Source organism: Abramis brama, assembly GCF_963993115.1.
Source record: "Abramis brama genome assembly, chromosome: 2".
Classification (NCBI taxonomy): Eukaryota; Metazoa; Chordata; class Actinopteri; order Cypriniformes; family Leuciscidae; genus Abramis; species Abramis brama.
Genome location: NC_139964.1, coordinates 42,711,626 through 42,783,714, shown reverse-complemented (window position 1 = coordinate 42,783,714; position 72,089 = coordinate 42,711,626). Strand labels below are relative to the sequence as shown.

Genomic DNA, 72,089 nt, shown 5'->3' with positions numbered 1-72,089 from the left:
GAGCAGAGGTTGCCAAAGTAGGAACAAACAACATCTTTATGGCATTGTCAATTGCATGTTGGTAGAACTTTGTTCTGTCTTTGCTAGTTGATTTGTCTATTTTAATGCAAATGTCTCTCTGCCATATAAGGAATATGGTGCAATATCATTAATACTGTGCATGTTAATTGCATGTTAATGATCTCATTTGTATAACTGAGATTATGTATCTGTGTACACCCTTTTCATAGAACTTACAGAAATTCCAATGAAATCAGATATTACACCCAGCTCTTCACAGAAGCAGTCTTTAAAGTGGTGAGCAGAATTCTTTCACTATATTCTCTTTGATTGTTTCCATAGAGACATGACATTTCCACCTCTGACTTGATTGGTTAATGCAAATTACATGATATTGACTGTGACTAGGCACATTTAGAGCGACACCCAGATACCACACAAATCATTACTTACATACATCTTCTTGAATATTCAAATTTTCAAACAGATGGGGTATTATTTTAACAGTTTTGTGTATTTAACAAATGTTCTAACAAAACATTTCTTATTTTCAGATAGGATCTGCATCCTTTTGGTAAAATTATTTGAGTGTATTCATCATATTCATCACTGAGATTTAATATAAGATTTGATTCTTTTCAAAGCTTATATAATTTATTTCCAAAGGCACGTATAAAATTTACACATATTATGTCAATTTGAAATATTTTCCACAGGGAATGAAAAAAGATGTCATGGCATTTAACAAATCAAAGTTGACAGATATCTCTGACACTATGTAAATTATGCTACTAAAGTCTATTAGATGACATTTACAGAGATATTTATAAATATTTATCTATTATGTTTCATTGTGATGTATTTACATGAATGCCTAGCAAGATTTAAAGCAATGTGGTAAAAAAATAAAATAAATAAATAGATTAAAAAAAAGGCATACTCATGTAGCACTTTACAATAAGGTTCTTGGTAGCATTAGTCAATGCATTAATTAACATTAACTAAAAATGAGCAATACTTCTGTTACAGTATTTATTAAGCACTTAAAATACAACTTTTCATTGAGATTGTGTTAGCTCAGGTCACAGATACAACTTTTGACTTAATGTATTAGTAAACAGTGAAATTAACATTAAGTAAGATAAATAAATGATTTAGAAGTATTTTGATAGTTCATGTTAACTAATGTAGTTAACAACAAACGGAACATTATAAAGTTTACATGAACATAAATGGCACACGCAACATAATGATGATGCATGTGTTTGATAATGCATTGCATTTTATTCTATTAAATGTATATCGTAACATTCAATATTTCCCCAAATTCTAAGATAAAAAACACAACATGAATGCAAAGACTAAAGATTATGGTTCAGCAAATCCATTAATCTATTCTTTCCTGGCTGTACTGATGTTTTCTCCACTGGTGATCTTTTCATTGTTTAAGCTGACCCCTATTTAATAAGCTTACAGAGGTCAGATGGTCTGGCTTAAAGCCAGATTTCTGGAGCTTAATGGTGGGGGTGTGATTTGTATAGACATCTTAAAACACACACACACACTGACACACACACACACACAAACAGCTTTTTAGAAGCATGACTCTAGTCTGGACCACCTGCCCTTTATTTTAATGACATGTCAAGGACAGCTAGCATGATTAAATTGTTCAGTCCAAACTCAAACACACACACGCATGCACGCACACACACACTGTCTGTCACACATGGTCTCTAATGAAATACTGATTTATTTGAAAAAATCATTCAAACTTCAAAAAGTTAAGTTTTTTTTTAACTTATTGTAATGCTACACTGACCTATTTTTTAGGTCATTGTTATGAATGTTTTTCATTTGCCAGTGTTATGGAACAAGCTTATTTTGAGACATATAGGAAGTGTTTTGTTGGTTCCCTCGGGGGAATCCCTGCCACCATTTTGAAGTGCGTTCCACTTCGTGAAGTGGACGAGGGAAGTTTATATGGACAGACCCTCGCTCTCTCGATTTTGACCGAGGGAGCAAGTCTACTTCATATGTACACTTCAGGCAGCTCCATATACCACAATGCAACACGATTGTGACGTCAACGCATATTGCGTTTAATTTACCCCACCACAAACAACTCTATGATATATTATTTATTTGTTATTTTTTTTTATATTTAAACAACTCAAACACACCTATATACATATAGAATGCTGCATTAAACTATTTCGTAAGGGAAAAAAAATACAAAATAAATCAACCCCATAGTGGATTCTAGATCAAGGGCTTAGCACGTTCCAATTCAGCCTATTGTAAAGGTTCCGCCAGTAGTGGGCACTCATATAACGTAAGCAATGACGTACATCCGAGTGAACGAGACGGAGGGAAGTTAGCGAGTGAAGAGCATGACAATTTTGGACTGGAACGCAGCCTAATGTTTGGCCAAGATTCTTTTTGGTAATCTGTATGAAGAGTTTTGAAAAAGTGGCTTCAGTGTTTACCAATGCTTGTCAGCAAAGGAAAAACTGTAATAATATAATATAATATAATATAATATAATATAATATAATATAATATAATATAATATAATATAATATAATTGTAACATGTATGTTCCCCCCTTCATTATGTTTCATTTTGGTTTAGTCCTGTGACCTAGTTTCCCCCAGTCTGTTTGATAGTCATTTCATTCACCTGTTCCTTGTCATTCACTCATCAGCTCCCTTTGTTTGCCCATGCATTTATACCCTGTGTTCTCCCTCAGTCTTCGTCTGTTCACGTTAATGTTATGTTTAAGTGAGTTTTTATAATAAATACTGTTATTCCTCTTCATTGTGCTTTTCACTACACCACGTACTGTAACTATAATATAATTAAAATAATATATAACAACACATTACATATTTATGATTCTCTGATGTTGATTATAGTCACATGACATGCAGATAAACAAATAAAATACATGTAAAAAAAAAAAAAGAAAGGTGTGTAATGTTGGATACTGTCTTGGTGTAACCATTTAATAAATGTACCAATTTTTTATGAGCACAGGTGAAGAATATTACACACTAAGAAATGTCCATAAAAATAGGGTGTTAATATGAAGGAATCGTCTGTATTGATTTTTCACAGGTGTTTTATCCTTACTTTGAATTACACATTACATTGTGTTGTTTAGGGTTAAAGGTAATGTCCATAAATTACGAAAAATACTAGTACTTTCCCCCCAATTTTTTTTTTTTTTTTAAATTAATTGTTTTCTCACTGTGCAGGCAAAAATGGTCTTAAATTTCAATCTGTTTCTCATACAAAACTGTCACATGACTTTTGCCTACGCACTTCTTTTGTGTTCCTTTTGAAAAAAAAAGTTGCATACAGGTTTGGAACAACATGAGTGTGAGTAAATAATTTGACAGATCTGTTCTTTTATTTCCAAATTACCTCAACTATTAATTAAAATAACAAGCAATTGTACCCACGTTCTGTTCTCATGTCTTTCTAAAATGAGGCCATTTCTATGCTATTGTGTCCTACAGGAAGTTGGTGATCATTAGTAGTCTAGAACGCAGAGGGTGCTCAGAGCTGTCTGACAAAACAGTCTCAGGGGAGGACTTCCCTGTCATATACCCAAGAGCTCTTTTAACCAATACATCTGAGTCCACAGCTGAGCTTTCCCCATACAGTCACAACAAATCAGATGAAATGGTTAAATGAATTCAATGAAATGTAAATGAATTCAATTAAACATAAATTAATTCAATGAAATGTATAATAAAGGATCAAAGGAGGTTACTACTGATTCATCTAAACCCTTTGGTGTACAGGTACTGGATATATAAAGGATGATGTTTTTTTTATGTACTTCGGGATACCCTAGTTGGGTTTGTACCAAATGAACCGTAGTGGATCTGCAGGCCAGTAAAGTTGAAGTCTGGCAGACGTCCCTTGTAAACACTCCCTGCAGTATGTATTGCTAACTGATACTCCAAAGAGTTCAGCTGCTGCTTTTCACAACATAAATCACCAGGTACAGTCTATAATTGAGATGTTTCTGGACAAATTAATAGTGATTTTTATATCTTCGTTGTTGATGATTTTCTTTTGTTCTACTGCAGAATGAGGTGCATAAAGTGAATAAAATATATTGTATAAAAATAAAATATAACGGTTATATAAACATCCACAGATCCTTTAGTGAGAAAAGACTCTTCCATCACAGGTCACTGGTGTTATAATGTAGCCTGTGTTTTAACCATCCATTATACATCCATCGATCTCTGTCAGATTCCTCCCGCCCATCAATTATGCACTGAGTATGTCCCACATTACTTCTGCAGCTGAAAGAAGCTGACTAATGAGATTTTTTGATGAACAGTTCTCCATGTTCAGTCAATCAGAATAACACTACAAATAAATACAACTTACTTTTTTCTCATATTATTATTTATTTGGCCAAAGATTTAGGAATATATATTTCACATTTTGGAATATATTTAAAACTTAAAATCAATGTAAACTGCTGTTCGAAAGCCACTTCTGTAATGTGATGTATTTCATATATTAGTAAAAACAAAAAAACAAAAACAATTATAATTGCCAGAACTGATTTATATTTTAATCCTGCCTTCACGTGCTATTGGAAATTTAGTAATTCCCACTTCTGGAGTCATGGGTTGAGCTCATTGCATTCAAATTTTGGCTTGAGAAGGCCTGCATGTCTATTGTTTTAATTAGGAAACTAGTATTTACGATAATTCTGATAGCATGCGTAGGCAGCGTAACAGGTCTATATATTCAAAAGTCGTGACACTGCCACATATGATACGTTTTAACCTGTTTTACAGGTTTACAGTTTTTTTCAATTGCTAACATACTTTTGAGCAATCTGTAGTTACATTTTTTAAAACTCTAAACACAATTAGCACAACATCCGTCTGTAGTGACTATACCAATAACACAATTAATTTTGTTTTCACACAATATGCAGTCAGTTAACGCATGTCTAAAATGCTTACATTTTCTTTTCACACAAGCTGCCCCCATATTTCTGGTCTTATTTACAAATGCTTAAACACAGCATGACATAAATAAAGACCTAATGTTCCAAACAGTAAATATAGTATAAAGCCTGTCATTCAGCAACAATAACACTTATTCAGGGGCCTGTACCATGAAGCCGGATTAGGTGGCTAGCCAGCTATGTTTCAGTTTAGTTTCCGCCAACCCTGGGTTTTAGGTACTATGAAAGTAGCTTGGCTTTAATCAGTGTTCGTTGCCATGGTATCTTACGCTGCACGGCTATCCTGCTCCGGGGCAGGTTATATTCTGGATTCGAGATCTCAGACTGAAGTTTGACCAATCAGCTGAGAGCAAAGAAACATATAGGTGACGTAACTTATTCCAAATGTCTGTTGCAATGACTTTTCTTCCAAATCCAGTGGACATCTCAGCGCAAATTGTTAGACGAGCACTTTGTAAAGAAAGAGTTTTTAGCCTGACAAAATCCCCTTGCCTTTCTTGATAGTTACTTGTATGAAAGATACAGCTTTTCCGCGGAAGGAATGTCTTATCTTTGCGAACTTCTTGAGCCGCACATAAATAATTTAACACGTCGAATTCATGCACTTACTGTACCGCAAATTGTATTGCGTTTGTGTTTTTTTGCAAGTGGTACATACTTGCACGGTGGGTGACGCACAGAAGCTGTTCTGTTACAGTTTTTCTGAATTGCTAAAACACTAAACCCCATTCTCTGAACCAAATTCTCAATAGCCTAAACCAATTTGTCGAATAAATCACTCTTTCTGTAAAACATTAAACAAGTTCAGGTAGTTAAAACACTGTTTGCAAATCTCATGAACTCTTTTTTCAAAACTCTAAACACACTCTGACTCGCTAAAACACACTTTGCACTGTGATGCACTTATGTTTCAAAATGCTAAACACAGGCAGGCAAAAGTTAAACACAACTGCAACACAGTTGTCATCGTTTACACACAACGACTCAAAATTGTTCACACATATTTCTAATGATGTGATCAAACCAACTGCACATAATACAAGTCAGTTCAGAGTGCCAAAATTGACTCAAAATGTTGCACTGACTGTTGATACCAATAATGGATGGTAACAATATAAGAGGGAGAGAAGGAAGAGTGTGTGTAAAAGAGGTGGTGAACAAGGAGGAGGAGGACGAGGAAGAGCAGGCGAGAGAATGTTATCAAGGCTGGATCTGGCTTTAGGGTTATTCCCTTTGCCTGCAAAGATGATATTGTCTGTGATGTGGACAAAGTCCTCCGGCCGGACCCAACATGAAGACATGATGCTGAAGCAGAATCAATCTCTCATTGACCTTGATTCTGCACTTGCACAAATCTTCTGAGTGACTATAACATGCTTTTCATTTAGAGTTTTTTACTGTAACCTTTTTGGCTTTTGCAGTTGGGTCACTGTATTTTCACAGAATGCAAGAGCTGAATACAGACATTTGAACAATATCCATTACAATCAGGGCCTGAAGTTAACTTTTTTGACCACCCGCCACAGTGACTTTTTACCAGCCAGTTTTTTTTTGGCCTCATAAAAGGTGAAAAAAAGTAATTGCACAAACATTTGTTCTTTAACTTGTAAGAATACACATTTAAGTGCTGTCAAGTTATTAACGAGATGAGATCCATACAAGTAATAACTCTTAGAATACAGATATAGACCAGCTCGTAAACAAATCACATGCGGCTGTGTTGATCGCTGGGCAGCTGTTAGTTACAGCGTTCAGGAACCGTTATGCAGAACTAAATATTGTTATTACTGGTAAAGTTACCGGGTAGGCTACCGGACATTTTCTCACCGGTTCCCAACTCCCAACATCTGTGCAACTGTCATTGTAATGTTAGCCTATATCAGCGTTGCATTATCTCATCTCATCTCACCAACAGTTTAATACTTAACTCACACATTCAAAAGTAGTCTGAGAAAGGCCTCATCTTTCTCTCCGATCCGTTCCGAAACACTCAAACTGCGCTGCTTTCACAGATGCTTTCTTTACTCCATAATGTGCTGCCACATTTTTAGATAAAATCCAACGAAATGGCTGACTTCGTTTAAATGTCAAAGAACAACAGTTGAAAAAAAAAAAAAAAAAAAAAAAAAACCTTCGCAAAGACCCGGCCCCTTTAGTTACTGTTGCTATGTCCGACAAGCTACACCGCGCTCACGCCAAACCATGATCTCACGCAGTGAAAAACACATCGCGCAGCAGAGACACTGACAACACGCTGCCAGACGAGACAGTGGTTACTTTTGATATTAAACAAAGTCTCAACGTTAAAATTTTGTCATTTTTAAAGAAATTTAGACAATACCGTCTTATCGCTCTGTAATGTGTCTTGACAGATCGCTGTGGTGCCTCAGTTAAAGCTGCTCGAGAACCGATCATCTGTTCCTTCTAGTTAATTTATAGCATCAAATAAACATGAATGAACATAAGAAGGAATGTAGTTTTAACTGCGGAAAGATGTCAGTAGGCTTACTCAGTACACTCCGTTTTTTCCAAGTTCAAATCCTCCAACGTTTAGCTCTCCTGACTGCTTTGACGGACAAAAAAAAGACGGATTCGGCGGATTATGATTGGCCAGATCGCCTGTCAATCAAACTCCCCGCGAAGGGTCGATTCTCATTGGCTATCTGCCAATGTGGCAGGTAGATTGACAGTTACCCGCCAATTGCAGAATTCACCCGCATTTGGCGTGTGGTCGGGTGTTAATTTCAGGCCCTGATTACAATACTACACTTGCAGTGCATACAGTATACCACTTATTCACCTTACTACTGTACATTGTCATTACTATACTTTTTTACGTAATTGGAAAATTAGTTTACTTTGTTACAATATATATATATATTTTTCCTGTAACTGCATGCTTTGGATTCAGTGTTCTCCATTTTTTTATGTAGTGTCTAACGAATGATCTGTTGTGTTTATAATTTTGGCTCGCTGTGTGTATGATCTGAAAGCATCGTTTGATTTTGGGTACAAGTGAAATGGTTTTGAGGCAATTGTTTGATTTTGCCAGAAGAGTCAGATGTTCTCTGAATGTGGTGTGAAAATTTGGTTTTGTGTTTAAGGTTTTGAGAAAGTGAGTGATGGTTTCAAGAAATGTGTTTTAGCAATTCAGAAAAACTGTAATCTTATGATAGGATTCCCTATAGTCTATTGCTCCAGTCTCCACTGCTCTAGGGGAACATGAGGCAGATCCTATCACTTCAGGTAGAGATGTGAATTTGTGAGATGATTATTTTCTGTGAGATGAATCTTTAAATTAGTAACATTAACAGATATAACAATGATCTACTAAACATTTCATCTGCTGACGACTTGTGGTCATGAACGTATGATCACAAGTTTGGATGCTAAATGGCCTGGCTCCAGTGCTTGTCTCACAAATTTTCCGTGAGTCTTTGTTGTGTCAGTGCTTTGAGGAAAGCAAGTTAAATTTGGTACAGTACAAAACACTGTTAATTTGAACGGAGATAGAAAAACCTACCCAATAACCCCCTATCATGACCCTCAGACAGGGCCACAGCACCGCTTCAATGTGGCCCTCAGTAAAACCAGAGTGAAGATAGAGATGACCTTTGGCATCCTAAAGGCACATTTCAACTGTGTTCGGCGCTTAAGAGTCACCAGAGCGGGCATCACAGATAGTGGCTGCATGGGCCATTCTGCACAATATAGCCACCAGTAGAAAGGAGCAAGAAACACCACAAAACCAGCTTCTCCCTGATGAAACTGACCCGATCACACTTGACCACCCAGCTGGTGCAGATGTAGAAGCAATCACCATACAATATTACACTTAATAAAAGCACATTGAAACTGCAGATAAGTCTCAAACTGTTTTATTGGTTTTGTGGGATGAGAGGGAGAAAGAGAGCAAGAGAAAGTTTCATTAATAAATATTAATACAAAATTTTACTTGGTTAAATAAGTTCACATACTGAGATCAGTTTTATTCAGCTGTTTGATCTCCAATTTTTTTTTTTCTCAGCTCACAGTCAGCTCATAGTGAACAGTCTAGTTCAAGTCTCCTTTTGTACAGGGCCCTGACTGAGTCTGTTTCCACCTGAAACATAATTCCACCACAAACATGATCATTACAAGTTTTCTGGAGGCTCATCAAATCACAAAAAGTTCCTTGACTTCCTACAAACACAGGACTGACTAATTTATGTCAAGGGTTTTAAATCCTTACACATTTCTTCTGAAGCCCATTGAGGTAGAGGCCTCAGTTTCTGGGGCAGGTTGTGAAAAATCCTACAATAAAAGAGATGTGTAAGGGCCAGTCCCTTTTTTATGCCACACATTCAAATGTTTGCCATAATAAAAAGCCCAGTGCATTCACATCAGCAACTGTCTGAGAACACACAGACAGAGTGTCTTCATTTCCTCCACCCTAATAAATAAAAATAGGCCAATGTAAAGCATAACTGTTGTAAAGCAGGTTATGTTTGGTGTTCTGTCTGCTGCATACTGACCTCTGTGTGCGAGACTGCACTGTAAAACCCAACAAGTTAACTCAACTCAAACCGATTAAGGAAACTAATTGCGGCAAACCATTTAAGTTTTAAAATAAATACATATGAGTATTGTGAACTTATATATATTGAGTCATATTCACTCATAATTTAGTGTTCGTTTAGTCATTCATTTTGAGTATATGTAACTTGAATATTTTAAGTTCATTCCATTAAACTTTTAAAGTAATTTAAACCATTTAAACTAACTGGTTTGAGTTCATTTAATAAATCTAATCAAGTCATAACAACTATATAGCTACTCAAATGGTTTTAGGAAACCGATTGCGGTAAATGATTTAAGTTGATTAAACTCAAATTAATAAAGTTTTATAAGACAAAGGAAAAACATTGGTATAAAGCAGGGTTCCTCAAACTCGGTCCTGGAGGGCCACTGTCCTGCACAGTTTAGCTCCAACACTGATCAAACACACCTAGCTGTGAGTTTCTAGAGATCCTGAAGACATTGATCAGCTTGCTCAGGTGTGTTTGATCAGTGTTGGAGCTAAACTCTGCAGGACAGTGGCCCTCCAGGACCGAGTTTGAGGAACCCTGGTATAAAGAAATGGTCAAAGAAAAGGATGCAGTTATTAATAGTATTTATTGAAAAATAATTTATTTTACAAAAGGTTCTCAGTGATGAATGTTGTGAAAGATGGTCAGTCAGTCTCCTCACTGTCCAAAATACAAAACTGCACATGACTTCTGTCTGGCGAACTGTGAATAAACAAACAAACAAAAAAAACATTAATCTTCCACTGACAAAACTGGTTTACTCACAGCATAAATGCTAGAATAGAGGTTATGCGTGACGTCACCGTCGGCTAAGTGGCAAAAAGACTGAGCGGCAGCATTTGTTTTCACTATAAAAACACACAAACACATCTAAAATGGAAAAGAGCTTTGAGATTGACAGTACAACTAGATTTGACAAGATCCAAAATGACTTACATTGCATTTCAAGGTGCACATTTTACATTCTTATCAGTTCTCAGTTCTTGCTTTCCCTGGGAAATTACCTTTTTCTTTAGTTTTTGCCATGTGAATGACAGTCACTGGAGGATAGTCAGTCAGTCTTCTTACTGAAATAGATCCAAAAATGCGCAGGACACGTTTGTCTATTTTGAACTGTGAAAAAAAAAAAAAAAAAAAATTAATACATTTTCCACTGACAAAAATATAATTTACTCACAGCATAATAAATAGAATAGGTCAGTTTGTAGTACCTTTTTCTTTCATTTTTGCCACGTGAATGGCAGACGATGTGGAGGACAGTCAGTCAGTCTCCTCACTAGACCCTAAATTGCACGGAACACGTTTGTCTATGCAAATACGTGAGAAAACACAAAAATATGAATTACTCTTACACTGACAAAACTGTAGTTTACTCATCATTATAAATGAGGAAATATGTCAGCTTGTATTACCTTTTTTTTTTTTCGTATGAATGACGGTCGGTGGTTGATAGTCTCCTCACCGATATCCAAAATTGCCCAAGGGACACATTTGTCTATGACAAAATGTGAGAAAAAACACAAAATATTAATTAGTTTTCCACTGTCAAAAAATTGGTTTACGTTACTCACAGCATAATAAATAAAGGAATAAGTCAGCTTGTATTACCTATTTCTGCAGTTGTTGCCATGTGAATGACGGGCGGTGGATGGTAGTCTCAATCACTGATGATGATCCAAAATGGCTCGGGACACTTTTGTCTAAGCAAAAATGTGAGAAAACACACAGAAATTAATTAATCTTCCACTGAAAAAAATTAAGTTTACTCACAGCATTATAAATTAAGAAATAGGTCAGCTTGTATTACCTTTTTTATTTAGTTTTTGCCGGGTAAATGTCGGTCGGTGGACGATAACGTTATAGCTGCTAGTCTCCTCACAATATCCAAAATTGCGCGGGACACGTTTGTTTACGCTAAAATGAGAAAACACAAAAAATATTAATTTTCCACTTCTGTGGTTTACTCACAACATAATAAATTAAAGAGTATGTCAGCTTGTATTAACGTTACCTATTTCTTTAGTTTTTGCCGTGTGAATGACGGTTAACGTTAGCACTAGTGGAGTCAGTCAGTTTCGATCCTCACTGATAAATATCCAAATTTGCGCGGGACACGCTCTGTAAAAATGTGACAAAACGCACACACATATAAATTACTGTTCCAGTGACAAAACTGTTGTGTACTCACAGTACAACTAACTTACTGCCGCTGATTAAAAAAAAATCTCTAAGTTAGTGCTAAATGCAATGTCGCGTTGGCTTGGCGTTTCTGTGACGTGACACAAATGGCATAACTTAGTCTTATTACAGTAGTTAGTAGCCTACGTTACTTTAGCTAGTCGGTCTTCTTAAGATGAAGAGTAACGACAATACAACGTTAAACGTACAAGTGCTCTAAAGAGGACGAAGCATTTTGCCGTGCTTACCTGTTAAATCTCTCCATGGCCGCCATTCTGTTCCGACTCCGAGTTACTTCGTGTGTGAGCTGAGCTGTGGGGGATGGGCAGATTGAAATAAATACGCGGGGTTTTCCGGTGCGTGAGGGAGAACGCCGTAGAGAGACCTAAATGTAGGCTTCAAATGAAGCAGAAAATGTTAAATGTATGTATTTAAGTGTTTATTTCATCTCCTTATACAAAAGTAATTTCTTGAAAAATTAAATTTAAAAGCTAAAATAACAAATAGGTTATTCATAACTTATTCGGTTTAAGTTCTGCTTAATACATTGCAGTTTTTGAGTTAATATCACATATTTTATTAAGTTAAACTAACTTTTTTTAAAAAATAAGTTAAATGTACTCATTTAGTTTAGTAACTTTCAGTCTTAGGTTTTACATCAAATCAAATCAAGTATATTTGTATAGCGCTTTTCACAATACAGATTGTATCAAAGCAGCTTCACAGTATTAAATTAAAATAAAATAATACAACAAGGTTTGTTTCTAGTGGAATTTATTGATTGATATAATAAAATTAAATATCCCCAAAATATCCCCAACTGAGCAAGCCAAAGGCAACAGTGGCAAGGAACCGAAAAAACTCCATCAAGTGACCTAATGGTGTCCTAAAACTCCATCAGGTGACCTAATGGAGAGAAAAAAAAACCTTGGGAGAACCCAGGCTCAGTCGGGGCCAGTTCTCCTCTGGCATTTATGAACTAGAGGCCGGATTGTAGTTTGAACTGTAAGATTAACAATATTATATGAATGCCTGGCCGAAAAGATGCGTCTTTAATCTAGTTTTAAACTGGGAGAGCGAGTCCGAGCAACGAACAGTATCAGGAAGACTATTCCAGAGTTTCGGAGCCAAATGTGAAAATGCTCTCCCTCCTTTGGTTGATCTGGATATCCTAGGTATGACCAAAAGCCTTGAATTTATTGATCTTAAAGAGCGCGATGGATTATAGGGCGATAGAAGATCCGTTAAATAGACTGGAGCTAAGCCGTTTAGGGCTTTATAAGTCAGTAGCAATACCTTGTAATTAATACGGAACTTTATAGGTAACCAATGCAGTGATGATAAAATCGGTGTTATGATCATATTTTCTTGATCTAGTAAGAACTCTAGCGGCTGCATTTTGGACTAACTGTAGCTTGTTTATTGAGGATGCAGGACAACCGGCTAATAAAGCATTACAGTAATCTAGTCTCGAGGTCATGAATGCATGAACTAACTTTTCTGCATCAGAAACTGATAGCATATTACGTAGCTTAGCAATGTTTCTAAGGTGGAAAAAGGCTGTTTTTGTAACATACGAAATATGATTTTCAAAAGACAGGTTACAATCGAGTATAACACCCAGGTCTTTTACTGTAGAGGATAAAGTAACAGGACATCCTACGATGTCAAAGTTGTATTGTGAGAGGTTCTGTGGGCGTTTTTTTGAACCGATAAGTATTACCTCTGTCTTGTCTGGATTTAATAAAAGAAAATTATGCGTCATCCAATCTTTTATATCTTTAACACACTCTGTCAATTTGGATAATTTAGCGTTTTCATCCGGCCGTGATGAAATATATATTTGAGTGTCATCAGCATAACAATGGAAACTAATTCCATGTTTCCTTAAATTATTTCCAAGTGGCATCATATATATTGAGAATAATAGAGGGCCTAACACAGATCCCTGCGGCACTCCATAGTTTACTGGAGTTATGATCGATTTTTCTCCATTCAAATAGACAAAATGGTAGCGGTCAGATAAGTATGATCTAAACCAACTTAATGCTTGTCCTTGAACACCAGTATAATTTTGTAGTCGATCTAAGAGTATTGTGTGATCTATAGTATCGAACGCAGCACTTAGATCAAGTAAAACTAATATTGAGATACAGCCTTGGTCAGAAGCTAAAAGTAAATCATTTGTGATTTTAACGAGCGCGGTTTCAGTGCTATGATGCGGCCTGAATCCTGACTGAAACTTTTCATAGATATCATTTTCTTGCAAGAAAGAGCCCAGTTGAGCGGACACAACTTTTTCTAGTATTTTAGACATAAATGGAAGATTTGAAATGGGTCTATAATTTGCTAGATTATTATGATCTAATTGTGGTTTCTTAATGAGAGGTTTTATAACTGCCAGTTTAAATGTTCTTGGAACATGACCTAAAGATAAAGATGAGTTAATAATATTGAGGAGAGGCTCTTCCACTACAGGTAACACTTCTTTCAGTAGTTTAGTTGGTATAGGATCTAATAAACATGTTGTTGTTTTAGATGAAGTGATAAGTTTATTTAACTCTTTTTGTTCTATAGTTGTAAAGCACTGTAATTGTTCTTGCTGGGTGATAAATGAGGCTGAATTATAAGGCGCGATTGAGGATTGAACGTTTACAATTGTGGTTCTGATGTTTTCTATTTTCTCAGTGAAGAAGTTAATAAAATCATTACTACTAAACTGTAACGGGATATTTTGTTTGGGTGACGTCTGTTTATTTGTTAGTCTAGCCACGGTGTTAAATAAAAACCTTGGATTGTTTTGGTTGTTTTCTATTAGTTTGCGGAGGTGCTCAGCCCTGGCCGCTTTTAGGGCCTTTTTATAACGTGACATACTGTCTTTCCACGCGATTCTAAAGACCTCTAAATTAGTTTGTTTCCATTTACGCTCTAAATTACGGGTTTCTCTCTTTAGAACATGCGTAGTATTATTGTACCATGGTGCTTTAATTTTCTCTCTGACCTTTTTTAATTTAATGGGTGCAACAACATCCAATGTTCTAGAGAGAATGGTGCTCATAGTGCTAGTTAGTTCTTCTAGTTCATCTGTTTGTTTGGGTTCAGGCAGCAGCTGAGACAGATTAGATAAGCAATTTGAGAAATTATCTATGGTGGATGGAAGGATTGTTCTGCCTGGTCGATAACGCGACGCCGCATGACATATTACAGCAGTACGTAATATGCAAGTTACCAAGTAATGGTCAGTGACATCATCACTTTGTGGAATGATATCTATATCGGTTGGATCGGTTCCATATGTGTATGTGTATGTGTGCTGGCTTCAACAGGGACACTGTATTTCCCTCTACTGCAGAACATACAGTCAGCCATATTTAAAACTTAAAAGTAGTAATGTATTGCACATGTACCCAGTGTTACTTGCTTAGAGGAGCCAGCACCAGGGTCAGATTGTACAGCACCTGTAATCCCATCCATAATCGGCCGTCCCTTATTGCCTACTCAGAGCCAACTCCTCCGCCAGTGTATTCTGGTTTTCTGAATTTAACTCTTTATTTCTGTTCGCTGCAAACAAGTGTTTTTGATAAAATGTTCACAAAAGTAATAAAAGGTTGTGGTAAATACTCACCACTTTGAATTATTATTTTTATATTTTGTCTTTATCTGCTGCCAAGAACATTTGGAGTTGGGGTTGCATCTAAAAATCAAGGAATATTAATCTTTCTTAGTACATACATGTACATTTTTTATATATTATAAAAATAGGCTATAGGGTATAGTACACATATAGGCTACACATACATATACATAATTTTACATAAATATAGAACGTATTTGTTTAACTTACACATTAACAATCAGCAATCTTTCTCCAACAGTCTTCTCTTGCTTTGGCAGCAGAGACCGTATTGTTTCGAGCTTGAAATACATATTTAAATTCATCATAATTCTGAATAATTATCTCTTGCTTCTCCGCGGAAAAATATAACGCTCTCGCTCTACTACCCACAATTGGCTGTTCAGTGTCGACGTCACTCTTTTATGTGCACGTGCGCGTGGAGTAATCATAGCTTAAGGATCAAAGCCTGAGTTGACAGAGAAAGTTGATGAGCTGCATCATGGTACCAATAAAGCCTGATTGCATCGGTTTGGTTTTGTCAATTCAAAACTAATCCTGTAACCCCGAGTTTGTTCAGCTACCTTCATGGTACAGGCCCCAGTTGTGTTTGATCTTAGTTTCGTTTTCATGGACTTTTAGTTTGTATTCATTAGTCACGTGTTCTTTTGTTTGAGTTTCCTGCCACTCATCAGTTTCCATGGACACTAATTCACAGCTGTTCATCATTTAGTTCATCACCATGTGTAAGTTCCTCACCTTCACTCATTGTTTGTCCAGTCTTGTTTGAGTTAGCGTTTGAGAATTGTGCGAATTGTGTGAATTGTAGTGATGGGAAACCGAGGCTTTCTGAAGCGTTTGAGGCTTTTATCAAATTGTGTCGAAAAACGGTTCATTACTTGAAGCTTTTAACACAATGCGCATTAGCGACATCTGGTGGTCAGATTTGTTTTCTCCACCATATCTAACAAATCACAGCAGAGCAGAAAAAGCATGTGACCAAACAAAGCTTCGGAAGTCCATGACATACAAGTGTGGGATCAATACAGTTCTATCTAAACTCATCTAAACAAATGTGTGCCATTGAGACCTCAACTCATGTGATGTGTAGCCTGGTCAATGGATTTACATATTGATCAATAATATATAATTCTGTCAGGACCACTATTGTCAAATGCGATTGACAATTAGCATACAGTTTGGATTGATGGTATGGTTCCGTTCTGGGAGAAAGCCTAGCATGGATAAGAGCAGGGAGGACAGCAATAACCCCCCTTAGGGTAAACAGAACAGAACCAACATGAATGTATGCAGACATCATTAATTCAAGATTTTAAAGTACAACATAATTAGAGAATTTTAGTCTGATCCAGGAGTAATCAGGATGCCAAATCCTGACTGACGAGAGGAGGAGCTGGGGATGGAGGTTAATTGGCTCCTGAGAAACACGATAGCTGCTGATAATACTGAAGGAGCTTATATATGTATACAGTGATAGGCGTCGTATTGGTAGACCTGGATCAGCTGAGAGTCAGCTGGTGCGAGCTTGACTAACGTGACCTGCCAGAACTGATGCTATGCTTAATGTATGTGATTATAATTAGTAATTGACATGAGTAGTTGAAAAATATTTTGGGTGTTCTGTTTTTTATTTTATTTTACAATTTATGTTATATGGAATTATAGTATTACAGTTTTTCTCAATTGCTAAAACACTAAAACCCATTGGCTGAACAAAGTTCTCAGTTGCCTGAACTCATTTAGCTAAGTGTGCAGTCTGTTGTCAATACCTTAAACCATTTCACATGGTAAAACACAATTTGCAGATCTCACTTAGACTTTTCAGCAAAATGCTAAACACATTCTCATTCTCAAAACACATTCTGCACTCTAATACACATGTCATCCATACTGGTAAACACAAGAAGCAACAATCAAATACAAATAGAGAACACATGTCATTGATTGAACACAACCACTCAAAATTGATTTAACCTGTTTCAAATGATGTGACACAACCAATATAGGCCAGTTCAGAGAGTAAACAGGTTGTTGAAGGTGGGAAGGAGAAAGTCTGAGAATGGATAGAAGAAACAATGTGAGAGGATGAGTGCGTATCCGAGGTGGAGGAGGAGGAGGAGGAGGAGGAGGAGGAGGAGGAGGAGGAGGAGGAGGAGGAGGAGGGCAAGAAAGAGAAAGAGAAAGAGGAAGAGGAAAAGGAGGAGGGCAAGAAAGAGGAAGAGGAGGAGGAGGGCAAGAAAGAGGAAGAGGAAGAGGATGAGGGCAAGAAAGAGGAAGAGGAAGAGGAGGAGGGCAAGAAAGAAGAAGAGGGGGAGGAGGGCAAGAAAGGAGGAGGTGGAGGGCAAGAAAGGAGGAGGAGGAGGGCAAGAAAGGAGGAGGAGGAGGAGGGCAAGAAAGAAGGAGGGCAAGATAGGAGGAGGGACAGTATTGCTTGTGACGTCGACAAAGTGCTCTAGCCTGGCCTGACCCAGCCCAAAGACAAGAAGAAGCACATTGATCACATGTTTATTCCTTTGATTTTTGTCCCTTTTAGTATTGTATAGTACAGTGCATTGTAGGCTGTATACTGTGATAGGGTTGGGAGCAGGCTTCACTCTATGTTTTTTTAGATTTTCAGAGTGCTGGCCTTATATAACACATATGAAACAAAGTAAAGAGGCCGCACTATGCATATAAAACGTTTATTTTAAACGTTTATTTTAAACGTTTGTTATTTTAACGTTTTAAAATAAACGTTTTATATGCATAGTGCGGCCTCTTTACTTTGTTTCATAGGCTGTATACTGTACAATGAACAAATTGTATGGCCCTGAACATTGTGCTTTCCATTTGTTAACAGTACTGACTGCTCAATAGATTTTGACTGGTTGCAGGTTCATATCAACAAAGAACAATAATTACAGTATCACAGAGACGAATGACAAGTTTTGAGATGCAGGGTACAGTACTGTAAAAATAGGGGTACAAGGAGGTACAAGAACAAAAAAAAAATTGCAAAAAGCAAAGCAGAGTAGTAATTTCTGATAAATTTTGAGCTACTATGATAGAACATATTTTCGTTCATCAAAAGACAATGACGGAAAAATATGAAATTTGTTTTGAGATTAAAAATGTACTTCTCCCTGAGAACTATATGTTTCTAACAATGTGTTTTCTATTTTTTGGTGTATTGTTTACTGACTGTTTGATAGTGTATATCATTTTGATCACTTTGTTTATGATTTGAGAGCAGTGTTTGATTTTGAACACAGGTAAAACTGTTTTGAGGCGAAAGTTTCATTTTGCGAGAGGAGTCAGAGGTTTTGTAAATTGTGCTTGAAGATGAGGTTTTGTGTTTAATGTTTTCAGAAAATGGAGCAAAGTTTCAGAAATTGTGTTTTAGCAATTTAGAAAAACTGTAAATCTTTATATCTATATATCTATATATAATCTTTTACCTTTCCTTTAATGTGCAATGTAGATGTTTGTGCTTGTAAACATAAACAATCTGCAAAGATACAAAGCAAAAAGTCCACGCCAAAGAGAGTGAATCTCTCCAACAGAAAGCACTTGCCTGGAATGCCTCGTTTGTAGTCCTGCTGTTATTTGGCGTAGCTAAAGTGGATATAAAATGTCTACACATCCCTGTTTTTGGCCAAAATCTATTTCAGATTTATGGTAAATATGTTGTGCGGCTTAAGGAAATACATTTTTCAAATTGAAAATATATTTTGTTTAAACCTTCAAACTGTACGTCACCACGTAAAATATTTCTATAGTGCCTGCCTGTGGCCACAGAATCAATACAATCAAAGTGCACAATTTTATCTATCGAAATCACAAACACACAACTAGTCTAAAACACATACACACAATCATACATATGTAAAATGGAAGTGAATGAATGAACCCAAAATAGAAACTATGGAAACATAAGAGTCAGTTAATCACCTAAAGTTTCTTTGATTTAAAGGTCCTTGGAAAAGGGGTATACAGCTTATACTAAACCTCTCTTTGGTTAGTTAAATTTCCAATGCCTAAAGCCGATGAACGAGCATCTGGATGCAATCTCAGATGAAAAGTAATTCATCCCTAGACAGAGTATGACAACAGGTGCTAGACCAATGTAAATTATAAAAAAAAAAGAAAAAAAAAAAGAAATATATATATATATATATATATATATATATACAGTACCAGTCAAAAGTTTGGAAACATTACTATTTTTTATGTTTTTGAAAGAAGTATCTTATGCTCATCAAGCCTGCAGTTAAAAAAACAACAACAAAAAACAAAAAAACAGTAATATTATGAAATATTATTACAATTTAAAATAATGGTTCTCTTTTTTAATATATTTTAAAATGTAATTTATTTTTGTGATGCAAAGCTGAATTTTCATCAGCAAGTACTCCAGTCTTTGGTGTCTTATGATCCTTCAGAAATCATTCTAATATGATGATTTGATACTCAGTTATTATCAATGATGGAAACAGTTGTGCTGTTTAATATATTTTTTTGGAATACTTTTTTCAGGATTCATTGATGAGTAAAACGTTAACAGCATTTATTCATAAAAACAGCATTTATTCAAAATAAAAACATTTCTAACAATATAAATCGTTACCATCACCTTTTATCAATTTAACGCATCCTTGTTGAATTAAAGTACTAATTTCTTAAAAAAAAATAGTTATTGTTCCCAAACTTTTGAACAGTAGTGTATATTGTTACAAAAGATTTCTATTCTAAATAAATACAGTTCTTTTTAACTTTTTATTCATCAAATAATCCTGAAAAAAGTATCTCAGGTTATAAAAAAAATATTAAGCAGCACAACTGTTTCCAACATTGATCATAAATCAGCATATTAGAATGATTTCTGAAGGATCATAAGACACCAAAGACTGGAGTACTTGCTGATGAAAATTCAGCTTTGCATCACAAAAATAAATTACATTTTAAAGTATATTAAAAAAGAGAACCATTATTTTAAATTGTAATAATATTTCATAATATTACTGTTTTTTTTTTTGTTTGTTTTTTAACTGCAGGCTTGATGAGCATAAGAGACTTCTTTCAAAAACATTAAAAATAGTAACGTTTCCAAACTTTTGACTGGTACTATATATATATATATATATATACATTAAATCATGTAAATCAAAAGTATGAACCTGTAAGTTAGCATAACAAGGGCCCTTTAAGAAAGAAAATAGGGTCCATGTTAATTTCATGTCTGTGCTAAATATATTTCTCAGTCTGTGCTTTATTTGGTCATATATGTTATATGCATAAAAGTACTTTCTTTGGTAGATTGTTATGGCATTATGCAATATGTTGTACAAAGTATTTTCAGAGTGAAATGAGCATACACAAGTAATTGTTCACAAGAGACCAGACAGGTAGATTAAAGTAAAGTAAACGGACTGACCCTCTACAAAATCAAGATTGACCCTGTGACAAGCTTTGACATCTGTGGTATACATATTATCTGTAGGTTGCAAAATGTATGCTTTATAAAAGATTAATACTAGAATTATGCAATACTATACAAAATTAGTAATTTACTGGGGAAAAGGAGTTTTGTTATTTGAAAGATTAAATGAGATTACATTCCAAGAAATGCAAGCAATGCAATATTCTGCAATGTACTCCATAATGTGCTATGTCATGCTGCAGTATGCCTGTATTTCCCATGGACGCTCCTGCAAGTTGTTGATGAATTATTCAATAAAGCAAAATTAATAGAAAGTCTCATTCTGATGATGAGCACATGATTATCATTTTTACTCAGTAGCACTTACACATGTGTAGAGAAACAGTCCACAGTCAATAGGGTTTGAAGAATATACATAAACAATATCAACTTAAACTGCATGCTCACCAATGGTTTGTATAAATAAATTGTATAAATATTTAAAAATGACCAATGCAATTGATTTAACTGAATTATATTGACTAGTTGATAAATTGTAACCCTGTCTAGTGTCACACTTTGAAGGTTTTGTAGGTTCTTTGATTCAGTTTTACACCGTCATGCTGTCTCCCTCTTCATTTTGGGAAAGAAAGCTGTTGTACAGAGCTTGCGTGATCCTCTTCTTTGTAAATTCGGCAAGGCCTTGTTCAATAATTCAGACTAACATTTTCTCAGAGCACAGTGATTCAAGATCCTAGTGCTCCAGCAAGCATCAGCTTGCCATTATTACGCCTCACTGGACTAAAGGTAACAAGCAACCAACCCCCCAACTCACTGGAGAGCAAGATTGAGAGGAAGGGACATAGAGAGAGGGAGAGACTCACATCATTGCTGAAAGTCCACCACAACCTCAAATGAAAGCTTCAACTGTATGTTTGAAGTGGATGCGGGAGGTTGTTTCACAATAAGCTTTCTCATCTTTTTTTTAAAATAAAGTGCACCTATTATGCTTTTTCAGATATTACGATGTAGTGGGTAATATAGCTGTTTGTGAATGTAAAAGGTCTGCAAAGTTTTAAAGGTCAAAGTGGTAAATGGGGTTACTGTCTCCCAAAACAAAGAATTGATTATGAACTGCAGAAACGAGTTGTCAGTAATTCCAATCTTACTTCAGTTACATTCATATGTAACGATGTAACACTTCCCTTTCGTTCAGTCACTACGAGTTACATCAGTGAATGACGAATGGGGGTTTCGCTTAGAAGCCTATCATCTTCGAGTTTTAGAAAACGAGCCAATGGCATTGAAAATGCCTTGGGTCTGTGGAATTTGCATGCCGGGAACATGACCATCGCGACACTGCGGTCGAGACTCAATGACCTCACTAGAGCGAGAGTCCACTCATCCACACCCCGGTATACCCCCTCTTCGAGAGGTGGTACTTTGGCTGGTGGACATGGTGACCTGAGGGCGTCCTCCGTTTCATTCGGTGGCGCTCCAGACGAGAAAACTATGTCCATCACTGCATCACAAGGTGGGCTGGAGTCCTCGGGAGATGATGATTTGGCTGTGATGCCGCCTTCGGGCGTGCAAGCATTGTCCGAGTCAGATCTTCTCTGCCTTTCTCAGACCTTCTCCGCCTTTTCTCCCTTTGATGGGGCCGCGGCCAAAGGTTACACTGGGGTTCCCCCGGTTGAACGCTCTGTTGCGATTCAGCTGTGTCCTCAGAGCGCTTCTTCTTGTGGTGACCCAAAGCACCCCTCCAAAGCCTGTAGGTTTTCGTTGACTCACGTTGTGAAATCCTATAGAGCTGCGGGGCAGGCTGACGCTTCTTTCCATGCCATGGCCATCCTGCAGGTTTACCAGGCACAGATGCTCAGGGACATGCATGAGGGCAGGACTGACCCAAGGCTCTTTGAGCTGCGTGCCGCCACCGACCTCGCTCTCCGGGCGACGAAGGTGAACGCACGCTCCCTGGGCCAGGTGATGTCCACGAATGTGGTCCAGGAGAGACACCTTTGGCTCAACCTGGCTGATATGAGAGACGCAGAGTGAACCCGTTTCCTCGACTCTCCCATATCCCAGGCTGGCCTCTTCAGTGGCGCGGTCGAGGACTTCGCCCAACAGTTGGTAACAGTACTGTTGCCCAACAGAATTACTTCGCCCAACAGTAATTCTCGACCGCCCAGAAGCAGACTGAGGCTATAAAGCATATTCTGCCCCGACGGCCTGCGACGGCCTGCCTCCACCCAGCCATCGGCACAGAATCCTCAGCCTGCTCGCCACCGAGGGCGCCCTCCTGCGGCTCCCGCCCCTCCCGCCCGGCCCCAGCAGCAGCAGCCTTCATCTGGGCCACGCCGTGGAGGTAGCCTCAGGAAGGCGCCACAGCCCGCTTCGGCCCCACAGCCCGCTAAACGCCAGGATAAGCGGCGCCCCTGAGACGGGCTGCTCAGAGATGGCACTCAGTTCTTTCCAAGAGATGGTAGCAGGACCACTCCTTCTCCCGGTGGAGGGCCAGGGTAGAATCTTTTGTTCTCCACTCCCCGCTGCTCGCCCCTCGGCGAGCCATCAGAGGTTTCGGATGACAGTGCGCGCCGCTCATGAGCCTCACCACTCTAGCCCCCCTCTGTCGCCAGACCCCTGGCAGAGCAGGCCCCCGTGGAACGCTGGTCCTTCCCTGGCCTCCTCTGTCAGGACGCGGCAAATGACCGTGCCCCCACACCGGGACACTACACCTCCCACGTCTGGGCCGGTCATTCCGCCTCGCTGCCCCATCGAGGGTACGTCTGTGGTTCGCATGACCCCGCTGGTACAGTTCTTGGGAGCTTGGTTAGAGCTTCCCAACCTGTCCCGCTGGGTCGCGAGAACCATCAGGCTCGGCTATGCGATTCAGTATGGCTCGGCTATGAGATACCAGGAGGAGACCGTGCGAACTGCGACCGTGCGACCCTGTGAACTGAATCAAACCAAAACCAATCAGAGCAGAGCAGGCTTTAGAGTCTTTGAGAAATGAGGTGATGTGCAATGTATATTATGAGGAAATTAAAGGAATTACCTTTAATGGATGTAAACCTGTTGTAGGAGACCTCCATAACAAAATTAGGAACCTTTAAAATTGCATAATCGGGGCATTTTAAGTTCGGGAGCATATAGTATATCCGTATGACATTATTAAGTAGACAATGATCCTCACACAAGTAGTGTCATAATACCATATATAAATTATAAAACAGACACTTTGGCATGCAGGCCTTTCACAGTGTGTTAAAACACATCCCACCCCGTCTTATAGATATTTCCTAACGTCAGCAACCCCCATGATTACATATGCAAAAAACCATAACCAAACAAATATCTCAAACTAATGACATAGAAAGATAACTAATAATTATAAGAAAAAAAAAAAATGGCATTATTCTGGAGGGGAAACATTAAAGCTCAAGGTTTTTGAAGTGAACTGCACATATATTCCAAGAAACCTCGGATCAAACATGATGTTACCCAATTTTTGAAAGCTGTTCTGAATATAATAGCAGCAAAATAACAAATGTAAATGATTGTATATTTTGATTTATATCTGTGTGGCTTTACTTAGGGTGCAAGTGAAGTCTTAGGCAGGTCAGCATAATTTATCTAGATGTAATGAATTATGCATCCATGGTTAAAAGTAGGATCTATTTGTCATCTTAATGTGTCTGGGTAATTGAATACACGCAAACCACAACTCACTCGTAATTCACAGTTTAGACACATAACTGTATGTCTTTTTTTATAATGTAATTGTCAATGCATGTGGATCACGTTGCATAACTTATGACAGTATTTGGAAAAGGAAATTCTTATACTTTTAATTTGATTTATTCATTCTTTAGAACACAAATATATAATTCAGACACACACACTGTTAAAAATAAATAAAAAGTAAAATAATTTACTGACAGGACTTTATGTGTTACCCTAAAAAGGCTTGAACCCCAAAACAACACAATACAATGCACAATTCAAAATATGGGTAAAACCCGCTTGTGAAAAAAACAAAAAAACACTGACAATTTATTCATAATAATTACAGTATATTTGTCTCTATTTTTACAGACTTTTGTAAGAGTGCACATGGCAAAGGCAAAAAAGGGTGAATTGTGGGAATATTTGATTGGTAGAGGAAGCACTATTGATCTGACATAAGATTAATGGATGTTCGGACTGACAGTAATTAAACTCAGTCAGCTCTGCTGTTGCCTTGTAGCAAGTCTTCATTACAAGACGTGAACACGCATACAAACACATTCTAGTTACTGAAAATGCGTACACACACACACACACACACACACACACACACACACACACACACACACACACACAAACACACACCAAAACCAAAACCAAAACCCCTGCCTTGCACCTCCTTCCACCTGCAGTCCAATTTATTTTAACAAATAAAAATGCCACCATAACAGTTTTAGCACATACAGAGTCATAAAATGTCCCAGTGCATGTCAGATCACTGTATGGAACGAAGCCATAACACTTCCAGATAATGAAACTGCAGGAACAGGATTAAGAGCAGGTTTAATGCTGACAGATTTAAAATGCTTTTCATCAAAAATGTTATCATCAGCCAGTCCATCTGACTTGACAACATACACTTATCCACTATATTAATGTTGACAAAGATTAAGTTAGCTAATGTTTAAAGGGATGCTCTACCCAAAAAGAAAAAATAATCAAACAAAAAAAGTGCAGTAAACAATAAAACTATTTGCACTTCCAGCGTGTTTATGATTACATTTACATTTATGCATTTAGCATGCCTCATACCATGTTTAGGGCTTTTAACCAAAGTGATTATGAACAATAGAGGAACATGAGCAATTTGGGTAGTACTTTATTTTACAGTCTTGCTCTGCATGTACATACTATGTACTTATTATAGTAATAACAATAACTGGGTAATAGGTAATAACCCTGAACCTACCCCTAAACCAAACCTTATCCCTTGTAGTTCTACCAGAAAGACTCGGGAGGCAAAGTATACATTTATTAACAGCCCAGCAAGCAAATATTATGATATAAAGTTCTTTGGCGTAGGCCCCTTCTGTAGCCCGTAATCCGAGGGTACGGAATCTGCATTTCCTGCCTGAAGACGAAGGCAGGGGTGCAGCCGACCCCCTGGGAGGTATAGAATGGGACCATCCTGGTGGTGGTGGGGAGGATGGAGGGGAAGGAACCATTCTGGTGGTGGTGGGGAGGATGGAGGTGAATGAAAGTGTCAGCATCTGCGAACTCAGACATGTGTAAGTACCGATTAGTATTAGAACATGATTGGATAGATGAGAAGGTAATAAGTGACGTAACAATTGAGTCTTCCCGGCAGAACTTAAGCTAAAGCTTTCATTTACCTTATATTACTCTGTACTTTCTTAGGTAAGTATATGCACTGTAAAATAAAGTGAAACCACAATTTGTCACAGAGACCTGTACTGTGTATTATACAGTACCAGGTTTATAAGAAAGCTAGATCAGTAAACCAGCTAGAGCAGAGAAGAAATTTAGTGTGTAAGTGTATTGGTTTAAGATCGTGGAGAGGTTGACTGCTTGCAAAAGAGGTGTATTTTCAGCTTTCTCTGACTCACATCACCAACACATCCCTCACTACCGGCAAATGTCCTACCATTTTTAAGCAGGCTCAGTAACCCCACTGCTCAAAAAGCCCAGACACAGTCCTACACTCTCAGAAAAAAAAGGTACAAAAGCTGTCACTGGGAGGTACCTTTTCAAAAGTGTGCATATTCATTAAAGGTACATATTGGTCCCAAAAGTTTGCATGTTAGTACCTAAATGGTACATTGGAACCTTTTTTAAAGGGTACCGTCCCAGTGATGTCACACTGGTTGATGAAGCAGACAGACGAAGCTTGATTCCAAATGATAACAGAGTTTTAATGTACACAAGCAGGTGAACAGGACCCAACAGCGTGTTAACATAGACACGAACAAAAGCCGACAAGGGACTGAACTGAACGGGGAGAATATATACACAGGGAAAATGAGGGCACTAACTAGACACAGGTGGATTAAGAATAACTAATCAGGGACTAACAAGAACAGGTGCAGATAAGACAGAACATAATTGTGACATTACGCCCCCCTCAGAAGGGTGCGTCCTCACGCCATGATGACAACAAAGGTTCAAAAACAGAAAAAGGGCGGAGGCTTTGGCGGAGGGCGTGGAGCTGGGGACGGACTGAACCCTGGCCATGGGCACCAGACGGCCAACCAGGTGGCGCAGATGGGGGGAGGAGCCAGGGTGGAGCCTGAACTGACGGGCAGGACAACACCCGGGAGCTGATCAACAGCAGCGGAACCATGGGTGGCTGAGGACCCCACGGAGCTTCCGGGCAGACAGACCGTGGAGGCGATGAAGGAGTGGTGGGTCAAGGTGAGGGTGATGGGCTGACAGGACGAGGTGGTGGTGTGGGTCTGGTGGCCCAAAGTGTAGCCGGGGACTCAGCCTCTAGCCGAGCTAGTGGCAGGTGAGCCTGAGGCATGGAGGGTGAGCCACACAGAGTGAACGGCGGTGGCAGAGCCAGGGAGCTACACCACACCAGTGGTGCCGACGGATCCAGGGTTCTGGTTGTGACCAGCAATGGAGACGGAATAAGGACGACAGGCAGGGATGTGGATGGGAGACTTCCGGATGGGACCGGCGAAGAACATGATGTGAGGGTGGGGAATTTTTTGGGAATAGGATCCGCGGACCACAGGCCTATCAGGTTGTAGTCTGCTCCTAGCTCTGCGATGGACTTCCTCGCTAGTGTCGACTATGGGGCTCTGAAGTTCTCCGGCACTGGAACAACCTCGGTGGGCGCCTCGGGCTCAATTTTCTAAACTTTCATCCTCTCTGTTTCGACTCTGGTGGAATGAGCTGCCAACCTCCTCACAAACTGCTCAGATCATCACATCTTTCAAGAAGCAGCTAAAGAGACATCTCTTCTGAAGCACTTTAAACCAATTGACAAAAAAAAAAAAAAAAAAAAATTCTTCTCTGCATTTCTCTTCTTCTCTAGCTTGCTTCCTAATCGAGTTGTCAAATAAACCTGGCATTGTATATTATGACTATTGTTGCCTCCTTGACTAATTGCTTTTGTTCTTCTCTTTGGATAAAAACATCTGATAAATGCATAATCTAAATGCTTCTTTCTCAGCATTTCAGGTGAAGGTTGGCACCACAAGGCACCACTCGTTCAGCGACCCATTGGCGGGAGATTAGCTTATTTATGATTATTACAGTTTTTCTGAATTGCTAAAACACTAAACTCCATTCTCTGAACCAAATTATCAATACCAATTTGTCGAATAAATCACTATTTCTGCAAAACCTTAATCAAGTTCAGGCAGTTAGACACTGTTTGCAAATCTCATGCACTCTTTTTGCAAAACTCTAAACACATTCTCACTCATTAAAACACATTTCGCTCTGTGATACATTTGTGTTGCAAAACACTAAACACAAGAGGCAAAAGTTAAACACAACTAATGTCATCGTTAACACACAACAATTCAAAATTGTTCACACTTATTTCTAATGATGTGATCACACCAACTGTATGAAATATGAGCCAGTTCAGAGTGTCCTGGTGACATAGGTGCACTGATGATATGAACAATAAATGTAAACAATCTGAGAGGGAGAGGAGGAAGAGGATGAGGATGAGAAAGAGCAAGGTGTGGACAGTGTTGTCAAGGCTGGATGTGTCACACTAGAAGGTTTTTTCCTCTGTCTGGCAAGAGACAACATTGTCTGTGATGTGGACAAAGTCCTTATGCCAGAGCCAGCAGGAAGACATGATGTTGAAGCAGAATCAATCTCTCATTGACCTTGATTTTGCAGTTGCACAACATACAGTATTTGAGTGTACTGTAACATGTTTTAAATTTAGAGTTTTATTTGACCTTTTTGGCTTTTGCAGTTGGACTGCAGTATTTTTACACTATGCAAGAGCTGAATATACAGACATTCAATAGGCCTACTATTCAATATTCAGTACAATACTATACTTGCAGTGCATACAGTAATATATTCACCTTACTCAGTTGAAATTACTATTATTATATTTTTTTATGTAATGGCAAAAATTGTTTACTGTACACAATATTATTTTTTTTCTGTAACGTTCTGGATGCTGTTCTTCATTTTTTGATGTAGTGTCTAATTAATGATAGCTCATTTTATTGTGTATGATATGATCTGAAAGCATTGTTTGATTTTAAATAGAGGTGAAATGGTTTTGAAGCAATTGTTTGACTTTGCCAGAAGAGTCGAAGGTTTTGTGAGTTTAGTTTATAAATTTGGATTTGTGTTTAATGTTGTAAGAAAATGGGTGAAGGTTTAAAGAAATGTGTCTTAGCAATTGTGAAAAACTGTAAAATAAACTAACATGATAACAAATACTATAGTTCACAGTATCAAGCAGCACAACTGCTGTTAAAAAAGGCTGCACTCAAAATTAGTTAGATATGATCAAATTACAATAATAAAAATAAAAGGGGGAAAGCTTGTGCTGCATGAAGATCTGTCTGTGGAGTACGTATGTACCATGGTGTCTAGCAAAAATATTCAGAGCTGCTGGGAGCCACACCCTGCAAGCTCAGCAGGAGGTCTCTGCTCACAGAAGGACAGAGAGAGAGAGAGAGAGAGAGAGAGAGAGAGAGAGGAGGAGGAGGATGTTTGCCCTGACACCTAGAGAGAAGAACACATCATAACCCAGAGAGGTGACAAACAAAACACACACACACACACACACACACACACACACACACACATATATATATATATATATATATAGGCTATGTATATATATAAACCTTAACGCATATATGAAAATACCAAAATACCTTCCCAGCCTGCACAAACACAATACAATATTGCACCATTATTGTGTCTAGTGCTAAATTAAGCATTTTTCACATCCTTCCCTTTCAGATCTGTCTGACACTTTCTTTCAGACACTTTCTGATCTGCTTATGGTGGGACCTTTATAATAATTTAATACTTAATAAAATGCTTTCCCTTTCATGTTTTCACAGCATCTGATTAAAAAACATAATTATTAACTAGGGCAGTTTGAAGTATTGCAAGGTAGAGAATTGTACTGATCTCAGGTCAGCAATAGACAACGGGCAGGTGGAAGATGCAGCAGTAATGATTGCAGATCGCCATAGGCTGACTCTTTCTTTTAATTACAATTGATTAAAGATCAAAACAAAGGAAGTGGTCTAAAACCCAATAACCTGAGGTCTGTGGTGAGACTCAAACCCATGCACAGGCACAACTGAAGGTCTGAAATAACTAGTGAAAATGCTTCTATTTTGTTTCTGGTTCAATAGAAAAATACATAAATAATTGTAATTATAAAGTTGTACAAAAACTATATTTTTAGCATAAAGATTGAGTGAAAAGATGCTTATCTGAATAGTGTCCTATTGAAATAGTGAAGGATATTATCAGGACTTATATTATAATAACTTTATTAGAATATGGGTGTAAACAATGGATTGTCCATCCTCAAGGAAACAATTGAGAGTATTCACACCCTTCCCCCCCACACACATGCACACGCACACGCACACACACACACACACACACACACACACACACACACACACACTGAGTGTGCATGGTAAAATCCATGCATGACCACACCCTGATGTCAGACTGCAACGTTTGCCTGCTCTTTCTTCCTCACACTCAGCACTGCAGTTATTATGTAACTCACTGCCAGTGAGTGACTCTCTACAACACATCTCATATATGACTTTCATCATTGAACTCTTCTCTTCACTGTACAGTGTTTACAGTCAACCAGCTGTTCTCCCATCATCTCATTAAACTCTGCCACAGCTCTCATCCTTAAATTAAGCATTGCAGCTGGACATATTACAAATTTGGGCTGATCATTGTGTCTGTGAGAGATAATTAAAATGATGGTTTAATTGCTTAAGTCACGTTCAGCCTGAATCTCAAAATCATATCTGCTAGAGGATCTCTTTTACATACCCAAATGCTGTAGAGTTATCAATGAATCATCTGATGCACTCAAAATTATTTCTAAATGTATTTATATACTGTCATAGCTTAAGGCCATAATGATATGTTTTATATAGGTTGTTATATATATATACATATATATAATTCTAAGTTTGTCCACTACACATTTTATTGGCCCAATACAATTTTTGTCTCCATAGCATTCAACTGCATAAACTGAACTACTACGCCATCTGTTGATCAGTTAGAAATATGCAATAACACCAAGTTCATTTGCATTGTCTTGTGGCAATTTACTTAAGTTCCTTTGTGTAATTGTAATTGATGTTAATTAATTTAATTAATTTTGGTTTTGTGGCTAGGTTGGACTAGAATAATACTATTATGTGCCATCCACGGCTAACCTGATTTTATCCAGAAAAGCTTACAGTGCATTAGGGGTTACGAACAAATAGACACATAGAGCATGTGTCTGCCAGTGTTAGCAGAGGTTGTGGTCTCAATAAAAACTCATTCCTATTTTCTACTGCGTCTGATAGCTTTACAAGATCCACCAGCCCATATGGAAGCACACTTACCATTGCGATTTGATATAGACCTTAGTCAGGGTAGCGCCATTTAATTTTTGACAACAAAATTGCTGTTTAACAAAAATCCAATTGTTCGGCTGACTAAATTTAAGTAGACAAAAACTCCATTCAGCAGTTTTAAAGGCTGCGAGTTGTGAAAATTACGTGATGTAGGACCTACAGTGTGTCATTGTAAATACTATCCACATCCCTCACAGCCTTGTTTTCATGTGTTAAATTCAATATATGGCACCTAACCATACTAAGGTTTATTGTTTTAAGTTTTAAGTTTTTGTTTTGTTCAAATATTTCATTATAATATATAACTTATGTTCCAGTCACTTCAACCTGCTGAATATTGAGGCTGTTTTCATCATGGTATCTATAATTGAATGTCTGTGTGTGAATGAGGAACTGCCATTCAGGATGTGACAAATAGTAAATGATATGTGATACTGAGGCACAGTGGAACAGTCAAGCCACGTCAAGTTACCTTCATTTATATACTGCTGTATACAATACAGATTGCTTCAAAGCAGCTTCACAGTAATAAATGTTCACCGAGAAAGGAACAAGACACTGCGTCAGTTGTTGGTGCTATGGGGATGCGTCCCGTGGAACTTGGTGTCTGAAGCACGTATGATATCAAACCAATCTTATTGACCAACGCATGGGCGTCGGAAGAAAAAAAAAAGTGGGTGGGTCCTCCCCCAGAAAAATGTTACTGGAGTAAATACCATTTCATGTAGGCTATACTGGTGCCTTTTAATTAAAACAAGTAAACTAAACTCCACTTCACGTCGGGCGGTTCTTTGCCTCCAAGTCGTGCATTAAATGCACAGCTATCCGTGGATTATCCCGCTAATACCATGGTCATCTGCCAGCAATGACAATTTAAAGCTGTTATTGATGTTTGCGACGCAATATTTGACTGGAAAGGTACAACGGGCGGTTACTTTCGTCAGTTGCGGCTCGTTGAGAAATATAATGTAGCGATTCAGCGGAGTTTAATTTATTAGGGAATTCTCTAATAATTGGATTTGACTGACAGCCTATGAAAAGACGGTAAAAAGATGCGCTGAATCAGAGACGGTAAAAGTAAGTGGGTCCAATATCATTGGTCTTAAAAAGTGGGTGGGTCTTGTCCCACCCATATACAATGGTTCCGACGCCCATGGACCAATGGCAGATTGATGACATCATATGGAACACCCGAGTGTCTATTACATGTCTGCATTACATGTCATCGTATTTGAATTGTCTGAAGGAAGACGTGCAGGCATGTCCAAAGCATGGCAACGTGACGCAGCATCTTGTTCCCTTCTTAAGGAACCGAGTTACATACGCAACCAAGACGTTCCGCTTTGAGGGAACTCCATGCTGTGTCAGTTGCTGACGCTATGGGGACATTAGAATTAGAGGTCTGCATGGACTTTAACACTAGAACTCCCAAGGCGGTCATTTTGACCGTTTTTAAATTTTACAATGTAATAACTTTGTTAAAATAAAATAAATGTGGCTGTAGGACTCTGACTTTTCCTAAATATGTGTATATTTTAGTCTGACACTGTTATTTTATTAAAATCATAAAACACACAACAGTTCTGACTATTTCTACCTAGAATGACCATAACGGTCATTTTGACCGCACGCGTTATAGATATCATAAGTCCGCTACATTGCAAGTTTCGCAGAGGGACTTCATCACACGACTGGCGAGCGAACTTCGCTCCGACCACATGGAATCAAAAGCCATACAACTGGAATATCTGCAAACAAAATAAAACCAAGGAGACGTGCCAAATGTCACAAAGTGTGTGGGAGCTGCACGCGAAAGGCGGTGTTTACCTGAATGTGCGTAAGCGTCGATGCGGGGTGTTTGCGCCGTTCAAATGGGCAGTTAACCTGATTTTGTTCGTTAATATTTTTTGTTCACTGAAACTAATCGTTCTGAAGCAGTTCGTTTTCTTGTTTAGCTAATGTTCATGTTTTTTCTTAGCCTGTTTGTGTGTGTACATTTTCACATTCATTTTAATTAAAATTGTGTGTCCTGTTTATCATTACCTATCATTGTAGATCCATTTATTTTTAGATTTTGTATTGATTATTGAACTTATTTACAAACAGGGCTGTACTAAACGGTATGACGCTTTGACGTTTCCTGCTTTTGTGCATGTCTATTCACGTGGTGAGTGCGGTGAAAAAAAAATATTATTTTGATGCAAAATGTTCCTCAAATAGAGGCAGCACCTGTCAGGGCAATCTTTCTTTTGTGCTTGTTTTAAGGGCTATGACGACAGGAATTAAAAGCTTCATTGGAAAAGAGAAGGTTAACATGTACAGTAGATATTACATGACGAAAATTATGAAAAGTATGAACGGTCAAAATGACCGCTATGGTCGTTCTAGTAGTTATGGAATTCCGGTAGTTCTAGTGTTAAACAGAACCCTGAACCTGGCCCGTACCCGAAACCGAAACCCGAGGTCCGTTTCTCACAGTAAATACCTGTTGTTGTTTTTTTTCTTCAATATGCTGTATTTTATGATTGCTTGCAATGACAATCAAACAAATACAAATGTACAAACACCGTTTCACCAAGACACAGCGGCCCCCTCAGCAGTCAGCACACAAGAAAAAAAAAGAGACAAAGCACGGACTTACCAATTACGAAACTTTGCTGTGATTGAACAGGTGAAAGTCACAAATTATACAATATATGATTCTCAGTACGAGTTATGAAGGAAGAGAACAGCATCGACAGTTGATGGTTTCAGTGCCGCCGTCCTCCTCTGATTGCTGTGTTATGACCGAAATAGTGCACACGGGAGCACATGCGCAAAACTTTTTTTTGTAAAATTAGATGATAAAATAAAAATGATTCATATATCATTTTACAAAACTGTTTTGCGCATGTGCTCCGGTCAATTCACTCAATTCTCTGAAATGAAGTATTAATGAGTTATATTCACGTTCTGAAGTGTTTTATAAGGGTTTATATGCATTTATTGTTCAGATGGTATGTGTAATGTATTGTAACTGTATGTACTGTATTTCTGAAGACCTCACAAATGCTAAATAAGCAGAGTAATATCATTTATGAAAATGATTTGTTATGCATTGCTCAAATAGTATTTTTCACCTAGTTGAGTTAATATATGAAAGATAAATTGAGTTTAAAAGTCATATTAATTGTCTATGATGTTTATGGCGCTGTTTGTATAAACAGGTCAGGTTTTTTTGAGCTGTGATCCTGAGATGGCGAGCCTCCCAGCTGAAAAGTCCTAAAAGAGACAAGAAATCCTGTGATTCGTCGAGTGATCAGTGCCTTATCTGATGTCACAAGTGGAATTCATCCTTAGTGGTATTCATAGTGGTTCTAATTCAACCAAATTATGAATTTGGTTAGAAAACTTCTAGTTCAGCATCATCTTCACATCAGGATTCCAGAAAGGGACTAAGAGAGTAAAAAAGGGCTGATCTTGTGATCAGTGATTTTTAAAACGTGAAGATGTCACACCCTCTGGAGGGTTGTGAGCCAATAAGAAGTGTTTTCCTTTGGAGGGAAATTTCTTTACGACCCATTGTTCAAGCAAGCTTTTGAACATGTAATTTGATTGGATGTTTAACACAAGAATCTTTAAGATGCTTATAATACTAATGCGTCACAAAGTTAGCGAAATGTAATGTAAATTAACAAATGGGGGACGAAGATTGGAGTTTATAGAGACTAAAAATGCCACACATATGATTTTGGTAAACCATAGTATGCATCAAAGTCTGAAACATTAATCCCAAAAGTTTACAAGAATACAAAGGCCAAACCACATAAAAGGAAAATCATTAGATGGGAAAATTAGATACATGTTTACACATTTCTCAAGTGTTTATAAATAGAATATACAGGATTAACAGGGTTTATTTCTCTTCCTCAGTAAGAATTAAATGAGCGTCACAGCCCTCTGCAAATTTCTTTTTGGGGTCGTAAAAGGTCTTATCAGTCTTAATGATCCTGTAACAGGACACCGGGCTCTGCCAGAGTGTTGGCTTCATTTGGGATGTTAGTTCTGGGGGAAGTTTCATAAACCTTTGTTGGGAGAGTGAGTTTGCTGGATTATTCATTAAATAAATGAATAATTTGTGTGTGTCTGATTGGTCCAGACGCTACATCATCATGTTCATGGATGCTTACAACACAGTCCTTATGACAACTGTAGGCTACCTGCAGAACATTGTACACTAAGTTAAAAGTAAATACAAGACTTAATTTAAAAACTCCAGAAAATACATATTATGTGAAAACAACAATAATCATAAATATAAGAAAAAAATCACAGGCACACACAGTGCAGTAGTTCTGAATATCAGATATCAGCAGATGTAGAAATGTCTCTGCAGTCAATTGTGCCCATCAAATCAATTATCATTTCCGTTAATTATCAGGAGATTAACTGAGTTGAAAAGATTAACATGGCATGTGATAAAGTTAAGTTATTAAGTGCTCCTCCCTGACTGTGATCAAGATATTGCTCTTTGGATAGATGAAGGACATGGAACTGAATCATGAAGATCCCAGCAGATATACTGTAGGTTGCTTTTTCACACATGTATGTAAACCGTCACAACTATTGAAAAACAAAGAATGTGAATACTGACCACAGATCATTGCCTGTGGTGGTTGTGGCCCTGAAGTCAGATGCAATCTTACTGTGTGTTCAAACTAGAATTAAACTTCTCTTTCATATACACAGTATTAATATTGATAAGAAAAAAGGTGAATAAAAAAAATATAAAGCATACCATCACAAACAATGCTTCTTTCTGGGAAAATTTTAGATCAAAGACAAAGGGGATGTTGCTCCATGTATTTGAAATTAAGATTTTCCAATTTTTCAAATGATTTTAGATTCTTTGTTGTGTGTTTTCGACAGCAATGTTTTCAAATAAAGTCTAGTTCTAAATGAAGTCCAGACTTCATTGTCTCAGTGATCTACAGACATCTATGATGACTTGGGTAATGGAAACCTTAGAATTTATGGTCAATACTGCATCCATTAGTGACTGTATCAGAGTGCATTGAGGGTTTTGCTTTCATTTAACTGATTTTGTTTCACTGACAGCATAACTGGTCCTCTGGAAAACATCAAATGTACTTCTGTAATGGCATTAATGCCCACCAGATGTCAGCAGAGTTCTTAAACAAAGATGACCAGGATCTCCTGTCAGGCCTAATAACCAATTCTGAGCTGACAGACCTCAAAATGTCTCGCTTTAACACAAAAATGAGTTTCCTTGTGCCACTGCCAAGATTCCATTTATACTTGATCAGAATATAAATAAATCAAAGTGGCTATGATGAAATCTCTCCCTACCTCCCCTCGTTTATTCCATTTTGATTTTATCATAGTTTTCACTTGCCAGATGGTGAGTAGTTTCATCATTCTGATCAGTTTAAGAACTGTACATTCTTCATATTTGAAAAGCAGTTCATTTTCATTATAATGCCGGTTAACTTTAGACAGATTTTTTGCTCTTGGGTAAATGTGACTCATTTGTAAGCTGACATCAACATGTTCATTCGGTTTTCCCAAAATAACACAATAAAAAGTTATTCAGGCATATTAGCAGGTTGTTTCCTAACGCTGAGGAAAAAGAGGGAAATGACAAAATCAACCTACCTCATGCTCCCCTACTAAGCCCAAATAAACTGCAAGGATCTCCCTGTACTCCGTATTTACGAGCTGGGCTCCCCAACGGCCGAAGCATTTCCCTGGAAGCACAAGGGGGTTATGGGAAATACCATTCAGTAAGGCTGCAGGAGAAAAGAGGACCCCACACCAACATGTTTTCCATGTGTACACACACACCAACCACCAATACTACACACTATTCTGCTGGAGTACACACACTTGTATAGACGCTTACATAGAAATTCACAGCTGTGAGGAAACCACAAACACGTCACAGACGGCTAATTTTATGTGTAAGTAACATAGACTGATGCTTAAAGGCTTTTTTAGGAGGAATGACTGACACCTCACCTCCTAAATGTTATGGTGTGTGGTTCGACCACCAGGAGCACCAATCTGGCCAAGTGAAATGTTTCTTTTATTCAGAGAATACTCGCATGTAAGTATGGAGTCACAGGCTGTATCCAAATATGCATACTTCCCTACTATACAGTGGGCAAAAACATAAGGCCATAAGGCCACAGGAAAGAGTGAAGAGACGCAACTGACACTGGTAGGTCAAATGAAAATAGCAACGTGACGAATATAGCATGTCTGGATTACATTCAAATTACACACATTCACACAATATAGAACACATTTTTAAATGGTTGCGATGTAAGTATATATTTTAAAAAATGTACCCCTCAGGGTGCTCCCGAGTTCAACAGTCAGGGCACTGACTCTGAGATCTATCTGAGATATGATAGATCAATGATCTCAATATGAGATCGCAGATAGGGCGTCATATACTGACGCTTTTGACATTTCGTCTACATCGAACGCACATGGCACCCTTTAACATCAATATGAGACGCAGATAGATATGGGCCAGAAGGCGCCTCCTAGCGGTCTAACCCTAACCCTACCCCAGACCTAAACCTACCCATAACCGAACAAAGCTCTGTGCGTCTCATATTGACGCTAAAGGGTGTCATGTGCGTTCGATGTAGACAAAATGTCAAAAGCGTCAGTATATGACGTCCTAGGATGAGAATGCGTTGGGCATTTTATGGGTTGTCTCAATCACAAAATTCTTGAGATTGAGACAACCCATAGAAAATCGACCATAGAAAATCCCACAATGCACCACAAAAACCAAAGTATCAATGCTCATTATGTTCCTTTAACGGGAATTCTGAAGCACAAAACATAAATCGCACGATCCAATAAACAATGTGACGTGATTGAAGATTTGAAAAAATAAACTGTTAATTTATTATATGTCAGTATAACATCGCTAGACATGTAATGAACACAATATAGTTAATTTTTTTTTTTTTTTTTTTTTTTTAATTCAGCTAAAATGTTGCAGGAATATGTAACAGAACAATCCATGGATTTTTCATAATGTAGGCTACATTAAACAGTGATAAAATAAAATAAAATAAAAATGTCAGAAAGATATCGGTCCTGTCTGTTCTTGATAATTATCAGTGGTGGTGACATTTTGCAACGCAAGATGTCCCAATACGGACACTTGCAGTCTAGAGAGTGTGTGCACGTGACAGGAAGTGTGCAAGACTGTCCCAGGTCTGAAAAATGGCAAAGCTAAAAAAAAAATCACATTATTCATCTCGCTCAGAAATTCACCCCAAAATTGCAAGATTTAGAGGAAAAAAAGGACTGTTTTTTAGAAGCACCACAATTAAACTGTTATTTAGGGACTACTGAACAAACATTTATAAGTTTATTGTAAAGCACTGAAAATCAAAATGTGTAAATAAAGCTCAACAAAACTTTACTTGAATTTTTACAACACTATACACACTTCCGGTCTTTATGTCCACTTGAACACTTGGGCAAAATACAGGAAATTAGTCATATAAGTAAGCAAGCTGTCAATTTCAAAGAACGCAAGAGTGGGTGTTGGGAAAGACCCAATGTGCAGTGAGTCAGGGTCCGAACCCATGTACACGGTGTCCCGATTCATGACCTAGGGAGCAAGTGGGCTGATTTCGACGCACCCACAATCTTACACAGCATGAGATTAGTAATCAGATGTTGATAATTACTACTAACTTGATGTCAGCTCAGCCTGCTAAAGGAAGCCATTGTGATTCACCTGTTAAAAAAAAGAAAAAAACTCCAAATTGCTGACAGCACAGCTGCCAAAACACCAGGAAGCTTCTCTACTTCATAAAACCCAGTAGGGAGGAGGACGGGCGTCTCGTTAACACCCTGGGATCTCCCTTGTGAAGCACAATCCATTACAGCAGCTCGCATGACAGAGTGAAAAAAGCACATCATTTAGTTCAATATTTCCAACACGTCATATTTTCTCCATTCCTTGGGCGAGGGACCAGTGCCAGTATGTTTAGAGATACCTTGTGGTATATGTTAGTGGTCGTTTTAAACGCTCCGCACATAAAACTGTTGTTGTTCTCAGCTACCAGTGAAACCTTTTAATAGTTGTGGGGTTCCCTGGATGCTTCCTGCTCCCCTCCAGATGGGCTCAGGGTTTGGTCCATGATGTTGTGGGGTTTCTATCGGACACACACGTGCACAGCTGCATTTCAACAACACAGACTGAGTGGAAAATGTGTGCATTGGATGGCATGTTGGCTGAGATTTTAAAAGGCCTGGTAAAAATGAATCTAGTACTTTGGGTGAGAAAGTCAAGGGCGAAAAATCTTTCATCCATGATGACAAAATGGTAAGACTTTTTTTAGTCTGTAAATACTATGTTTATACATACAAAAAAATAAAATAAAATACTACTACTAATAATTGTATTTATTGTGTTCATGTTGTATTGCAAAAACACATTTGCTGCTATTGATGTGGGATATGGGTAGGTAAGGGAAGGGTCAACAGTGTAATTATAGATGTAATTACATAAATTAATCACAGATGTAATCACATGAAGGTATTTTTTTTATTTTTTATTTTTTTTACAATAAGTACAATGTAAAGTGCATTGTATCAAATGATTAATGTTAGTACATAGTAAGACACTTAATATAAAGTGGGACCAATTAAATAGATAGATCATGTGGACCATTATATTTCTGTATCAAATAAATTAGTTCCATGTGCTATTTTGTGGTCTACTTGTAATGTGTCACCAAAAGATGGCAGCAATGCCAAATGTCTCTAACTTATTAATGCTTATTAGTTTGAGATGGGCAAATCAACATAACATATAACCAACAAACTAGTTGATGTAATGTTTGATGTAATGTTTTATTTGTTAAAATGAATGATACTAATTTCACTATTGCTACCCTGAAACAATGTCACAGCCAAACAGTTGTGTTGTGTTCAGCCATGAAGTGAACAATCCACAGAGAGCATTAAGCTGTGTATCTTCACTGAACAGCTGCTGCGTGCGCTCGGTGCACCTGATCCCGCGCGTCTCACGGGCGCAAACTCTGTCCAATAGCAGCGCGCGTCTCTGTGGAAGCCCCGCCCACACGCGCTCATTGAACTTTCATTATTTGCATCAAGCACCCGCACATCCACTTTTTCTTTCAAGCTCTTCGGTTCAACAGGGCACTTTCTGTCCGTCAAGATGCGCGACGCGCTCATGGGGTTGTGCATTGGGATTATACTGTTATTAAACAGCGGGTTTGTAGTAATGAGGAGGCAGGACTCGTCTTCAGCTCTTGGCAGTATTTTCCGTACGAGGTGCGCCGCCAGGTGCCTGAGCCTTCACAGCACGCGCATCGCTCTCACTCCAAGACATTTCCAGGTAAGTAAGAAAAGAGTTGACAAGTAAATATTTATTGTGTGTTGTACTCAAATGTACTGAATCAGACAGTCCCTTGTAAATGAGTCAGTGCCTTTTACCCTGCCTTATTTATAAAACAATATGTTTCATTATTATTACTAAACTTATTGAACTTCATTTAACTAAACTTATATTATAAAGCAACATCTTGTTTTTTTCACAACGGATACAGTTTGTTTAGCTTTATTGTATTGCTTGTTATTCACATGTTATTTGTATTAGTAATATTAGCCTATTGTTTTTCTTCTGCTTTCGAATCAATAACCAGCAGGATTAAATTGAATGAAAACATAATAAGCATATTTATTATTATTATTATTATTATTATTATTGCCATTATATGTATGCAAAGTAGATTTGGGATCTAAATAGTCTCAAATTCATCAAAATGGCCAGGAAGAGTAGAGAATAAATGACTGTAAAAGTACAGAAATTATACAAATAATATATTAAATAGCCTAAGTTACTTTTCCTTTCAACCTTTGTTGTTGGGTGCCATTTTTTTCTGTAAAAATATCATCAAATCGATAATAATAATAATAATACATTATTTATGAATTGTAATATTTAAAACTCCAAATAGATCAGAAAACTCCAAATAGATCATTCAGTGGCTCTATTTGATAAATAAATGTTTGTGTAAATGTACCATCACTCTACACCTTATCAGATGAACTAAAGATACTTTTGTTAGTTAAATGAATATTTTTTTTTTTTTGTGCTATATCTTACCCAGTGAACACAAGCAAACTCACTCATCAGCTCATCCATTTCAAATTCCTAACCATTCACCCAGAGGAGTTCTATCTATAAACAAACAAATGCATAGAATTGGAAAACTGGAGACACAACTGTACAAATCTCTGCCAGCCTCAGTCTCAACACTGCGGTTGGGGTTTTCATTAGACGTTTTAAGTTACTTGCTTCTCTGTTTATGTTGGTTATGACAGACCATGGGAGGGTTTGGGGTGGGGGTGTAGAAGAGGAGTGTGTTTTAGAGACTTCCTCTGTGTATGTGTGTGTGCATGCCTTATATGTTTATGTGTGTTTGTATCTGCGCAGAGGCATGTGGAGGGGGATCTTTGTGCGTGTGTCTGCACTTTTTGTCTGCTGTCAACAAACTCCCTTGTTACCGTGATTATATTCATCCTCATGTCCTTCCTGATCTTTATCATGAGTTTGCACCGACATCCGACCCAGAAACAGACAGCTAGATAGCCAAATTCATTTACAATTGTTTTGCGAACCTTTAGTAGGAATGATAGAGAAATTATGTAACACTGCAGGAATTTTGTTCAATGTATAATATTAAAAAAAAGATTATTTAGTGAGTGTCAAACATTATTCAGCATCAAAAGGGGTTTTCTTTTCTTGTTGTTTCATGAATAAGCTATACTATTCCACAGTAATAACAGCTTAAAGATGTTTTTGACATATAGGCTATATAATGCATCAACATGAGAAAACATGTACTGAACCAATGCATGTAATTAAAAGCCCAATGCCCATTCAAAAGTCCCCAATACAAATCATCCAGATCTATTTACCCATTCAAATTAAATCATCTCCTATCTTCTGCTCATCACAGTGACGGCCTTGTTGTTATCTAATCCAGACATCAGTGCAGAGGGAAGCTATGCACATCAGTCTCTTTTATCAAATGCTTTATTCTACAGCAAGCTGTCCATCTGGAGATGCTATCAAATTAGACACTGGTCTAGAAGCTCTTCATTGTCTCAGCACCGATTCCACAATGGGTTCAAAGCGTTCCAGAGCTCTCCGACTCAAACAGCAGCTAGTGTTCCTGAACAGCTGCTGTCATTCTGATGTCCGAGCAGGGAATAAACCAGAATGAATGCTTTTCATATCTGCTGATCATTGTCTTCGTGTCCACATCCCTAAAGCCCACTTACGCTGTCTCCCGAGGGGGGAAGCCATTTTGGCAATTATCCCCCTTCCTCTAGTATCAAATGGAGACCGGGGGTCATGGGTTAATTTAGACGGGCTGAGCTGAATGTCAAGTTATGTTGTGGCGAGGCATAACATCGAGCTATGAGGAGCTATCACTGATGATTAATGATTATGGGAAATTAGAGAGCATTTGATGTGGTTCAGAGAACGTCTGATCTGTCAGCGTTAGGCAGACAGTTATGGGGAAATACACAAATCTTTCAGCTGTCTCAATATCCTGTTTGACTGCCATTGTTTTCTTTGATCATCAGTCTTTGCCTCACAATGTCTTAAGTTTTTCCCAGGAACCAATAGTTATTTAGAATGTATATGTAAAGGATAGTATAAACTTATTTAATACATTTAGGAATTGTTTAATGATGTGACACTTTTTTCTGCCCCATTCATTTATTCAAATAATCAATAAAACAATAAAAAAGAATACACTTGAATATTTATTATTATTATTATTATTTTTTAGGGGGACATAAAAAAATATTTTTTAGGGGGACAAATATTTCAGAGTTATACAACTGTCCTGATATCATAAAAAATGAAAAATCCTAATTAAAAGAAGGACATCATATAAAATGTGTCTGCCAAATGAAAGTCATGTGGAGCGACCAACGAAGTCTTGTGATCCAATCAATATGAAGAAACACACAGGAAAAAGAAACTTAGGAAATTATATCATAGAGAATTCAGAATTGGATTTTTTTTAAATATATATATGACAAGACAAGATTGTAAAATGTCATGTGGTGCAACTTCCCCAAAAATGTAATTATATTCATGAAGTGATTCATAATAATTGTTTCAAAATACTTATTTTTAACCCTCTTTTGTAAAAAACAAAAACAAAAGAGGGTAATACATGTGTTTCCACGCACATGTTTTCAATGTGTAAGGAAAATATATATAACTTTTTGGTTATATTGCATGACATTTTAAAATCATTAAATGTAATATTTCTTGAAAATGTTTATTAAAAAAACATACAAGACCAATATGAATACAAAGTAATACAAGTACGCTCTTATACGTTGTTTACCCAATAACAGTTATACATATACCTTTAGTAATGAGAATAGGTTTGTGTAGCTCTGATGTGAGCACATCCATAACGTGCATGTGAACTAACCATGCTAATGCTGCCGGCTTGATCCATTGATCCCACCACAGGCCAAAATAGATTTGTAGCTCTATTCCCCATAGTGGCGTAGTTGCAAGATCTAGCAGCGATAATATTGTGGTTACTTTAGAGTCCCCACCATGTTCAATAAAATATACAGTGCACCAAAAAGGTTTTGTCCTTTCTTTGTTTTTGTGCTATTCAATAACCATTATTCGGAAGACTGGCCAGGGGCGTTATCCTGTGGTCTGCCAATCAAATATCCTGCATAAGCTTAAAACAACTAGTTGTTATTCAGATAAGCAAAACGCTGTGACGATTCCTGACACGCTATGGAACATTCCAAGATCTGCTAGGCAAACAAGTTGTGTGATTCCAGGTGCTGATGAGTGATTTCTGATGTTTCTGTGCTCAGGTGCCCTGGCTAGTCTTTTTAATAAGGGAGGGGATGTAGACTGACTGTTCTGGTTTATGAGCAATTTCACATTACCGTAGTCAGGGCAGTGTTTTTAAAAAAAGAATAATGCGTTCATAATAGGAAATTTCCTTTTTAAAGCCTCTCTGCTCAGCAGGGGCACATTAAAATAACACGATTCAAATGAGCCTGTCTGATGTGACTGGTGATTACAGCATTCTGACACGCAATTCCATCTGTCTCTTCTGTCCGCAGAGTAATGGATCCCTTGGATGGTGTCAGAGCCATAAACAGTGTGCAAAGGTAATTTCTGTCAAAATTACACAGCATTTCACAGCAGCTTGACATAAAAGCCAACACAGATCTATCATTGTAAAGCATTGGTATGCCTGTGCACCTCCCGTAATGACATCATACATCATCGTAAAAGCTACTGTATTTGTCAGCTATCGCCTTGGACTATTATATCCATGCTAGCTTGTTGTCATACAGAAATGAGATTATGATTCACTAGCAAAGCTAGAGGTCACATCTGTAATGAGACTGATACAAATGGAGTAGAAAGGCTATGTGTTTTGATTCACATTAAATTATACAGCCGGTGTTATTTTTCTTTTTTCACTTCGAGGCAAAATGCTAATTTCAGTAAAGAACTCAACCCACTTTTCTTAATGAGGACATTAACATGCTCTAGCAGCCTAGTCATTAAATAACAATAATATGCCAGTAGCACAGGGGGAATTGAGCTGACATGTTGCCAATGCAGATTTTCCACACATTTCACTGTGGTATTATGTAAAGCTCCCTTTGATGTATTGTTCAAGAGGGCTGCTTTCCTTTCAATGCTCTGTGCTTGCATTCCTTTACATATCAACCAGCTATTGCAGTCCACACAATGACAGTCTGCAGAAAATGTTCTTGAATGCACATCTGGACATTTTGAAATATTTCAAAACAGTTCATGATTGTGCATGTTACAGTTAAGCGCCTAAGCAGACTTTTCATGGCTTGAGGGGCAGCTTTAAGGATTTGAGATCTGTAATGCATTGATGTATGTGTGCATATGGTTGGAAATGGTGCAGCACGTGTTTTCATATCACCCTCGGGGTGAGTTCACTGGAACAGCCAGGGTTTTGACCTCTCTTCTACGATCCATGAAAACATTTGGCCAACTGGTTCATGGATTTTTACTGCATTCTCCAGAGAGTTTCTTCATTGGCTTCAAACAAAGACAATACCTTTTAAACTCTTTCTTTTCATTATACAGGATCCATGCACATTCAGTTAGAAGTCCAAAAGCTTCAGGACAATGTGCTTTTAAAACTCTCTGTCAGTAATAATGTATTTAGTAATACTCTAACTAAATAATGCATGCAGTCTTGTCATCATGTAGCAGGAATGTGCAAAATTACATATTGTCATTATCAGTTAGTCTGTGGGTTTTCTGAGTGTGCAGCTTTTCAGTAGAATAACTCAAAAATGTTGAACAAATATATAAGCTAAAAATTAGGGATGTCCGTTATATGTTCAATTACAAGCACAACACACTGTCAAAAATCATTTCCAAAAACCCAAGAAAACTAAACAAAACAAACTTCATTGAATCCATCCCCTTGAAAGTATTGCAGTTTAGAATATTAATCCTGTCCTATCCTTACAATGCAGACACATCTACATCAGTCTAAAGCAAAGTAAAGAGTCCCTCAATTAATTGGTTCCTTGATTAAATAATCATATCAACAGGATTAAATATCATAAAGCTAAACTTGTTTATCAGTCTCTGTCCGGGATCTCTGAGGATAAGATGGACTTCCCTGCATAACATCAGGGGTTTGCGCTGGAATTTTAGACTGCGTTCACTCCTGTTGGCTTTCAGGTGACCAGGCCTCTAAACGTAACCAATTCTTCAATCTCACTCCAAATTGTGCACATCTAATTAAAGAGCTGTATCATATCATATAACTGCATACAGTACGTACACAAAACAGAATGCAGCTTTTGTTTTACTGACCTTGTTTACCATACATTCCAGAACTAGCATTTGCATTCAGCTTGTGCACACAAACATCCATTGATACTCCTAGAGTGTTTACCAACTAGACATGTGATTGAAAATGCCATCTTGGAACAAAAAATATCTTAAGGCCAGAACACAATAACTGCAAGTGTCCGTCGGGCTAGTTTTTGCGGTGTGTTCCACATGTAGGCTCTCGTCAGGCTCACATCTGCGACAGCTTACCCGATTCAGCATGTTGTATCGGCGTCGGGGCCGTTGATGAGAGTGGGAACTTGAATGTTCAGTTTAGCGAGGAGTCAGTGCACGAGAATTAAAGCGAAAGTGATGAAAGAGAGCAAGTAAGTCTGACGTAAGACGGCACAGACAGAAGGCTAATCTAATGTTATGTTATCCTACCCGAGCATTCCAAAACGCAAATATTTTCAGAACAAAATGAGCCGCTCAAAAAGAAGAAAGTTATCACCATAACTGATATTCAAAATGGTAAGCAAGCTCTGCATTGTTTAAGTTTTGTATATCTGCATATATCTCGTATGTAGTTGTTTCGGTTTTTCCTTTTGAATAGATGAAAATAGACTATTGATACCGACTTATATAGACAGTTAATTCCTTACATGCAGGCACAGAACGTACATGCTAGTTTGCAGTCGGCTGTAGTCTGTGCTGTGTGTTCAAGCACAGCTTTTTGGTCCAGACGCAGCCGACGCAAGGCGACAACACCGTTGGTTTTCATCTTCGCTAGTTCTTTGAAGTCAGCTTGGTTTGTCCCAGGCTTTAGATGTTCCTGCTCTGAAGCTAGTTAGCTTCCAAAGGCTGTTAACTTGATACTTCTTGTTTAGGCTGTTTGCCTCAAATTGACTGTTAACCCAGTGGCCTCCTCTCATCTGCACTTTTTGATTCATAATAACTATACTCAGACAGCACTTGGAAAGCTCTTCACTGAAGTACTCTTCAAAGCGATTAGCATGATAAAACTACACCAATTCCTCAGTTTTTGAACGACGTCTACAAAAATGTTAAAGTACACAGGCGGCCCTCAAATCAAAGATCTGCTTTTGAATATTATTATGCTTCTGCAGCACATGGCCTTTAGGCATTTGATATTCAAATGCCAGCGAAATAATTAGTGTGCCTTGACAGTTCTCTTAGCCTCCAGTTTAATTGCTGGTTCAAGTATTAGTGCTGTGGCACCAATGCAATTGCAAAACCGAGAGTGGCAGCAATTTTCATGACATGGGCAAGATTTCAATTACAGTTGCTCTACATAATTTGCTGAGGCTGGCAAAGTGAGTGTCTCAGTGGTAGATTAAACAACGCTTGGAAACTCCTTAAAGCAACTACAATTTGTCCAAATGTTGGGTCCAGACATGGGTGGGATTCTTGCATTCCGCCCAGCATTTAACACCCAAAGCATGCATTATCCAGACTCACTTACACTCTTAAAAATAAAGATTCCAAAAGGGATTTTTTTTCTTCTTCTTTTTTTTTGCAGCGATGCCATAAAAGATCCATTTTTGGTTTCCCCAAAGAACCTTTTAGTGATCAGTAACCTTTTTTTTTCTTAGAGTAAAGAATAACCTTTTTCCACTCTAAAGAACTTTCTGTGCAATAGAAAGGTTCTAAGGATGTTAAAGGTTCTCTATGGAACCATCAATGCTACTAAAGAACCTTTATTTTTAAGAGTGTATGGAGGGAGCGGTCTCATATTTTATTCAAAAGAAACAGGTCTTATTTTTTTACGTAATGCTAAAAAGTAAAATATTTGAATAACTGTTTCCCGGTTTGTGTTATTTGTTCAAGGGCAGTGCATTTTAGCTGAACTGGAACTCACCCAAGGCTTCTTCTCAGCTCAATCTCCATGTCCGCAGCTCTTAAATAACCTTTATTTTGTACGGTGGAAGGGAATGCTTGATTTGAGACTGAAATGGGGCGGAAAACTAACTGGCGCTGGGGTATAATAAAGACACTGGGAGAGAGCGCTTTCATGGAGATTACAGGTGCCTCACGGACAAAAGCGGAGTGGGTTTGGAACAAGCCAAAAGGTTGCTTTAGAAAGGTGAAAGCGATTGGATTGAAATACTTTAAGTGATTTATAGCTTAGATCTATGCTGCGCTTTTTCCACCAACATGCAATGCATCATAAAGGGCCGTTACACAAAGGGCCATTGAGTGCTGTATTTGAGAGACTGATAAATGAGACTAAGGTTGTGAATGTGGCGTTCCTCAAAACAAGCTATTGTTTACAATGGTTGAGGTTTAAGGGTGAGGCTGAATGAAAATGTATAAAGAGGCCAATTAATCTACTTGTCATATAAGATATGAATAATATCTGATCATGATCAATTATAAAATATGTGGGTAGGAGGTCATTTCCCTGCATCGACTTCAGCATTGCACAAAAATGCATTACCTGCAGAGTATTGAGCGAGGAGACATGGGTGTTTATCAATAGACTGCATCATATATCACATCTATCACATATAATGCTGCATAATCAAGGAAGGACTCTCCAATTTTTAAGGGTATTATTTGTTTTAAGACTAAATCTGATAGAAAATAATAAATGCCAAAGTTAATGATTATGTTAATAATTTATGTGTAGGTCAAGGACAAATAATGTGTCCATGAAAACGAGTCTATAAAGAAAAGGAAGCATTTTGAAAAACTTCAAAAGTTTTAATTTAATGACTCAAAAGATTTAACGTTGTGTAACCTTCAAGTAAAATGTAAAAAGGTAATAAAGTGAATGTACACATCCTAAAAAAATATTTTAATTATTTAAAAAAAAAAATTATGAAAAAGTATATTTTTTTACAAATAGGTATACATTTGTAGATAATTATTAATAAATAAATATCATTATGTTTTTTGATATTTTAAGGGAATTACTGGCCTTGGAACAAATATCATTTTCTGGTTTATTTACTTTTTTCCTGCAAATGGTTTTCCTGGTTGTACCACATGACTTTGTTGGTCGCTCAACATGACCTTGATTTGGCAGACAAAGGTCTTAATATTAAGGAGTGAAGCAGTTTTATTAAAATGTTTCTAAGAAGTAATAATACAACAATACTATTTAATTAAGTTTTCTTTTGGGCATTATGCTTCATTATAATATTAAGAAGGAAAACATGAAGGAAGGATAAATAAATAAATAAATAAATAAATAGTCACATGTATTTACACATGCTTTATATAATATAGATTGTTTCAAAGAAGCTTTACAGTGAATTGGGGAAACTGTCAATGTTGCAATATTCTTCAGTAAGGAAACAATACATTTGGTAATCTCCCAATTAAAACTTTAATTTCAATAAAGCAGCTTAACGGGAAACAATGGTGTGATTATTTTAGCTCAATTCAATTTACTTATTTTGTGATCTGCTATTGATTTTATTTATAAGTATTAATATATTAAATGAAAATAAAAAGATAAATTAATAGATCTGGACACACTAATGCAGTTTATTCACCAGTCATTTAATACAAATTTCTTCATGTACTACACCTATTGCAAATGATGAACAGTAAACTTTAGTACTGTACAAATTGTATTGTAAGTTAATTAATTATACAATGCTTGTTTTATTAAATGTGGCATAATGCAGTGTGCATGATGAGTTGATATTTTCGTGCATGGGAAATAGAAGCAGGCAAAGCATAATTCTCTCAGCTGCACATGCGACTCTGAGACAGCGTTTCGTGTGTTAGAGCACACAAGCTTCAGGCGATCTCAGCAGGGCTCTGGCCATTCTGAGCTCCATAAAACTGCCTCCTCTGCCGCCTCTAACTGCCCCTGTGCCTCTTCCATTATTCATAGTTTCCGACGACTGCACCACCCCAAGCCCGCGCCGTCTTTAAAAGGTGTGCATTTTTACTGCCCTCCCAGATAAATGTGTTTCCCACTCTCATTTTTACTCAGAAACATTGCCCCAGGATAACCTCAGTTTCCCCAACACAAACACACATATATTAAAAATTTACACAAACACGCACACACACACACACACACACGCACACTAACGGAAATGCGCCTCAACCTTATCGTTTCCTCCTGATACTAAATCCCTGGATTAACAAGCATTTTAATGCGAAAATTTCTAACTGACGTCTACAGAATCTTTCCTTCTGAAGGAAGTGTATGTTTTTCCCAAGCTGGTGGTAAAGGTCCATTCATGCTGTTCTGAAAATGGGACCATTGGAGTAAAGACAGCTCCTAGATCAGCATAATGTGCAATGTTCACATCTCTTCCCAGCATACTCCTGCAGAGCAATGTTTAGCCCCAGCACCATAGTGACCGCTGTGTCTCATCATGGCATGAAATTGGAAATGCGAATTCCCCAGAGGCAGCCACGCTCACTCATGCAAGGAATTGAAGTGTCAATTTTAAGGAAAGGAGAATAGAAGATGAGAGAGCGAGTGAACGAAGAGAAAGAGCCAGGGAGAGAGTCAGGTGTAGACAATAAAAGGAAAGAATTTTGGCATGTGATTTAAGTGCTGAATGCAAATGTCAGTGATCAGAATACATTCAGGGATCTCTCCGCTGACTTTTCCAAGTTGCAGAGAAGGTAATGACAGACTCTGCTGACAGATCAGCAGAAACAAACTATTCAAAACTCGGGCTGTCATTATATCAGATTTTCACTAAACAAGTATTGTGGCATAAAGAATTCACAATAATGATAATATCGAGCTCCCTTTCGAGGGAACTTGTGCTGTATGAAAGCGTCTGAAGCAAGTGTGAAACTAGTCCAATCTTAATGGTTCTGCGTCATGACGTTGCATGTGAAGGCATACACGGAAGCTTCAAAGGGCTATAGAGTTAGCTTCTGGCCAGGCCTGCATCCACATCTCAGGTCGTGGGGATCGCAGATGGAGCTAGCAGAGGCACTCGACACTTTGGCAGTCTCTCAGTCCTCATCGGGCAGCTCCGATGCTCACGATCGTGACGCAGAAGCCCGTGAGACGGTGGAGTTGATTTGCGAGAGATTCGGCCCAGTGGAAGTGGATTTGTTCGCATCTCAGGAGACGACCCACTGTCCGCTGTGGTTCTCCCTCTCTCATCCAGGTCATCTGGGGCTGCTATGGTGCAGGTGTGGCCGAGGCCGCTCCTGTACACATATCCCCCGACCGTTCTGCTCCCGGGAGTTCTGGAGAGGGTCCGTTGGAACGGGGTCAGTCTACTCTTAGTAGCCCCGTTCTGGCTGGCCCAAGTGTGGTTCTCCGACATCATATCACTCCTGGCAGGCCCTCCATGGGAGATTCCCCTCAGGAGAGACCTACTTTCTCAGGTCGGGGGCTCGAGACTATACTCAACTCCAGAGCTCCATCCACGAGGAGACTGTATGGCCTAAAATTGAATGTTTTCACTGTTTGGTGTAGAAAGCGTGGGTTTGACCCAGTTAACTGCCCGGTGGCTTCAGTGCTGGAGTTCCTCCAAGGTCTCTTCTCTGCTAGTCTTACCCCATCCACATCTAATGTGGCACACTCTACGGTTCTTCAGGCTTTCCATCCTCCACCATATGTGTCAGCGGAAGAGGAGAGACTTCATTTACACTGCCCTGTCAGAGCTCTAGAGTTTTATGTTCATGTTTCACATGTTTTATGTGATTTTAGGGAGGTGAAGAGAGAATCTTTTACATACTGTATGTACTGTTACCGTAAAACATATATAAAAAGATCTTACTGTTTATCTGCACTTACTGCAGAATGGGGTGTCTAACACCCCACATTTTCCCAAAAAACTCCCATACTGGCTAATCATTTAGTGTGTTTTTATTTAATATTTTTTTTATGACAGGTGGCAACCAGCATTAAGATGAACCTTCTATGTTGGAATGTAAACCAGATAGTTACCTGGGCTAGATTATTTATAATAATATTGTATGTGTAGCATTAAAGATAGATTAGGTAACTTTTGGCCTTCTAATGGTTGAAGCAAAAAACTACATTGTTTTGGTAATTTTGTGAGTTGTGCTTTAGCTCCTTTATTTTGCGTAGATTAATCTCATGGTTTGAGGTGCACAGCTGTACCCATGGTTACAGATGTGTGCCTTATAAGTGTGAATGTCACTAACTGCATCACTATCTACTCTCCCAAAAACAAATGGTGGATATCTGAAAATTCTCTTATGAGCAGTTAAGTAGCTTATGACTCAGTGAAATCAATTGTTTTAAAACAATGTTAAAAAAGATTGGCAACGCTGACACTAAGCATAATGATTGCTTTTCATATCAGATAATGGTGAAAACTATATCTTGGCAAATCTATTTTTAGGCCAGTTAGCAGTTAGAGTTTACCAGTTAGAGTAGTAACTGGTTAGAGATTGGCATTGTTATCAACATAATAATTGTTTTGTGAACCTAGTCAGGGCACAGGAAATGTTGTGACAATGTTTTTGCTTGCAAACTCTTCCAATTTGAGGTACAGTTGTTGTAGCTTCAATCTACTTCAACTTCATATAGAAGTAGCTAGGTCTTCTTTCCTTTATTAAGGGATATGCTGTAAACACACACAGTTTCTCGGGAAATCTGTCCCGACAACTCTAAAATATAAATAATTATTATAGGCTTATCGTTGTAATTTAGGGTAAGACAAAAGCACGGTTTGTAAGGTTTTGTGATGTATTCACTTGTTAATTTTGAACTAATAAAGTTACTAACATAGTACAGTTATAACATGATATCAGTATTTTTAATATGAATCATTAATATCTGTATATTGTAACATCCCAACTCAAAGCAAATGCTTTTGACTTTAACATATTTGGCTGTGATTGTTTTTTTGTTTTTTTTAAAAAAAAAAGAAAGATAACAGAGTCATTTGAGACTGCTTGCTGATACTAAAACTTCTGCTGTCTGTTCACAGTGCCTGGAGCCATGCAAAGACTCCTGGGAGTTGAAAGATGGACCTTGTCGAGATTTATGTGAGGTACAGACCACAGCATTCTTAACAGATCTAGTAGTTTCTGGGATGTGTTCTTAACAAGAAAGAAAATCTAATACAAAATGGCTGACCTTGATGTTCTGGTTTTCCAAATATTAATCCTCCATTGTTTTTCTTGACAGACTTGGCTACCATATATGTGGTCTACTATTGTTCAAAATGATAATGTTCTGCTCTGATCTTCTTTTTAAACAGTCTTAGAATCTCTTTGAACATTTCCATTTGGTCTTGAATCCTGTTTCTGTGGATTCTCTACATTTTAAAACTCTTGGCCTAGTAACATCTAGCTTTTCCTGTCTCTTTGGCTATAAATGCAATGTTGAGGGCAATGGGGATTTAAAACAATGAATATCGTTCTTTCATTTGCCAGCACTGATCAGGACCTTCATCAATCATTTTAGACTTGTATAAGAGTAAGAAACATTAAATCATTCACAACTCACGTAAATGTGAAATGTTATAATCATCTTGTTTTGAACAGAGTGCCAAAAGCAAGAAAAGCCATTCTCTGAAGCCAGCTGAAAAACAATATACACCTTTCATATAGGCTTAAACTACACATGAACATATAGGGCCCTATCTTGCACCCAGCGCAAATGACTTTGCATGTATCATTCCTATTTTGCACCCGATGCACAGCAGACTTTTCCCTCCACAGACGCACGTCGGTAAATTAGGGAATGAACTTGCGCTCCCGGGGGCGGTTTAGCGAAAAGAGGAGGCGTTTTTGTTTTTTTTGTTTTTTTATGGTGGATTTGCACGACTGCCATGACAGTAGTGATACAAACGGTGAAACGGTTCTATCACTGATACTGGGGGAATATAGCATAATTATATTATATTATATTATATTATATTATATTATATTATATTATATTATATTATATTATATTATATTATATTATATTATATTATACTTTTTTCATGAATTTATAATTTTTCCATGATTTATTTAACTATTATATAATCATTTTTGCGAATAAAGTGCAACGTTTCATAAATCAACGTTTCAAATGGTTAGAGAATGAGACCAAAAGTGTGTTTTAAAAATCCATAGACAAATTAATGTCACATAAATGAATTGTTAGAATCTATAAGCTATGAGTTACAGGTGTTAAACTTTGGTCCTGTACACTATGATATCTCCTCAGCATGCGTTTCCCAAGCGTCATGGGGAGTGTGTGACGAGCTGTGAGTTCCTGCGATCAGTGATGGTGGTGAAACAGGGTGACTGTCCACCACCAGAAAGAGCCAGCGGGTTTGCAGCTGCCTGTGTGGAAGGATGTGAGGAAGATGGAGAGTGTTCAGCCCAGAAGAAATGCTGCCCAAACGGCTGTGGACACACATGTCAGTCACCTAAGAACCTCTACAGGGGTAAGACCTGCTACTGAACCTGATGGTAAACAGCTGGTTTAACCCAGTTACCAATTCATTTTTAACCAACTGATAACTGCACCTTTTTTCATTTTAACCCTTTCACCTGGAACGCCTAGCTTATTAATTAAAAACCACTCAAATAGTTCAAAATCTATTTTGACTTCATCATAGGGCAGTGGTTCTCAACCAGGGGTCCGGGCCCACTAAGGGGCCTCACCAAACTTCCTGGGGGGCCCCAGTAAGTCTTAATATGATTTAAATGTAGTTATATTATATTAATCTTAATTAAAAAAATAAATTAAAAAAAACATTACAAATAAAGATGTTAACCTGACATTATATTTTTGAGTTTATTTTTTATTTTTATTACAACAGAAGTACCAGAAGTACCATTATCAGTTTAGATAGGAGAGCCTTCAAATATTGTCTTGGACAAAGGGGGGCATTGGAGTAAAAAAGGTTAAGAACTAATATAGGGGAAATCTTAACTGCTGCTTTTTAATTTTTAATACTTTTAAATTTAATTTATAAAATACAATAGAATACAACAATCATAGAGTACAACATATTTGTTCTGAAAACTAAAGCAAGTATGAATACATTATACTTGATAGACTACTATAGAACTATAGAACAAAGGCATATCCAGACTGTTCTCTTAATTTTAGATTTCTATTCTATTCTGTTCTCTTGATCTTCAGGTGCTCCTCTAAAGCCCAGGAAGGAGCTGGTCTTTGAGGAGCTGGAGTCTGGTGTGCTGGAAGTGCGCTGGTCCTCCAAGTTTAATGTGTCAGCGGAGCCGGTGCTGAACGTTCTGCAGAGGAGGTGGAACTATGGCATCCACCCCAGTGAGGATGGAGCCACTGAGTGGCAAGTGGTGGCACGGGTAAGTGTGAAATAATATAATATAATATAATATAATATAATATAATATAATATAATATAATATAATATAATATAATATAATATACAGTACTCAACATTTGAAGTGGATCAAAAAAGTTAATCAAAGTTGTCCTAAGACAAGAGCGGGTATTGTTCAAAATTCATGTATAACTTTAATGAAAGGTTTTAATCCACTTCAAATGTTGACTACTGTAATATAATAATATTTGCAACCATAAAAATCATAACAAAGTTTGTAAATACATTAATATGATGTAGGTCAGACATAAAATGAAATGATTAACTTCACTTGGGATCCTTGAAGTATGATATGTTCAGTCAGTAATTCTTCCTTGACTCCCTTCAGTGATTTATATGCTCACTCCTACGCTCATTCATCTGTGGTTCTGTACTGTAGACATCAGAAGAGCGTGTGTGGTTGACAGACATTCGACCCGGACGCTGGTACCAGTTCAGAGTGGCAGCAGTCAATGTTCATGGAACAAGAGGATACACCACCCCCAGCAGACACTTCAGATCCTCTAAAGGTTGGATCAAGAGACTGTAATCTAATGGGGATTCTAAAGGGGATTTTAGGAGAATAATAATAATAGTAATAGCATTCATTATCCTTTCTCATATTATTTAGATTAGACATTATTATCCGAAATGTCTATACTGTACTGTTTTTGTACTGTAAGTTTTATTTCTTTATTTCACCCCATCTCAGATCCTGCCCCTCCCCCGGCTCCATCTGAACTTCATGTCAGCGACATGACCTTTGGTGCAGAATGCTCTGTGTCTGTCCGCCTCAGCTGGAGTATGTCTGCAGATTTAGACATTCCTGTTAACCATTACAAACTCTCCTGGAGCTGGTCTGACCACACAATGCCACCCAAACTCAAAAGGAGACAGACTGCAAATGGGGTAATTCTGATTTGCCCATGCCTCTGCACATTCTCTTTTTCTCTCAGTCTTTCACTATTTAATTTTCTCATACACTGGATTGTTCCCAAACCCCTCAAGGGTTAAGCTTCCCAGCCCCTTATTTCAGCAAGCCACAGCAAATTAGATATCTTAGTGCAAATAAGTGCAAGATAAACAACTCAGGATTGGGCCTTTGATCGCACCAAGCCCTAAATTTGAGGGCTTCAGACACCAAACTAGGGTGGTACAGCATTGCATCATCGCTCTTGGCAAATGCAAACATTTCTGGGTGCCATTTGATATACAGCCAAAAACAGCATATCAATTCTAGTTGTCTTGAGAAAAGGAAATCTCTCAATAACAGCTGAATTGTTTTTCTTTGAATGAGATCATGTTGAAGAGTTTATTTTTTCCTGCTTTAGGAATCCAAGAGATGGCAGTTGTGCCTTTATATTTTTGAAGGCTTTGTCAGCTGAGGGACACTTTCCTCAGAAAACTGGGGAAATTGATTTTAAACAGATTATTGCTTCAGATTGATTTTAAACAGATTACTCTTATGCACAATGATTATAAGATTATAAGAACACAATCTGCATAAAAATTCTGATAACATTGAATTTGGCGTTCTCTATTACTATGATTTATTTGATTAATAGTAGTTTTATTATTAACATGTGACTCAGCTACTATATCAGATCACATGTTATTGGATTAAAGCAGGGGAATCTAATATGGCCTGTGGGATATTTAAGGAGAAAACCTGCAACTGAAATATGCTGAAAACATTTGTATTCATTTATTTTATTGGTATGATATTTCTATAATATTTTATTATCTACAGCAGTTGTATATTATACACTACGGGGTTGGTACAATTGTTAAAAATTATTTTGAAAGAGGATTCTTCACACAGGAGAGGATGTTCACCAAAGCTGCATTTATTTGATCAAAAATACAGTATAATATTGTGACATGTTTTGTATCAGTGTACCAGTCTTTACTGTCACTTTTGATCAGTTTATTGCAGATTTGCTCACTAAAAGTATTAATTTATTTTAAAAAAAGACTTCTATCCACAAACCTTTGAATGGTAGTTTGTAGTTTTCATATTTAATTATGAATGGCATTCAGCACTTCAGAATCTTGTTGAAACTAAATCTATGAGTGACTCTTTCCCAGGGCAACCCAATTCATTTTCCCACTTTGACGTTTGTCAGAGATGCTCACAGCAATAATGGACCATATATAAAGAAAGATTTTTAGTGGCAAAAAATTATTAGATACATATAATGCACTAATACTGATTTGATGCTGATGCCGTAAATTGAAATGACCCCAACACTCTTTATTGACATCTAACCTTTAACGTACACAGTACCTATTCATTGCAAAAAAAAGGTTCTTTATAGTAGAAAAAAAGTTCATCAGATCATTAAAATGTTCTTCACACTAAGATAAATAATGGTTCTTTTTAGAAGTGATGGCCTAACTTCATTTTCATGTTCATGTTCAGTTATGCTTCCAGAGGCTTATTAAGTCTACTTAAGTTATCCAGGTCAGACCAATGAGTGGGTTTCTCTTTTTTTAATTTGATTAATATTCCCTAATTATTTCATGTGCAAAGTAAACTCAAGGTCTCTGGTGACTGAAATCAGTAAATTGCTCCCAATATTGGTTAATAAAGCAGCTAAATTTGATTCTGGGTTATGTCCAAAAGCACATATGCTCTTTTTGTGATTAGGCTTCATCAATGTTTAACAAATAAAATATTTTTGGCTTGCATGCGTAAGGTGACGTTTTGTATGACCCTCGAGCCTCGACGTAAAATGAGTTTGACACCTCTGGATTACTGGGTAGTTAAAAATTGCACATGGGCTTACCTTCTATTTTCATATAGGTACATTGTTCATTCCTTTTTTCTTTTTCTTTTCTTTTTGTGTGACTTTTCAAATGCATCCCTGTGGGTTTTGTGTGTGTGTGTGTGTGTGTGTAGGACTCTACCTATGCTGAGCTGGATGACTTGGGAGAGAACAGGAGTTACACTGTGGAGTTGCAGGCAGTTTCATACTGGGGTCAGGTCCCCATCAAGAGCTCCAAGGCCATTCTTCAGTTTACTACAAGCCAAAGACAATCTGGTACAAAACTATTTAATTGCTGTACATTTGTACTTGATACATAACAGCACTCATTTGGGTGTTGTGAAATACAGTGAAAACAGCTGTAAATGTTTTGAATTTGTAACGTTATACTTTTCCTCCATATTTGATGTCATTCAGATTTGGAACCCACAGTCAGCACGGTCTTTATAAAACCCCAGTCAGATCTATTAGACGTGGGCACTCCATTCTATCAAGATGGACAGCTTCAGGTCCGGGTTTACTGGAAAAAGACAGGTATGACAGATGCAATATACCATGTCTTTTATCTGGGAAACAGTCCTGTTCTGTGCTGGATGTCTTTCTTTTTCTCACAGCTATGTTTTGTAATTATGTAAACATTGTGCTTATTAAAGAGTTAAGAGTCAGAATATGTGTAATTAAATGAAGAACAATAACTCTTTGTTTGAGAAGAGATAAGAACTACTGAAGTAAGTGAGGACCTGTTTGTGTGCTAACATGAGCTGACAAGGCATGTCCCAGCCTAACTTCGCATGCTGCAAATTACATTTAAACTGTTTCGTTCTGTCAGTGAGTGATGAGTTAATCCTACATTAAACTCAAAAATGAAAACTGTCATAGAAACGAAAACATTTAATTCATACCAAGCCATGCAAAATGTTGCTTGAAATCTTCTCCTTGACCAAGGATGTTTTTATTTTATTTATTTCAATAACTTAAGACTCACACTGGCCACATGTCAAATCCCTTAATCTCTCTAATGGATGTCCCACAGATTTACCTCATACTAATCTGTCAGGCACATTATCAAGATTGCTTTGCTTTGCATATTTTGCTTGGTTTTGCATATTTTCTGGATGCATAGCAAGCATGAATTTCTACTGGGCGTATTACTGAGCACTGTTTACTTGTAAGGTCTAAATAGATCATTACGGATGATTACCAGTGAATCATTAACCGTTCATTAACTGATACAGACAACAACAACAACAACAACAACAAAAAATTGTTTAGTTACAATGGAAGGCTTATCCATGCTTTTAAATATTTTGACCCTTTTGGTCCCACTTTATATTAGGTGTCTTTAACTACTATTATAACATTTAAATTAATAATTTGATACAATGCACCTATTATGTACATACATGTTTTTACTTTGCACTTATATTGTTATTATTACCTGAATGTATTTACATCTGTAAGTCATTTCTGGAATTACATATGTAATTACACTGTTAACCCTTCCCTTGCACCTTAATCCATCCTTAAATTTACCCATACCACCAAACCTGTCCCAAACCTTATCCGTATCCCATCTCAATAGCAGCATAGTGTTTTGCAATAAAACATAAGAACAATCCATACATTGTACTTATTCTTCGATGCAAGTACAAAATAGTTAAAGACACCTAATATAAACATAACTTCAGATGTATTGAAAGGGATCATTCACCCACAAATGAAAATTCTGACATCACTCACTACTCATTACTCACTATGTTGTTCCAAACTAGAAAGTCGTATTTTTCTTTTTACACAAAAGAAGATATTTTGAAGATATTCAAAACAATGAAAGCCAAAAACACTGCTGACTTTCACTGTATTATTATTATTTATTTTTTTGTATGGACAACACAACACACATGAACAAAAAAGAAAATATATATTTTTGTGTTCAACAATAGAAAGAAATGCATACATTTTTGGAATGACATGGGGATGTTAATTACGACAGATTTTTAATTGTTGCATGAACGACAGTATCATACAAGAAACAGCGCTGATATTCAGTACACACTAGAACAGTTGGATGTGTGAAATTGCTGAGATATAAAATAGTAACAAATAAATAGTATAAAATAAACAAATTAATAACAAATAACTTATTTTTCAGACAAAATTTGGCCAATTAGTTCATATACTGTAATCCTTCTCAGCCAACCCATAGAAATAGTTCCAAACGAAAGCAAAGCATCAAGGTGTGTCACCAAGCAAAGCACAGTCTGGAAGCCGGTCTGGAACAACATACGTGAGTGGAGCAAACTGACAGAAACTTCCCTTCCCCCACTCAAAGTGCTCCATAATCACGTTTCGGAATCTGGCATTTATCTGTCTCTCCTTTTCAGATCCCACTGTGAATCGTTACCGTGTGCAGTGGTCTCCAGAATTCTGCAGTCACAATGGATCCAGAACCCAGGAGAAGCTCATCACCCAGGTAACCAGTCAGGAATGTGTCTTCCATCCTCCCTACAGGTGCGAGGCCACATTCTGACAGCTCATACATAAGATGAATTTCCGGGGAGAGGGTTTGTGTGGTGTTCATTGATCATTCATGGCAGATAACTCACCATTTTGAGGCACATCCAAATTCCAGAAAGATTTATTTACTAAATTGCAGAGAAATATGAGACAAAGTATTCTTTTAAACATCTTTAATATTTAGATTTTCATCAATGTGATTGTGTCTTTTACAAAGTAAGAAACTTTGTTAAAATCTATGACACACTCAAAGGAGAAAATGTATTTTTTCAGCATGAAAATTAATCTTTCTTGACATACAGAAAACATGAACTATAGATTTTCCCATTGAGGCCTACAGCTATGTTGGATGTGTTGATAGGTGATCAGTCATCATATTTCTCCTTGAATTCTTTTCAGTGGAGTTGGACCAAAGAATATTTTTTTTTTTTCATATCACTGAACAGGAGAATTTTGCTAGCCTTCCTGGTCTTCAGTTCTCTTGCAAGTATAAGGTGATTATTCAGCCTGTCGGAACAAAGGGTCGAGCCCAGGCGGAAAGCACAGACTTCTACACCCCTTCCTGTGCTACCATCCAGAGCAAGAGTCCCAAACCCATCCCCTGCTCTACAGTCTCAGGTGAATCTGAGCTTTCAAAAAATATGAGTACTGTATTGCTACAATTCATTAGCGTAATCTGCAAAACAATTTATGAGATATGTTGGATCAAACTTGTAGGTCGATGTATAAGAGTGTCCATAATATATATATATATATATATTGTCTCATGTTACGCATGTAACCATGGTTCCCTGAGAATAGGGAACGAGACATTGCGTCCCCTAGGGGAATGCCTCCGGCATGCCTCCGGGAATGCCTCCGGCATATGGGGAATGCCTCTGCCATAACTGGTGTCGTTACTGGTGTAACGAGTCCAAACACGACAATGAACTTGACATTGGCAGGCGCCAGCCTATGACATCACCACTGGTGTGACCGTGAGTATAAAAGGTCATCCACTTCTTGTCTGAAGGAGACGTGTGCAGGAATACCGGAATCATGACAAAGGGACACAGTGTCTCGTTCCATATTGTTTTAACCATGGTTCCCTGAGACGTTCCCTTTCAATAGGAAACTCGCGCTGTGTCCCCTAGGGGTCGCTATGAGGAACGGCTAACCCACGCTGCCATGCTGAAGGGATGAGTGCCCTATTGGCTGAACTAAGTAGGTCTCAGTGTGACGACTATCTAAATCAAGAGGAGACCTAACAATGCCCTTCGCTCAGGGTATCTTGCAAGGAGACTCACAGAGAGCCTACCACTTGCAATCGCTATCGTAGCAGAGCTCAAGAGAGCGGAGGCCTCAATAAAAATAACCCTCTCTAGCAAGAGGAGGCCTATCAGCACAGTAGCCAAGGAGGCTCACAGAGAGCCTAACCACTTAGCCTATGTCTGAGCTCATAGGATGAATACAGTACGTCCTACCTCTGTCAAGGAAGCTAAATAACAGGGCTAGCAGCCTACCACAATAATGGGAGGAGCTCAGAGGAGCGGAGGGCTCTAATAGAATGACTCTCTTAAGTGAGAGAAGACCTAACAACGCTCTGGTTCAAGAGCAGTGACCAAGGAGGCTTACAGAGAGCCTAACAACTTAGACCTGAGCTCGGATGACGGAGGCCTTAAGATAATGAGCTAGGAGGCCTAGTTACATCCAGTGCATGTCAGGGAGGCCTAAAAAATGCATAGCAACTTGACACTAAAATATCAAATGGAGCTCAGGGGAGCCTATATCTCAGCGCTACTGCCCAAATCTGCTAAAAAAAAAAAAAAAAAAAAAACCCCAGAGGCCTCAATATGCTGACTCTCAAAAAAGAGATGAGGCCTAACTACATTCTATACCCAGGGCAGCTCCAAGGAGGCTTAAAACGAGCCAACAACTTGGAATATCTTTTATAAAAGCAGTATCCAAGGAGGATTAAAGGGAGCCTAACAACTTTACAACACTGCCTACTAAAAAGCAGGGGCCTTCTCATAATGAGGAGCCTAATCAATTCATACCGTATGTAGGTGAAGCTCAAAAGAGCGGAGGCTAAACCCCAGGATGGAAAACTGCATTTTACGCACTGGTTTCCTACACTCAGGTCTCGCTTCGCTCGGGCCAAGGGCTTGAGACGGCGCTGCCGCCCCATGGCGCTTCCTAAAGGCAGTGGCCAAGGAGGCTCAAAAGCCTGACAACTCAGCACCACTGTGTGTAGGAGCTCTGCGGACGAAGGCCTTAACATGACAACTCTTTAAAACAAGAGGAGGCCTAGCAGTGTCCTAAGCAAAAACACCATGCTCCATAGAAACTAAGAAGGCTCACTGAGAGCCTACTTAATAATCTATCTGGCGTGAGACAACGCATTCACACCCAGCTTCCTTTTGAAAGCAGTGGCCAAGAAGGCTCGCAAAGAGCCCAAACACAGCACTACTGCCTGCCGAGCTCTGGGTACAGAGGCATGCTAAGCTCAGAACAGCTTACCAAGGAGGAACTCATACCCACTATTCAGCGGAGCTCTTGGGAGCAGGGGCCTGAAAGAGTGACTCTCTGTATAAAGAGAGGAGGCCTAACAACACTCCGCTACTGTAAAGGCAGTAATCAAGGAGGCTCACAGAGAGCCTAACAACCTATCGTACTGCCTAGCTGATCTTTAATGACAGCATGATGACTCTGTCCATAAAGTCTGTCTCATGAGCCAATAAGAGGTGCCAAAAAAGGATACATTCTGTTCAAATAGTCCCTGCTCTGTCTACTACCCCCATGCTAAATCCCGCCTCACCGTAATGGTGGCCACGGAACCCAAACAGCGGAGTACAGACACTCAACTCTCCTCCCTCAGGAGAGAGTCAAGCCCGGGTGGAACAATTACTGCGACGCATAGCAAAAAGCGCGCATTTGACCCCCTGGAGAGTCAAACGTGCTAGTTCACGCGTCAGATTCTATCACTCTAAAAAGAATCATACGAGAACAAACTCCCTTGAGAGCAGCCGAATGCGCTCGTGCAAACATTAACTACTATCCCTCAGGAGAGAGCAGAAAAAAAAAAAATTCTTACCTGTCTCTTGTAGTCAGTCTTGTGAATGCATCATACTTCCTTCGAAGAGAAGACAGCATTGCACCCAAATGCGCATCCCACATCCCTCTAAAATAGGTACAGCGCGAACAGAGCTTTTCATTGAGAAATCCTCTCTATATGCTAGAGGGATCAGCGCAAGTTCCCTTTCGAAAGGGAAATATATATATGTTCAGTAATATATATATATATATATATATTATAATTAAAGTACTAGGAAATGTTTATTAGCTCCTCTGTGGGACTCCAGACTCATGTCACTCATCCACCCTACCTCGCTCCGCTCCCATGGCTCTCGGCCATGCTCTGCTCACTTATATATACTGTATATATATACATATATAAACAACAGTTCGTTGTGGCCTTGGCCTTTGGCCTCGTGCCTGTGACGTACAGGCTGATATACAGCCATATGATTTTTTTTTATAAATTAAGAAGCAATGAGGCAGTTTTGTTTAAAATATTTTGTTTTCTAAGAAACAATAATAGATTATATCATGAACTACTTATATTATGTCACTGTGACATATTTCACTTTATGCACCCAAAACAATCCCAAAATGTTATCAATACAGGGAAAACAATTGCATCACTTTTTATTTGTGTATGGTTTTATGTTTCTTATATGATTCTTTGTTTCCTCAAATCAGCAGTGGTTCTTCCAAAGGTCCTGGTCAGGGCAGAGAACCTGACGGCAGCATTCTCGGTCTACATGGGGAATGTGACAGGCCTGTTCTCATGGGTGGTGGCCATGCCTCAACCACCACAACAGGTCACAGGGTATCAGGTCACATGGGCAGAGGTCATCACAGAGAGCCGCATAAATAATCTGCCCAACAGCCTCATATCCCAGTCTCAGATCCTACCTCCAGTAAGTCACGTTCAGAAAAATTGGTCACAAGCATACAGTATGTTCCCTGGCAAGGGATCCTGGTCAACCAGGATATGTTTCGTTTTGATCACTAGCATGCAGGTCCAGCAGCTGGATCACCAAACCAGCATAAACTTCATACTGAATTGGTTTCTAAGCTTAATTCTGTTCTACACTTAGTTCTTACTGTTCTTATAACGTGTGGTTGCTGTAGTAAACGCACAACAATGGAGGTTTCACGAGTTTGTTTGACTATATAGCTATTAAGGTTAAACGTATTTGGCTTGCTGTCCGCAGTGGAGGGGCTCTAGGAAGCAGCTTCAACTCAAGCTTAGATACCACCCAGTGGGACTACTAATGTTTGTAAGATGAGTCTAGTAGCAAAATGCCTAAATTATGTTGGTGGAGTTGGGGAGGTGGAGGGATGCCAAAACAGCTGATGCAGTTAATTGAAAGATTAGATGGGTTCACTCCTCCCGAAAATTACGTTTAAGAACTTCACAAACAAATAAATAGTTTTCAATAAAATAAATAAATCCTAAAACGGAACACTCAGGAGATCAAAAGGATAAATGTAACATGGAAAAACCACATAGAAAACGAGACCGAACACTGAACAGAGGAAACTAAGGGCTTATAAACAGGCAGTAATTAAGAGAAAACAGAACAGGTGTAAAGGGCTAATCAAAATCCATAGTTCTACGTCAGAACATGTGTTGTGGTGCTCACGCAAAAAGCGTAGGCCAATAATAAGCCGGCGTTCTGATGCGTTTGTTTTTTGCGACCAAAAAGTATTCCCGCCGCTTACTCGCAAAAAGTATTCTCGTGGCTTTTTGTAAAGCAAAAGCGTGCATTACAGTTTCCACACAAATAATATGCAGCTCAACTGTTTTCAACAATAAGAAATGTTTGTTGAGCACCAAATCAGTATATTATAATTATTTCTGAAGGATCATGTGACACTGAAGACTGGAGTAATGGCTGCTGAAAAAAAATCTGCTTTGCCATCCCAGAAATAAATTACATTTTAAAATATATTAAATTATAAAACAGAATTTTTTTTTAATAATATTTCACAATATTACTGTTTTACTGGATTTTTGATTAAATAAATGCATCTTTGAGCATAAGGGACTCTTTTTTTAAATTTAGAATTTTTAACAACAGTGTTTTTGTATTTTATTTCTTTCTCAGACTCAAATGATCTTGATTAACTAAAAAAAAAAAAACCTTCTCTTTCCTCACAAATAGGAGCGTAATATCCTGGTAGTTTCTGGTCTTCAGTTGGCATCTCTCTACAGGCTTGAGGTGCAGGTGATCACTATGGGAGGACAAGGCCCAGCAACATCCAGAACCTTCCAGACACCAGCTCACAGCAGGCCAGTCCTGCACTACAGTAAGCTCTTTAAACTTATGAGACCCCAACATTTGTGTACCAAATCACATACTATTTAAAAATAGCGTAATATCTCGTACTTTTTGCGTAATCTCACTGACCTCTCCAACGCAAAAAAACTGCAGCCCAACCCTTAAATCTTAATAAGGGAGAGCTGACAAGACATTCTTGTTCATCGGAAGGAAAAGGTCAGAGGGTATATGAGGTCAAAAGTCTTGTGCAAGTAGCCCCAGCTCTTGATGTCGAGGTCAACCAATAAATCATGTAATTGAGATGAATTACTTTTCCTCTCCTGACTCTAGTGTATATTTAACTTTGCAGAACCAAGGATTAAGAAACACCATCTAAGGTCGGTGATAGAACGGCACTGAAGACTACACTGCAATGAACAATCCTGGACCAGAACTGACTCCTCAGGAACACAGAGTGTCAGAAGAACCAAAGAAAAGTTAATTGCAAATTGTGTTTCAGCCTGAGCCAGTCAGTTGCCTCATATAGTAACTCAAAATGGGGACCTGCTGTAATCTGAAGATCAAATTGTGATTGACGTTATGATATTTAAAGACCCATTAATTTCCTGTAGGGGGGATCGGCTTCCACAAACTAATTAGTATTGAATTTGCAACAAAGACTTGGGCATCAAAAGCAAAAGGCATAGGATAAAAACAAAGTGCAAATACGAAAAAAAACAAAACAAAAAACTTTGTGGTTAAATGCCTAAAAGGCATGTTTTGAATTGCACCTTCCCTAAAAAAAAAAAAGAAAAAAAAAAGAAAGAAAAAAAGTATTTCTGGTTACACACACCCTAGGCGCTGAAATGGACCCTCTTTAATCCAATATTGCATGTGATGACTAATTTGGTTTAACTTGTAAATAAGCCTTGACTCAATACAACTGTTTGTGGTTTTGCATGTGTTTGTTAAAGCATGGAATTTTACTGTTTGTATCCCCATTGTGTCAATGGCAACAAATGAGGAATCAATGAAAAATATTCCTGCTCTTTAAAAGGAAAATGCCATTTCATTTTATGAGGATTTTGTGTGGTGCGTGCTCAATTTGCTGTAGAGATATTTGTTTGCAGTCATGTAATTCCTGTATATACTGTATGTTTTTTTTTAATTTATTTATGTATGCAATACAAATGTGTTACGTGGATTTGTAACTGTCTGTGTGTGAGTTCATGAATGTGTGTGTGTGTGTGTGTGTGTGTGTGTGTGTGTGTGTGTTTGTGTGGGTTCCCCCAGCATCATTCACAAACTGACAAACCCTTGAAAGGAGATTTTGTATAAATATATTTGTAAATTCCCATGGATAATGAATATTAATGTACATATTTTATATGAATAAAGATGTTAAACCTTGTTTTCCCTTTACCATACTGGTTGTGTGTTTTGTAACAGTGCTACCAGGGTGAATAGGAAATTAAATCTATCATGCCACACAAGCAATATTCTCTAAAATCATGTATATTTAAATTACACACAATCAATACAAATCAATATAAACATGCACATAAATTTCATCTAATTTTACTACTAAAACACACTACAAAACAGTCAAGGCAAGGAACTTTTCCACCCCTTGACACTAACAAGATACAGTATACGTGTAGGCTATAGTTGTGTTTATTTTTCATTTTGATGCAAATGTACACACTACTTTAAAAAACAACAACATTGAGATTGAGAATAATGAGATGTTCTGTTGATGCAGCTACATTGTGTTCTGCTTCTATTTCTGTTGTGGTTCAGTGTGTGTGTGTGTGTGAAAACAAAGCATTAAGCCCAATGGATAAGTGTGTGGTTACTCAAACATACACATATGCAAGGAGGTAACTCTACCCTTGTAGCTCTGTAGTCACTTTCATTAGAATTCAACTCCACATCTGGCCCTCGTGTCACAACAGAAGTGTGTGTGTGTGTGTGTGTGTGTGTGTGTGTATACGCCTGTTTGCTATATGGAATATTGATGTGCCTGTTGCCATTACCCCTTCAGAGAATGTCTGACCAAATGTCTGACAGGAGTACCACAGGACAGGAGACAACAATATTTGTTTTTGTTGATCCTCAGTGAGATTAAATTTTGTCCATTATACTATTGCAGGTCACACAATATAATGCACCACCAGAAGATTTTTAAGCAGTATTGAACAAGCGGGTCTGTTATTGCCCTGTATTCCCTTACAAAAAGTTATTTTAATCTTTTACATTAAAAATAAGAAAGTATACTTTCAGTCTAATTTGTATGTATACATACTTTATGTAGGCTACATATCAAAAATATACTTTGACTTTTCTTTTGCTCGGCATATGCTTAAAAGTATAATTAGGCTGCGTTCACACTGCAGGGCTTAATGCTCCGATTTTTGAAAAAAATAGATTTTTTTGCAAGGCCGTTCACATTTCCAATTAAATGCGACCTTTTGTGATCTCCTGTGTGAACGTGAAATGACCCAGAAGTGACCCGCATGCGCAGAAGAGTACTCAACGGTCAACGACGTCACTTTGTTGTTTGCGGAAGTAGCTAAACTTCAACTAACTGTGATTCTCACACACACACACGAGCGCGCGCAGCGACCGTTACACAAGAGCCAGACAGCAGCCGCTGACCTATCTAATACCAGCACAAATAAGTTAACATAACATTAGTCATATATAATAATGGTGGCCGTGGGCTTTTATTTATTTTTTTAATTAACGGGCTCGTCGAGATCGACCCGTTCGGCAGATTTACCTCAGCTCGACGAATATGCAGTCCGTTTTCAAACCGACGACTACTTCAACGCAGAATTGTGACGTTTTTCGCGTATCAATGACGCGCGGGTCGGATACATGCGACCTGGCCGTTCAGACTGAAGTCGCATTTCAAAAGATTGGATATGTATCGGATTTGGGACCACATACCCAAGTGGCCTGGGTCGCATTTGAAAAGATCGGATCTGTGTCGTTCAGACTGTCATGAAAAGATCAGATACAGGTCGCATAGGGGCAAAAAAATCGGAATTGGGTCGTTTCAGCCTGCAGTGTGAACGTAGTGTTATAAGTAGGCCATATACTTGGCTTGTTGTTGTGTTTGGTTGAGCCTATTAAATACTTTTTTTCTTTTCTTTTTTTTAAATACTCTCTTTAAACTTACATTGTTTGAAAAAAATATTTATAAAGAAAACAGATATGTTCTTCATTCTGTGTATGTGAATTTCTTTTGTAGTCCACTGGTAGTGTACATAGGAATTTACTTCCAATCTACTTCTTTCCATGCCTTTGACGGAATTTTCCATAATTTATGACACAACACTTTCCCGCCTAGGGTGACCAGACCGAAAAATTCGGGACAGTCCCGAAATCTAAGCTGTTGTCCCGAATTCCGAATCCGGCCCTAATTGTCCCGAAAATTATACTAAAGCAAATTCTTGAGTACCTAGTTATTTTCTGATAAAACATTAAAAACTGTCTGTGGAGGTTGAGTCATCCTGCAGCCAGCCCCCGCCGGCTGCTCATTGGCTGCAGCATCTTTTTTTGTTTATGTTTAAGTTCTACAAAGATACAGTAGGCGTGAATTTAGATATGCATTGATAAGAAAGCGCAAGTTGTCGCAGCCGCAAGGACAGTGAATGTGCAGGCAGCCAGTCGTAAAGAGTGATTGATTGGTCGTGGCACTGTGTGCAAAAAAATACTTCGGCCTAATGTCTGATGTTGAGTTACACAAATCAAATCATCTACACAATTATTTACTTTTCTTATTTAATGACCGACAATTTAGTTGTGATAATTTTGGCATAAGGCTTATTAGCATTTACGCACTGTTACAACAGTAATTATTATATATTTTTTTCACAATGACATTTGAGTTCATGATTTTAAAGGTGCTCTAAGCGATGTCACGCGTTTTTTAAACATTTTTTGTCACATACAGCAAACATCTCCTCACTATCCGCTAGCTGCCTGTCCCCTGAACACACTGTAAAAAAACCACGGTCTCTGTAGACAGTCCAGGCTTCACAAACGGCAAGAAAAAACAAACTGGCCCAGCCTTGGCCACGAAACATAACAAACAGTGTTCCAGCTAATAACCGACAAGAATGATTTTGGGGGTGGGGGTTGCAGGGTTAGTGCGTGTGCACATGAAGGGGGGTGTGTGGGGAGTGGAGGAGAGAGAAGCATGAAGAGGGAAGTTAACAAGAGGAGAGATGTCCTAACAACGACTAACGTTAAAATTGTATATTCTTGAGAATTTTGATATGGCCGACACACGACCAAAGAGACGACATTCCGATGAACAAATAGCAAAGAATAGGGAAAAGGAAAAGGAACGTGAAGTCCCGAATTTACCTCAGAAAAGCGTTCAAAAGGTGGCGAGTACTCCACCGGCAGAAGAGCTTCCAATCCGACATTCAGGTGGTTCTGTTTTTGCTGGACAGGTGGGTAAATTCAGTTAGTTTTTTCTAAATGGTTCATGACTGTTTCAGGAAGCACGGAAGGGAGGGGGAGGGGGAGGGGGAGGGGAGGGGACGGGATGAGGAGGATGGAGGGTCGAGCTAGCCTCCGTTTTGTTTGACAATACTTCGAACGTCAACAAGAAGTGATGTCACCCAACATCGCTTAGAGCACCTTTAAGGTTTTTTTGTTTTTTTGTGGCAGACTAAAGACTAATGACAGACTGTTGATCTTTGAATAAAAATATGTTTGGTTCAGGTTTGAAATTCATTATATTTTATTATTATCTAAGTATGTTAGCATCATGCTTTTACCTATTTTCACAATACAACTTTTAACACACTTTAAAATAATTGTACTTTAGTATATTTTCTAAACATATATTTTAGAAAAATATTCTTGAAGTGAAAATTCAGTTAATTTTTTTAAAAGTGTATTTATTTGCACATTATTAAAAATATATTTTAGGTATATTTTAACTGTGTGCTGGAAATGATCATTGTAACCATGCATTGAAAGTATACTTTCAAAATACATTATAGTATAGAATAGTATTTTGTACAATATACAGTGAGGAAAATAAGTATTTGAACACCCTGCTATTTTGCAAGTTCTCCCACTTGGAAATCATGGGGTCTGAAATTGTCATCGTAGGTGCATGTCCACTGTGAGAGACATAATCTAAAAAAAAAAAAATCCAGAAATCACAATATATGATTTTTTAACTATTTATTTGTATGAGCTGCAAATAAGTATTTGAACACCTGTCTATCAGCTAGAATTCTGACCCTCAAAGACCTGTTAGTCTGCCTTTAAAATGTCCACCTCCACTCCATTTATTATCCTAAATTAGATGCACCTGTTTGAGGTTGTTAGCTGCATAAAGACACCTGTCCACCCCATACAATCAGTAAGAATCCAACTACTAACATGGCCAAGACCAAAGAGCTGTCCAAAGACACTAGAGACAAAATTGTACACCTCCACAAGGCTGGAAAGGGCTACGGGGAAATTGCCAAGCAGCTTGGTGAAAAAAGGTCCACTGTTGGAGCAATCATTAAAAAATGGAAGAAGCTAAACATGACTGTCAATCTCCCTTGGACTGGGGCTCCATGCAAGATCTCACCTTGTGGGGTCTCAATGATCCTAAGAAAGGTGAGAAATCAGCCCAGAACTACACGGGAGGAGCTGGTCAATGACCTGAAAAGAGCTGGGACCACCGTTTCCAAGGTTACTGTTGGTAATACACTAAGACGTCATGGTTTGAAATCATGCATGGCACGGAAGGTTCCCCTGCTTAAACCAGCACATGTCAAGGCCCGTCTTAAGTTTGCCAATGACCATTTGGATGATCCAGAGGAGTCATGGGAGAAAGTCATGTGGTCAGATGAGACCAAAATAGAACTTTTT

At 38.0% G+C, this 72,089-nt stretch overlaps 1 protein-coding gene and 1 long non-coding RNA gene across 3 annotated transcripts; one reads left to right on the top strand and one right to left on the bottom strand.

Moving 5' to 3' along the window:
- Nucleotides 1-10,143: 10,143 nt before the first annotated feature.
- Nucleotides 10,144-11,654, bottom strand: LOC311078379. The gene is made up of 7 exons (XR_014605148.1): nucleotides 11,588-11,654; nucleotides 11,384-11,490; nucleotides 11,185-11,276; nucleotides 10,989-11,071; nucleotides 10,788-10,883; nucleotides 10,581-10,689; nucleotides 10,144-10,278 (listed from the first exon to the last, which is right to left on the bottom strand). It is a non-coding gene; the product is annotated as an uncharacterized lncRNA (long non-coding RNA).
- A 28,908-nt stretch (nucleotides 11,655-40,562) lies between these two features.
- Nucleotides 40,563-67,619, top strand: anos1a (anosmin 1a). Of its 2 annotated transcripts, none has more exons than XM_084107132.1 (14): nucleotides 40,563-40,823; nucleotides 44,615-44,662; nucleotides 53,246-53,308; nucleotides 54,475-54,697; nucleotides 55,402-55,586; nucleotides 56,004-56,133; nucleotides 56,316-56,512; nucleotides 58,506-58,647; nucleotides 58,789-58,905; nucleotides 60,756-60,844; nucleotides 61,335-61,506; nucleotides 64,633-64,850; nucleotides 66,102-66,246; nucleotides 66,568-67,619. In XM_084107132.1, exons 1-14 carry the CDS (start codon nucleotides 40,644-40,646, stop codon nucleotides 66,615-66,617), a joined length of 1,959 nt encoding a protein of 652 aa, XP_083963258.1. In that variant the 5' UTR covers nucleotides 40,563-40,643; the 3' UTR covers nucleotides 66,618-67,619. The 2 variants fall into 2 exon arrangements, with proteins under 2 accessions (XP_083963258.1, XP_083963257.1); XM_084107131.1 differs by having other exon boundaries at nucleotides 64,630-64,850.
- The last annotated feature ends 4,470 nt before the right edge of the window (nucleotides 67,620-72,089 follow it).

What these genes read in the sequence shown, in the direction of transcription:
- anos1a (XM_084107131.1), top strand. Translation starts at nt 40,644, where the DNA reads ATGCGCGACGCGCTCATGGGGTTGTGCATTGGGATTATACTGTTATTA. An exon ending in ACACTTCAGATCCTCTAAAG is followed by an intron (nt 56,134 to 56,315) that starts GTTGGATCAAGA and finishes ACCCCATCTCAG; the next exon opens with ATCCTGCCCCTCCCCCGGCT. An exon ending in AGGAGAAGCTCATCACCCAG is followed by an intron (nt 60,845 to 61,334) that starts GTAACCAGTCAG and finishes ATCACTGAACAG; the next exon opens with GAGAATTTTGCTAGCCTTCC.